This window comes from Sylvia atricapilla, chromosome 12, assembly GCF_009819655.1.
Source record: "Sylvia atricapilla isolate bSylAtr1 chromosome 12, bSylAtr1.pri, whole genome shotgun sequence".
Taxonomy (NCBI): Eukaryota; Metazoa; Chordata; class Aves; order Passeriformes; family Sylviidae; genus Sylvia; species Sylvia atricapilla.
In genome coordinates this window covers 16,105,743-16,177,831 of record NC_089151.1, presented here as the reverse complement: position 1 = coordinate 16,177,831, position 72,089 = coordinate 16,105,743, and positions in this window count along the sequence as shown.

Sequence of the window (72,089 nt, the reverse complement as noted above, 5' to 3'; positions counted from 1 at the left end):
ATTTTGTTGCCTAAAGACAAGATGTTTCATTTCTCAGACAATTTGTCTTTGCTTCACCCTAAACATTTTTTAAGACCTTGCCACAAGATTTGATGGCCAATATCATGTCAAAGAGGGGATTTTTTTTCATTTGCTTCTGTTCTCCCCTAAGGTCTCCTTCATTAACTTCAGCTGCCACAGCAGAGGGTGGGAGAAATGCTTTTGTGTTTGGGCTAGAAAATGATAATTTTTCAAGACTGTTTTAAAACATCAGATGGGAACAGAAGTTCACAAAAGTATTTCTGCTTTTTTTTTTTTTTTTTTTTTTTTTTTTTTTTTTTTTTTAGCAAACTGTTTCATAGCATATGCACCACTTAATATGGCATATGTTAACTTCAGTGTTTTAATTGATTAGCAAAGTAAATAGATGTATATAATGGGGATAATCTGTCAGCAGCATCATGAGGCTCCAGCAAGGTGAATTCTTTCTTAACTCAAGAACGTGAGTTTGGGAGGTTTTGTTGCCTGTGATTTAAAAGAATTTTGGTACATTGTCTACTGTACATTACATTTTGCTTTCACCCCTGCAAGCTGTACTGTCTGACAGCATGCAAATGAGAGATGGCTGTACATACAGAGGGAAGGAAAGAGAGGGATTAGGTGGACTGCTAAATACACAGCGTGGAATATTGTCAATGTTCCCTGGTGACCTTGGGAACAGACCTTGGCCAGAAAGAAAATGGACTGTAATTAATAACTCAAAGTTCCAGGCAGCCAGCCCTTTGTTTCTCCAGGTAGGAGAAGGAAACCATTTAATTGCTGCTAACAAAAATCTGAAGAGAACTCTGTTAAGTGGCATGTTGGAAAAGCTGGCTTCCACGAGCTTTTCTGCAGGCTTTTCATGGCTGCTTTGTCTTAGCAGAGGTTTTGCTCCTGGATAGACTCACGGGAGGTGAAGGTACCAAAGCACTGAGATTATAGCAAGGGCTGAGAACTGTTACTTGCCCACTTCCATAAGCTGAATTTCAGTTTGTTAAATGTCGTTGTCATGTGAAGGATTGGGTAATAAAATCCAGGCTGTAGCATGAGTGTCTTTCCCAGTGCTTAAGTTGGTCCCATGAACGTTCCTACAAACTTTAACTTCATACTGGATTTTCTGACTTGTTTTACTGTAACTCTGATATTCATTGGAGAAATTCAGTTCAGACAACACTGTCAAATGCTCTAAGCAATCCCATTCCTGTAGGCAAGCTCGTGGACTTTGAGCTGCTCTGCAGGTGGGCCTCTCAAACCTGGGCATAACTCTTAAAACACAACTGTTATTCTTAGTTACTGCTCTGTGGACAGCTTTCCTGAGAGACACAGTCCAAACAACATCTCTAAAATCAATCATTCTATCTCGAGTATTGCAAAAACATCTATGACAGCCCTAGATGACTTTAGATGCAGTAGATAGGCGCAGTTGTTTTTTAACTTGTACATGGGATGTAATTTTTCCCACAGTTTTGATAACCTCCGTGCACATAGCAGCTAACAGCTGAAAAACATTTCTTTGGTTAAAGCATATCAGCAAAACACAAAAGCATACATTGAGTAGGACAAAGGCTTTGGGGACCAGGACTTCTTGTTGCTGTTCTCTGCATGCAGCTGACCCTGTCTGTACTCTATAATGGAAGTTACTTCATCATCCAGCCTTGGGGCTCTCCTGAGCAAACGCTGCCAATCACAGGGAATTGTGCCAGCCTCACCAGCCACGCCGAGCTGAGCTCACTGTGGGCTCAGCTGAGACCACCAGCCCTTAACCCCGACAGAACAGAGAATTGCTTTTGTTTCTGAGAAGCAAAAAGCACACGAGTCTGCAGTGCAGTTTTTGTTTTCACATCAGCTGCTGGTAGTTTTCTAGGGATTACATACAGTACTAAGGATAAAGGAAAAAAGAAAGGAGTTTTATTGGTTCTCTGTGTACTGTGTAAAACCCAGTCACATTCAATACTTGATATTTAAATTGATGTGGAATATAGGCTTCAAAGAATTTGCCTGTTAATTTTGCTTGGGTTTTTTTGCTTTCTGCCATTTCATTTTGCACATTTTTTTAAAAATATGTGGTGTGTTTGTTACAACAGTATGATAACCCCAAGACCTTATAACATCCAAAGCTCTTCAAAGTTCAAGTTGCAGTGTAGGTAATGGCCCCAGTTAAACATGGGAAGTTTTCGAAGTTTCTACTGCATAATAATGTAGTGTTTTGTTAATTTTTGCGGCAATTGTTCAGACACAAATTGCCATTTAACATTTTCCCTTAACTACCTTCATCAGCCACTGATCACAGGACACTGAGAATCCTGGCTAAGAAAGCTGGGAAAAATATTTAGCCAACAATGACTATAAGCAAATTTTGAAGACCCAGGCCAATTACAAATCATATTCTCCAGTTATTCCAAATCAAGGCAGTATTTTACCTCTTCCAGAGCCTTTCTAAGCCCTTATTAGCATTCCAGATTTGCTGCAGCAAAATGCTCATGTGTCCCCACAGGAAAAATACAGCTTGATTTCTCAAGCTATGGTGCATTATCCTCCTTGTGCCCACAAAGCCATATTTGTCCCCCAGTCAGTGAAGTTTGCTGAGCATCAGTCCTGGGGGTCATCTGCCCATGAATCCTTTGGTTGTGGCATGGGATAAACTCCACCTCTGCTCATCACCAGGAGCCACCATTAGCCTGTGCATCACCTGCCCTGGTCTGCTGAGGATTTCCTGTCCTTCACCTTGACCTCTTGGCACCACTGCCCAATGAAAGGCCAAGCCAGGACCTTCAGCTTTAAAAGTTTCTACAAAAAATCAGGGAGTAGGTCTAAGCACAGATTTTAGGACCAAATTATACTCCTGAATTTCCACAGAAAGCTGTCCTTTATCTTGAGGTAGAATTTTGCAGGATGATTTTTCTGGTCAAATCTGGGTTCACCTTACTGCAGTGAAATGTGGAATGTCAAGAACTGTTTCTAAAAGTCATGACAGATATGGTGAAAAAGCTTCTTACATCATAGTCCTCAGGATTGGTTAAGAGTGTTTCTCATCAGAATCTCTGGCTCCTTTCAAAAGCTAAGTTGCACAAACCCCTCCTTTTTTAATTTGCCCATTGTGAGAATGGAAGATCAGTGACGTGGCAAAAAAGGCCAAATGCAATCTTAGAATGGTGTCAGCATCTCCACACTGGTGAAGCTGTCAATTTATTGCAGAACTAATAGATCCTCTGCATTTTGATACTTTCTCAGCTCATGAATGTTTTTCAGTTTTCATGTCACACTTGAGTCACTTCTCTAAAGGACTTTTCCTGTGCACAACTACGAGATTTTTCTATTGACATATTTCATTGTAATTGAACTAATTGCAGAAAAAGACATAATTTTTCTTTTAATAAGGAAATTTACATACTGGGTAACTTTAGACTGGCTTGCGGAAGGACTGTTTGAAAGTTTATTTGTAAATTCTTTCTCTTTAGTGTTTTGAGGGTCTCTCATCTTGGTTCTATTATCATGCTGATGAATTAGTTCAAAATATAAGACAGTTTCTGTATTTTTTCATATTTAGCAGGTTATAATGAAGGCCTTGATTTGAACTTCAGTAGCTTAAAGGTATTTTATTTTTTATATAAACGTCCTAAGAAAGCATCATGTGATCCCCACAATCCCCAAGCCCCAACAATAGAAATTGAGACTTTGCAACAAGATTAATCAAGCAATGAAATTTAATATATGATAGGATTAAACAATATTCCAGGCAACACTAAATTTTAACAATGACTAAAAATCTGTTTTGGACTCATACTTCAAGTTTGACTTTAAAACACAGACTTCAACTTGATTTCTTGTAAATATTTTTGTTAAATGCCAACAGGTTCATTTCGTGTCACCAATAAATCCTGAGTCCTAGCTGTAGGTAAAGATATGCAGTAATCCTATAATGGGATATCCTTTTATCATTTTATGCCGGTTCTGCAGATCTTCTGATCATTTTTGTGCTTATTTTGCACAATTTAGTTCTTCCTTGGTTTGCAAATGAGCCACAAAAAGAGATTGATTTTTACAGATGTTTGCTATTCAATATTGGTTGATAAATGTTTTAGATGTGGTGGAGAGCTCATAATTAAGGGTTTACATTCCATAGACCAAAACTTCTTAATATAAAACATTTATTAGCTAATATGTACCACAGATGCTGGTAGGTGCAGTGCTACTGGAAACTTCCTATGTATGTGTTGATCACTGGGATCAGGTTACTGTTTCTGCTTCCCTGGTTCCCTGAGTAAAAGGCTTACATGCAGGAGGAAGGTCTGTGTAAGCTATTTGCTTGTTACAGGAGATTGAACTTTACTACAAATACATTTTCTCATGCATATGGATGGCCTGCAGGAGAACTGACATGGGTATGGCTTTTGATTTTCATTTTGAGCCTTCCTGCCACTTCCATCCCTTTGAATAGGAGAAGCAGAAGACTCATGCTTCAGCTCATGGAATTAAAACAGATTTAAGTGGGCTAAAGGCTTCTTCATAGCCCTTGGCTAAGTGACCACCTAGAAATGCTTCCTAAGTGCAAGATGAAGTCACATGAATCCATTCATGTGAAATCATCTTTCAGTGAGGATGTACTAGGTTGAAAGCCAGCGACTAATAAATTTTAACAGAATATGGAGGTTATATCTGAGGAACTGAATGGATACTATCAAGGAGTCACTTGCCATTTTTAAAGTTCTGGCAATGAAATGAGAGGACAAAAATGATAGTGATAGAATTTTATTTTCCTGCCTGTTTTACTTGCCTGACCCCTAGTTAGCTATGTCTTCATTAAATGAACAAAACTCAGAATTTCACACCCATTTAACACCAAGTTAAGTATCACTTAACCCCTTGGTACTGACCAAATGTATCCCCATTAAGCAGAGTTTTTGTTAGTACCATCCCAATTAAACAGCAGTCACAGCTATTCACTAGCATTATACCAAATTAGTTTCCTGGGAGGTATCTTAATAAAGCAACCATCCCAATTAAGCCTGTCCTCATTAAATGGAGGATACAGTATTACTATTTTATTGTAATTGAAGAAAGGCTCATGGTCCCATTTCATATAGTTTAGCTACAGAATTATTAATAAACAAGAGTCCCAACAAATATATTAGTGCTGACTCAGAATATAATAGCATTGACCTATTAAATATGGCATTTGCATGTAATCAGTGGCTTCTAGCTGTAGTTTTCTGAGCCACTGGAAATCAGACGGATTTTGTCTTCTTGTGATGTCCTTGCTCTTCTTTGTTGACATCATCACATTTAGTCTGTACAAAAGAAGTGTTGAAAAACATAGAAATTGCTGACTTAGGCTCCTTGGAGCTTTTGGAGGTGATGACTGTGATAAGCTGGAAATCTTTTGAGCTTATGGTGTTTGCAGTTTCCCAAATGTAATTCAGGTACTTTGCTAGCTCTAATTTTTAGCTTTAGCTCCAGTTGTTTTCTAATACAATCCTGAAAGGGTGAATTTGGACAATCTCATCTTGGCCATTTTGAGCACATATGCTAGAACTAAGTCTTTTTGGCTCAGCTGTAGCTTGAATCTAATGAAAATGACAGATAATGCAGAGCGCTGTGTGCCTGCCAAAAAAGAGGATATTTCCCATGAGATAGCACCTGGTGATGCAGAAATAGACACTATAGATTTGTGATTGGCTGGTACTTACCAGTATTCATATCTAGTCAGTATTATCAACCACACAAGATCACATCTTGGATAATAACAGCAACAATGGCATGCATAAAAAATTACTGCAGCAAAAAAGGGAAAAAAATAGATCAATTATGTCAATTATATGGTAGCACTTTTTTTCTCCTCACAGTTTCAACACTGAGAAAAGGTGGCATCTATCTCTGATCTAATTATTCACATGCTTATTCATTTTTTTCTTTCACTTTTCTCTTTTTCACACACATAAAGCATTTTCCCTTTAAAAAACAGTGTAGAATCAAGCATGCATACATTCTGTATGTGACTTACATTTTAGCAGCTGAGTAGTTGGCTACTTGAAAATAAAAAAAGCATAAAAAGATTCTTGTGTTGGCTTTCTCTAAACGGATATATATTGGGATGACCTTACCTGAGAGCAAAAATGCCATCAGCCAGAAAACTGCCATAAATTAAAGTGCTGTTTAAGCCCTGATTCAAGTAAAAGGGTCCAAATTTCCAAGGTGCCCCTAATGGGTCTCTGTTTGATGATAATAGAGCTTTTCTGAGGGAGTATATTCACCAAAAAAAAAAAAAAAAAAAAGGGGGGGGGGGCGGGAAATATCACAAACACAATGTCAAAGGAAAAAAAAATCAGCCTTCCTTTATTTGGAATTATTGTATGCAAACTCCAGCCTGCTAGGGAGACTACAGCTCTGCTGAATTCAGCTTACCTGAGGTGAGATAATGAACAAGGTGATTCTGAAAAAGAAATACAAAATCATTAAGCAGATCTGTAAATTTTATAATGAATCATTTCAATTAGATTCAGGCAGCAGCAGATGTTAACTCATTTTGGCACGCCCAAGCTTTGAGGTTCTTAGGCTGAATTACTTTTTTTTTTCTTTTTAGGTGGAAACTTGATGAATCTCACATTTAGAACTGTGCATGAAAAAAATGTGTTATATAAAAACAGAGCAAATGGGCCCTTCATTTGCTGATTAATGGGTCAGGCCTCTCTTCTTATACCACAAGGGGGATTTAATGTGAGAAAGTGATAATAGGTTCACAGAGACAACAAGCTGGGGCTTAATGCTGCTGGTGAACCCAACATTATTTCTGTGGTTTTTCTTGAGATTTCCTTGCAGTAGTCCAGCTGTGCCATGGAGGGACAGGCATTCCCATCCAGGACACAGGATGTGTTTGCAAGCAAAGTAAAACATTTCCTCTGTTCAATGGATTTGTTGGGCAGTCTCTGGGCAGCTGCCTTCATGTGGTATTCTGAGAGAGGTTTTTTTTTTTTTTTTTTTAACATAAAACAAGGATCCCATGAAATGCCCACCTGTGTTTGCATGGAGATTTTTATGTTCACGTTTTAACAGTCCTTGTGTTAACCTAAACAGAGACTGTGTCACTACATAGGATTTAACTGTCTTCTTTCTTTCCACTTTGCTTTCTGCCTAGACTACCTGAATGGTCTAAGCCATCTGATTTTTGTCTTGCTCGCTCTTAACCTTGTCTGCTGTGATGAGAAGGGTGGTGTTTGGTTTACACAGAGGAGCTGAGCAGATGTCTCCGTGATGGCACTGTCTGCCTTTGTACTGGGAGGGAATTTCTGCTGGCTCATAGCGCTTTCCTGAAAGAGCTGTCTCTTTAAGGACTTATCTCATATTTTCAGAAATTGACTGTGAAAATTCTAAGTAATGGTGTGACATGATCACACTCACTTTCCGTAGTTAATCCTTCACTAGGGGTCAGGCGCTTTCCCTGCTCAATGAGTCATTTGATTGTCATCTACCTTGCACAAAAAAACTACGAAGCCCCAAGCACTGTCTGGTAAGGATGACAGGCAGTCACAGTGCTGAGCTCTGTGCAGGAATAACTGAGTTAGAAAAAAGCTGCTGGCACTGTAATAAAGCGTTTAATGGACAGACAGCCTCTTTTACCTTCCTTGGGGTAACACTAAATCCCTTTTTATTGTAGTTTGCACAGATGTTAGTGAGTTATCCATTTCTCTAATCATACTAGAAGTTGGCACATCCATCTTGAGTAAGAAGACCAGCCCACTCTGTTTTTGAGAGTCCTTTTTCTAATAAACTTGTGTCACTTTCAGGTCAGTTTCACCAATACAAATAAAATTCAAACAAATAAAAAGTATATTGTCTCATGATGAGATGTATGTAATTATGTCCCTTAGGTCAGTTTAAATTTACAGTGGGAGTTACACTGTGTATAACCCTTCCTGCAATCTAGATTTTCCTGCTGCTTTAAAAAATAAAACAAACCCACCGCAATATTTAGCCGATATATTGTAGCTGTGTGGTAGTCTCAGTTTTGGAGCCGAGCATTCTATATGATTCATGTTACTTTGCAATTATTTGTATATAAATGCATCATTGTGTCCTGCGAACAATATCTCCCCTCCTCCCTCCGATAAATCTTTGTGAATGGAATCCACTTGTTTTGTTTATCTCCTCTACAAAGTGATGCCAACCGGCTCCCTAAATGCAGAATATTTGTATTTGTTTCTATTCTTCTTGCAGGGTTGCTGCAGAGCCGCATCCTCTTGTTGAAGAGTTTATTTCCCTTCGCAGGGTTGCGACGCATTTATTGAGGGAACGGAACAAAAGCTGGGGTTTGGGGCTGAGTGGGGAGAGAGAAAACCCCACAGCGTCCATCGTCCCCGCCAAGGTGCTGCATGCTTCAACTGCTAGCGTGCTCACAAAGGTCAGCTAAAGTTCAGGAAGGGATAAATGATTGCTACTTTGAGGGGGTCCGTGGTAAGCCTTGTTCTTTTTTGCGCTGAGTTGATGGGTTCACAGCGGTAGCTGAATTTTGATAGATTGGCAGACACTGAAAGGAAATGCTAAATCTGCCACAGGGACTCTAACTAACTTCATTTTCTAGGGGCAAAGGGTAAAAAGACAAGGGGTACTGTTCAAGGGCAGGACATCATATGACCTGGTCAACAAAGCTACCAGTGTTGTTTGTTTGGATCCTTGCCTTGTTGTACCTGGCTTCTTAACAAAAGGCCTTACCAGCAGGGTGGGCTATCAAAATAAACATTAAAGGTTCAGGGGTTGATGCTAGTCCTTTGTGTATGTAAATTTACTGCTCTCTGGGGTCTCACTGTAAATGAGAAGGCCTGTCTCTGTTGTGTTTCCTGGTAAAATACTTTTAATAAATAAATCAAAGACTATGGAACATTAACTATTTCTCACCAAAATGGAAAAAGACTGTAGGTTTGGTTTCGGTTTGGTTTTTGGGGTTTCTTTTTAACAGTTTCCATACTTTGCTATAAAAAAAGAAAACCTCTCTCAGCTTCCAAACACCTACAGCAAGTTACACTGACAATCTTGCAAAACAAAAACCCAACCTCCCAGGTTGGCTGTTGAGTTTTACACCGAGCTGATGTGCTGAATATATCTGACTTTTTATACACGCCTTGAAATAGATAAAACAATTGATTAGGCTGAAGGCCACGTTGTGCTAAGGTCAGTTTTACCATAGGTTATGTACAGTCCAGGCACATCTGACATCCGGTTAGTACACGCACTTGTAAAGACTTTATTCACAAACTGGGTAATTGTGCACATAAATGCTTAATTAAGTGCATTTGTCCGGGTCATTAAGCTGGTTGTATACACAGTTGTGAAAACTGTACGTTTCTACCTTTTTCTTCTTTTTAATCTGAAGTTTCCTTTGTGATCTCCTAACACATTCTAGAAGGAATGAAAGAATTTATGCTCTGAGAGAACGGGGAGTTTGAAATGTTTGCAAGGGAATCTGAAACCATGTGAAACCAGCTAATGCTTCAGATTTCATCAGAAACTCAAAACGCATCAGTGATTCTCCAGGTTTACAAACCATATGGTGAACCTGAGTCTAACTTTCAATGACCAGAGTCTGATTTATAGTTTTCCATGGCAATTGGTCAAAAACTGTGATTTTTCCCAGGCTTCAAAGAAAAACAAGACAAGCTTAAGTGATTTGACTGAGAGCTGGGTTTAGTCTGAAATCACCACTCACATGCTGACTGGAGGTTGGTATTTCCACGGCTTCTAAACTGCCCAACCACATTATCAGTATGCAAAAATTACAATTGGCTGCTTTGCTGGTCAAATATTTTTAGAACCATTGGCTTCATCTCTTTGTTTATCTTCTAAGACCACCTGGGGAAGAATAGGAAAGTCTAATTTTTTTTTAATTTTTTTTTTTTTTTTTGGTCAGTGTTTAACAAGAACAGAGCTCAAACAGCCTCCAGGAGCCAACCTCTTGACCAGCACAGGTTAATTTAGTTTTGTTCCCACTTCTGGGAACTGGACAATGCATATTGCAGGGATTTTTTTTTTTCTTTTGCCTAAAAAGGAGCAGGTCTCAAAGCACTTTACCTCACCCAAAACAGCTCTGTGAGAGCTTTCTTCATATGTGACACACATTTTGAGCTCAGCAACCCAAGTCAGGACACAAGAGTCTGTATCTCTTTATTGGGATAAATGACAGGAGGGGAGGATTAGAAGGTGAGTCTGAATTCTACAAGAAGAACATAAATGACTGCACAAGGCTTGAAAGCAGGTTGATTTTTTGGTGGTTTTTTTTGGGGGGAAGGTGTTTTTGTCCTGTTCTTTTTTTAAAAACAGGAGGGCAAGAGGGTTTTTTCTTTTTCTTTTTTTCTTTCTTTCATCTTTTAGTGAGATGTTCTGTGTAGTGCTGGAGCTAAACACCATACCTAAATGAAACAGGAAAAATGACTTTACTCGCTTGTACATCCCTCTGTGCTGAAGGTTGAAGTTCTGCAAAAGCTAGTAATTTTAATGAATTTTAGATGGAAATCCTAAATAAATTATATAGGTGGGTTTTCAGAGGTTATTCTAATTTGGCATATTTTGGTTTAGTTTAATTTAAAATTCAGAAGCTGGGATGGAGTTGAATTGAATGAATATTTTGTACAGGCAGTTCAGCTGCTGTATTTACTGAAGTCATTGATGTTGTAGTTTGATTTCTGTACTATTTGGATGAACTATGATCTCCTATATCAGCTTGGGTTGAGTTTTTGTTTTGGTGGGTTTTGGTTTTTTGGGGGGTTTTTTTGTTGTTGTTTGGTTGGTTGGTCTTGTTTGGTTTATTTATTTATTTTTTTTTTTAATCAAGAAGGCACATCAAGATTGCCATATTTAATTCAAACATTTTGTGGATAGGATATAAGCCCTATCATGTGCAATGTAATCAGATGTTATAAACTTCCATCATTACAAAATGAGGCTTCCTTAGTGAAGAGTGCAATAAATAAGTGATCTGTAGCATTCAGGATTCACAAAGGCGGAGAGTAATTTTGTCCAGCTAAATTCTCCACGATGTTCCAGCTCAAGGTGTGGTCTTGAGAGATCAGTGGTTTACAGTATCCTGGAATGTGCTTTCACATCTGTTTCTCAAGAAAATAAAAGCATCTTTCTCTTGATAAATACATCAGTGGTTAATGGGATGTCTTTGGGGAGGTGAGCCTCGCCTGTCTGCAGGCAGATGTGAGGAGCTCTGCCTGAACCCAGAGCTACAGCCATGGGCCTGTGAGGAGCACTGGGCTCCACATCAGGGATCCTGTTCAGGGCTGCTGCTGTGCCTGCCTCCTCCTCAGAGCCCCTGGGCAGGGAAGGGAGGGCATGGGAGCTGGCCAGGGCTTGCAAAACACCCTGCAGAGCTGTCTCCAAAGAGTGATCCAGCCCCTAAATCACCCACAGCTCAGTTACTGTGCAAGGGAAAACATCACCATTGGAGCAATGTGGGGATGGTCGTGACCTTCAAAGGCTGCTGGAGAAAATATGTCTCTGAGAGATCAAGAACAGATATTTCTTTGTCTTAAGATGAGCCAGTCATACAAGAGGAACATGCAGGTTGTAAATGCCCCAGGATAGACACAAACCATGGAGCTGCTGGTGTCTTCTCTTCAAGATGAGTCTCCTTTCCTACTGAGTCTCCTCCACTTCTACTCATCCTGAGATTTTCCTTCACATTTCCTTCCTCTCAGGGCTAGAGAGGAAAGGAGCTGCTGCCTGATAGCATGGTGATCTTTGAGTTTATTTAGTTCATCTTTTAAATTATCATTATGATTTCAGCAGCTCCCAACAAGCATCACTTGCAAAACAGGAATTTTGCCTGTCCCCTGAATTTCATAAACAGTCACAGGGCACTGAGCTTGATATTGCTAAAAGCAGCAGTGTTTTAGTATAAAGAAACAGATGTTTGGCTCCAGAACGTGGGCACCATCTTCTAACAAAGGTACTTCCCTAAACACAGATCCAAAGGTCAGGGTGGCTCTCCCTGCTTCCAGTGCACTGATGGACAAGCATATCCTGAGGTGGTCACATTTTCTGGCTCTATTATACACAGAATGTTTGTTCATTCCAAGAAGATTCAATACTGAATTGTGTGACTCTGATAAGCTTGACAAAAAAGAAGGCTCTTGTGCTTGCTGGAAGAACAAATGCACTGGCTTTCGTGGTAATATGAATCCAGCAGGAGAAAAAGGAGTAATTAATTGCACTTGAGCCAGTTCAGAGCAGCAATGTAATGTCTCCCACATTTCCATCGTTACTCTGCAACCACTCCAAACTTGAGGGGCCCTCCCAAGAGCACCCTCAGGGAGGTGTGAGCACAAAACGTGGGTGTCGATTGTGCGTGCTCAAGTCAAATGAGGAGTTTGGCCTGACCTCACTTTCAGCTGGCCCTGCTTAGAAACAAAACTCCTACAAAACAAAAAAGTTCTTGCAAAGGGTAGTATTCTTCATAATCTTAACCTTCCCACCAACTCAGCTGCTATTTTATGAGTGTAAGAGGGTGCAATTACAATGGCTTTTTTCCCCTCAGTGTTTCTGTCTTGAGGGAAGGAACATTTCTTTGAAAATAGAGACCGTCATAGCTCTTTATGGTGTAGGACACCATGAAATCTTTAATTGGTCTTAAATCTGTCTTTTAAAACCTGTCTTTTAAAATGTGATCTTAGCAGAGAGAAAGACTGGCTGGATTGGGCCACTGGATCAGGCTACCAGCACATTATCCCTGCAGGTTTTCAGGCACAATGTTGGGTAAAACAGTAAATCAAAGAGTTGGCTGAAAATAGATACTGCATGCTATTACTGAGTTCTAATTCTCTTTGTGACAGACATTTTTGAGAGGTTTTATTGAGTGATAACTGAGGAACATCTCCACATCAGGAAATCTGGTCTGAAACTGCTGGCTATTTGGGTGCCTAGGCTTGTCCATTGCCAGGAGAACAAAATGTACAAAATACAGCATTGTAACTGAAGAATTGGTTGAACAGAATGAATCATTAGTGCTTACTCAATAGGTGGTTCTTTGGAATAATTTTATATTTAAATGCACTACAATTATAATTTTCTTGGGTACTCACAGTCTTTGAGTCAAACTGATATCCCCTTTGTTTTTTTGTTACAAGACTAAAAACAGAGCTCTCCTTACAAAGCGCTCTTGACTACATTTAATCTAGATTTAGTTTAGGATATTGATGATCTCAAGACACTTAAATCTATTCAGAAGTTGGTGTTCAAGTAGGATTTGAGCACCATTTTCCAGCTTATCACAGGCTGTAATTTTGTTCTCTGCCCACAGAATTTCCTGTAATTCAACAAAGGCCTCGGTGGAAGGTTTGGAAATAGCTTAGGCAATATTGAGGCCCATTGTTTGAGGACTCTGACTCAGTTTTTGACCAAGTGGCCCCATTGCTTTCTATCACTAGTAAAGTCAGCTCTCCTCCCAAACAACGACAAAAAAAAAAAAAAAAAAAAAAAAAAAAAAAAAAAAAAAAAAATAGGGCTAAGAATTCCTTTCCTGCTTTGCTCCTGAAAAAGATAGTTCTGTAGCAAATTGACTTGTACCCACAAAAACAGTGTGGCAAGATACCATATGTGGTAATTGTATGCACTGCTCAAAATATTTTAAATGAACTTGTTCTTACAAAGAAATAAGTTATGAAGTTAACTTTTATATGTGTGTGAATAATTAAACTATTGTCACTACTCTAAATTATCATCTATTGTTAACTTACATCATTAAATCTTGCTTCTTTGCTAAAGAATAATGAAAAATACACTTAATTAACAGTTATTGCAAGCTTGAGGCCATTGATAACACAGTTCTCAGACTGAATTTCACAAGTGTGTTTTGTACTTGACTTGAAATTGCTGCTTTATTCTAAAGCCCTGCACAGTGATGTGGGCATAACAAATTTCGTATCACAAGAACGAACTCCCTTAGTAAATTATGTCACTGTTGGTTAAGATTAGGTTGCTACAAGCAAACAACTCGAATGCTATTTTTTTTTTTCCAGTGCAGAGGGAGGAGTTATGGCTTGAGCCTGCTGCTTTAGTTGCTTTTAGCAAATCTATGAAAGGCTTTTGCTGTGCGCCAAACCTGAAAAAATCCCACCTCCTTTGCCTGGCAGCTTCAGTGTGCCAATCCATCAGGAGATTTTGGGGGGTTCTGTAACAGTTCCCTGAGGAAAGGGTCTCTGGTTAATTTCCTTGTTGTTTCGATTACAGAGGTGATAGGGCTTTTTTTCCTTGGATATTGTTAAAGAGGCTTGCCAGCACTGTAAAGAATGTGCTGCATTCTTCAGATGAAATAAGGCCAATCAGTGGAATAATGAGGAAAGTAATATCTCCCTAGAGAGTCTGATTGGGTTTTCATCAAATCAGCCAACCTTTTCCAGTCATTTACACCAACGTTCACTCCATGCAGGGTGTTATGCTGTCTCAGATTCTTTCCTCCTTTTAAATCCCTTGTGATTATTACTGATAACTAAATAATTGGGATGAGGCAAATTTATGTATATTGTATATATTCTTCTTTTTAAAATTAATTATTTTGCTCTTATTTTTTCAGATATATTTTAAACAATTCTGCTACCCTGGAAGCTATTCCAAAGAAAAGAGGGATATGCAAGAGCTGGAAGATTTATTCCTTTGTGACACTGAATGCCCTTTTATTTTTAATATGTGGGGAGTCTCCTATGAATGGAAGGTTACCTACTGCTAAGAGTACAATCCCATGACAAGATGCCCAATTCTTGTTGCTAATTACAGCTTGACACATTTATTTTTATTTATTCATTAATTTCCCTTTCCAAGATAAACCTCTAAAATGAGCCTTTTAATTTATTGGGGAGTGAGGAGACAATAGTTACCATGATCTTCCCTTATTTCCTGTTCTTTTCTCTGTCAAGAGCACATTCAGCTACTGAGACAGAAACACTTCTTCTCATTCACTCACTCAGAATTCAAACTAAGAAAAGGTTTACATGCAGCTTCTGCAGGTGGTTTCTTGCTGTACCTACAGTCATCAATAATCTGTTCTGAAAAATATAAATATTACAGTGTTGGGCCAGATCCTGCCGTGGTGTAAATCAGCTTGGTTCTACTGACACCAGTAGCTGTCACCCAGCAAGGGTCCCTTCAGACACACATGGCAAGGTCTTGGCTCACCAGGGCCACTGCTCATACATCATTAAGTGGCCCTTCCCTATGAAACCAATTCCTTTTTGCCATGGAATGAGAAATAGGCAGGAGCACAAAAGATGCAGGGAACTGCAGAGCTGTGCTACTCCAATGTGTTTGCAGACTAAATGTTGCAGTCAGCCTGTGCTGGCAGCTGCATACATGACTATACAGTACCTAAAATAAGGGGGGGGGGGGGGGGTCTCATTCCCTTCTGTGCTGTGCTCTGCTCTGTTCTGGAGCACAGACAAAAAGAAATCTGGTCTCCTGTGCAAGTTCTCTTCCTTCAGTGGCTGGGAGATTCAGAAACAGTGCAGCTTCGTTATACACGAACACATTTATGGCATCTTTGACAAGCTCCTGGACCACATCAGCCATGATCTGATTACATCACTAAAATTAATGTGGTCTTTGGATGTTTTACACAACAATCTGGGAGGCATTTATTTCCTGCACTTGGGGGGGGGACATGTTTAGCATGTGAAAGTTTTCAAAATTAACTGAGTTCCATTCACACCAGTCCTCCCACACCGCTCAGCAAATGATTCAAAGCCTTCAGCGTGATTTCATCTGTGCAGACTCTAATCCACTTACTTAATGAAATACATAATTAACATATTATAATTGCAGTAAAGATGGTTTTGACAGAAATCATTTCCCGTATCTAATACCGTGGTAATTTAATCTGTTCCCCACTCCCTAACACGACCCTCCGTGATTAAGTTTCATAAGAATTTTTTTGATTGATTGATTCATCTGACGTGCCTGGGCCCTGCTAAAGGAGTGTCTGTCAGTTTACAGAGCTACGTGATGTTGTGGCAGATGGTTGTGGAGAGGCTCTTTGCGCTGTCTCTCTGTGTGGTCTTTTTTTTTTTTTTTCCCCTAAATGCCCTGATAATCCAAATACAGCAACCCTGATCCACTAAATCGCTACATGTTTTTATATGCTGTCTTTTAGTTGTGTGTATAGTTATTAAACTAGGGAAGGCAGGATGTGTTAAACTAGGAGGTCTAAATCCTAATGCTGTCATTCACTTCCACAATAAAACAACCCACACAGATACTTTTTATTTGATTTCTCTTTCTGTTTGTTTTCAACACAATCTCTCTAGTCTGTCATTCACTCTCAGGCAGTTACTTGAGTTAAAAGGGCCAGCAAGCCAAGTTATGCAGACCTTCTCAGTTAAATATCACTTGTTACCTGCAGGAATATATGGGGAACATTACCAACCACTGGCTTCTCAAGTCAGGCTCAAACGGCTGCTCTCTTGATATGGGTCATGACTCATGAGATAATATCCAGTAAAAGGTCTGTGGCAAATGATTACTTCCTTTTCATAGACTGAAACCCTGTAATTTTTTTAATGCTGTCAGTCTCCAGGAAACTGTGTCCTAGTGACATTGTGAAAAAAAAAAAAAAAAAAACAAAAAACAACACAAAACAAACCAAATTCCAAAGGAAGGGATTCTAGATGCTTTCCTCTGAGACAAACCAAACCCTTTGACAATAAAAAGTATCCTCCCCTCACCTTAAGGTGGTCCCTTACACCATCTTATTCTCCAATTGAGCTTTTCCATCTGGGGGTTGCTTCTCTTGTGGTAGGAATTAACCAATACTGCTCAGTTCTGTATTGGACTTTCCTTTGTCCATGGCTTTCATGCAGCTGGCCAGGTCTCCAGCATCTGAAAGAGAAAATAAATAACTGTCTGTGTTTGGGGCAGATGATAGACAAAGACACGGCCCTGCCAAGTCATCCAGTCATTGTCAGAGCTCACCCAGCCTGGTGGAACAGACCATCCTATTGCAGGTTCTGGCACTGGCCTTTGCAAACTTTGGGAGGTTCCCTGACACCCTGAGCAGCACCACTGGCAACATTTCCCCTTTATGGCTGGCCTTTGTTCATAAGATGGGCTTCACAATTAAGTCATAGCTGTGTGAGAGGCTCAGGGCTGTGGTGTCTGGTGTCTGGGCCTCCTCCTGGGGCCAGGCAGGAGAGGGACAAGCAGCTTGTCATGTGTGGGATGGTTTGCCCCAGGGACAAGGTGGGCATGGATTTTCCAGGGTTTCTGTTCTGGAAAAGAGTAGGGGATATGTGTTTTAACTCTTTTAATTCTCTTGGTTGTCCAGATTTGCAAAAGTCTGTCTCATGAGGTGAGACAGCGCCACAGAGAGATAATGGGGGCAGAAGCTCAATATGTCTTTGCAGCCAAGATGCAGCAGGAGGGTCATCACAGGAGAAGGACAATCCCTTAGGGGCAGCTTTGCTCTGCAGCTGTGTCGATTTGTGACACTGGTTGGTGCCAGGCAGTGTGGCACTGGGAGGAGTATGGCACTAGGAGCAGTGTGACACTAGGAGCAGTGTGACATAAGGAGCAGTGTGACAGTAGGATCAGTGTGACATTAGGATCAGTGTGACAGTAGGATCAGCGTGGCACAAAGAGTGTGGCAGTAGGAGCAGTGTGACATAAGGAGCAGTGTGGCACAAGGAGTGTGGCAGTAGAAGCAGTGTGACACTAGGATCAGTGTGACAGTAGGAGCAGTGTGACAGTAGGAGCAGTGTGACAGTAGGATCAGCATGGCACAAGGAGCAGTGTGACAGTAGGATCAGTATGACACAAGGAGTGTGGCAGTAGGAGCAGTGTGATATTAGGAGTGTGGCAGTAGGAGCAGTGTGGCACAAGGAGGGTGGCAGTAGGATCAGCGTGGCACAAGGAGTGTGGCAGTAGAAGCAGTGACACTAGGATCAGTGTGACAGTAGGAGCAGTGTGACAGTAGGATCAGTATGACACAAGCAGTGTGGCAGTAGGAGCAGTGTGGCACTAGGAGCAGTGTGGCACAAAGAGCAGTGTGGCAGTAGGAGCAGTGTGACACTAGGAGTGTGGCAGTAGGAGCAGTATGACAGGCCACTTCCCAGCCTGGCAGTGTAAGGGATGCTGGCATTGGTGGTTTATGGCTGGTGAGAGCTGAGGTGTGCTGCAGGCTCAGAGACCACAGTCAGCTTCTGTGTGCTGTCATGCCCCAGCTGCTGGAAATGTTTTGAGTAGCAGTCCCCTGGCTCCGTTGGTCAAAAGGTGGATGAAGGTGGTGAAGTTGTGAACAGTGAGCAAATCTTTGCTTCCTGTCAGCCTGAGCCTTAATTTTTTGCTTTCCCATAACTGCAAATAGTCTCAAAGGGTCTGGTGGACAATGTTGCTTATATGTCACAGGGCAGAGACCTTGGTCTTCAAAAAAATTGCTGGACAGAGTTGCAAATTGCAACATTCATTCTGTTTTACACCTGGAATGTCCAAGTGGGTGCATTCACTGACAAGGAGGGTAAAGACAGTAGAAAATAACAGAAAATAATTTACAGCCTCTCTTTGCTCTGCTTTGTTGTTTCACTTGATAGTAAGTCAAAGGTGACTCAGGCTCCGTGATGGTGGTAATGCACAGAAGGGACTGGAGGCAGAGCTGCCTCACCTGTCCTGCTGCCTCACATCCTTCTGAACATTAGATCTTGGGCAAGTGCTTCTGACAGGAGCCTCTGTTCATGAAAGGCTCAGTCTTCATCCTAGTAGGAGGATGCATGAATCATTTCTGATGATGTGAAGCTGCATTTAATTGTGTCATCTTTCATAAACTGAGTGTGTACCAGTGCTTGAAAACATACTGGGTTTGTGGGGCTTTGTTAGTGATGTGAAATACAGCACATTCATCCATTTCAGCAGTGTTTTAATGACTAGTAAAGGTTTAGGTGCCTAACTTCTGTTGATGAGCTGATGCATTATTTAGGGTTTATTTGCCTACTAGTTCTCACTGACCTGCGTACTACAGGTGTGTTTGCATTAGAAGTTATGCCAAGATTATCCTAGAGTAACTAAAGACTTTCCATGGTGCCTCTAAATCTGCCACCCTTCCCAGTGACAGATTGTAAATGCTCTGATCAACAAAAGCTCTGCTTTTCCCATTTAGTTGTGAAACCTTTACCTGGGAACAGAATGCACTCCTTGAGCACAGAATGTGAGATGAATTAAGAGTCATTTATGCAAAGGGAGGGCAGAGATTTTGAAAGAAAAGAATTCAGATGGTCAGCTCTTTAAAACACTGGCACAAAATCAGAAGCATGGACAACATAGGCTCCCACCCCAGCCCCACAGCCAAACCCACAGTGAGTTCAAGGAGGCCACGCAGAATGATGCTCACCAGCTCCCACATCCGAGTCACTGAACTCATTGAACTTGACTGAAATTCCTGTCGGAGCATTTTCTTTTTCCTGTGAGCGTGGAGGGAGGGGGAGGCTCCTTTGTGAGTGGCAAGTGTACATGAACACCACCACATCAACTGCCAATATGTTATGAGGCCTTGGTAACAATCTGGAGTCTCTGGGGAGCTCTGCTGCAGTTCAAGTGAGTATCAGACAGAGAGAAAACAATTTCTGGTGCCAATAATGCAGCACAGATGAAAAATGTTTTAATATTTGAAGCTGCTTTATGGCAGAAGCAATGACAGTGATGGAGTCAATGTCAGCTTTTTTCCTTTAAATGTCATCTTTCGTCTATGAGTTTTTTCTGCTCTGGAGGCATGCAAGCCTGATGCTGACTGTTTGCAACCATTGATCATTGATTTTATTCTAAATGGAAAGCTTGCCAGAAGACTAGAAATTCTGGAATTTATTAGGATTTCTTTAAGAGGCACTTTAGCTCAACAGTTCTCATTACTGTCTTTACAATGTTACTTATTTTTCTTTTTATGTCATATGATTTGTAAAGGGTTAGTACTCAGAGAACAATATACGATTAAACCACTGTGCATGCTGGAGTTGCAAGCTTAGAGGGGAAAAAAGGATTCTTAGGAAGGCTAAGCACATATCTGGGTGTTAAACAACTAATGTCTCTTCAGAACCAAAAGCTCGATTTTGAAATCTGTGAACATGATTTTTATTTTACAGCAGTTTTGATTAAATAAGGTCACTCTTAAATTAATAACTCTTAAATACATAAATAAAAGGGCTAAACCATCCTTATATTCTGACATTTAGTGCATAAACAACGTACTGTATGTACCAAATGTCAGAATATAATGAAAGTTTGTCCTGTTAAACTAATACTACTGATGGGCAAAAACGTCTTGGACTCTAAAACCTCTTCAATGCATTTATTTACAGTGACATTATTCTGAACCTGCCAACTAGGAGTGGTTTAAGGCTTTATTATATATTAACATTTAACATATTTGTGTGCTTATACATAAGTGATTATTCTTCATTTGGTTAAAAAGAATCCATTTACAATTATACAGTGGGCTAAATGTTTTCAGTTTGTGATATGTTTCCATTGGCACAGGACTAGTTCAAACAGGTATGTTAGCTCTTGGCTGACACGCCTGACATTCAAGCTTTATTATGGAACAGCCTACCCAGGGAATGTGAATTATAGAGAGTATCAGCCCTGGCCTGCTGAAAGCATCATTCAGCCTGGTTGATTATGGAATTTACTCTGGAGTTTGGGTCTAGAGATCCATCTACTGAGCTGATGCAGTTTATTTGTTTAGTCACAGATATGTTGCAGACCAGACAAAGGGAAGAGGGCAGTGGCAAGCAGGAGGGTTGGATAGCACTGAGCAGTGAAAAACAAAATCTTTCAGGGTAAGGGGCCAGTGGTAAAATTTATTGCCACTGTTTAGATAAAGCTAATTCTGGGAAATCCTTTAATAAACCCACAAGTGCAGCACTTGAAGTGTAAAAGAAAACTTTTCAGCAAATATAATGTCCATCTGCAGTGTCACCTTGGGTGCTGTGAACAGAGTTCCTGGTGTTGTGGCTCTGTTGTACCCCTTTGATCAAATTGCTTTCAGTATTTACAGAAATGGACTGTTCTGATTTGCAGTGCCATGTGATACAATGGTGGTATTGTAACTGGGGTGGAGGAACAGCAAAATATTTTCTGCTTGCCTCAACCCCATCTATTCTGCACTGGCCATGTTCCCACATATTCATTCTCATATTTGCTAACAGACAGGTTTCTCTGTCTGCAGCAGTGAAAGTCACCTGGTAAAAATGGCATATTTTCTCTTTATTGCTGGATAACCTCTGCTTCCTTTTGCATAGATTGCCACCAAAAGAGCTTGTTCAGATTTGTTCTGTACCAAATGATCTGTTATTTCTGTGAAGGTTTTAATGATTTTCTGACGAGACCAGACTTTTTGGCTAAATGCAATGTTGGGCAATACTGAGTACTGTTCACCTGCCATTTCTTGAGACTACCATTTAAAAGTCACTGGTGCCAGGAATATCTGCATCCATGGAGTGCAGCACCATTTGAAAAAACCATCTGTGCACTTTTGGAAGGTGAATATTCAGAGATGCTCCCTTACATCTTGAAGTCCTAATGAGCATTTGCAAAACCACCATGAATTTGCCCTAGTAAGAATAGCTGGAAGCTTATCTGAAAGTTTTGGTATATGTTTGTGAACAAGGGAATCCTAAAACAATATTTTAATATGAAGTGGTGGCAGTGTATTATGCCCCCATGGTGTAGAGATTCTCTTTATCATTATTAATTTGTGTTGTAGCAGAATCTAGAGGCTGCAGGAGATTTAAGGGTCCCTTTGGGTTAGTACTGCACAGATACATCACACATACTTCCTGCACTTAGGAACTTGGTTTCAAAAGAGTGTGATAGCACAGGCAGGAACAGGAAGTCATAGGCTGGCCTGGGTTGGAAAGGATCTTAGAGAACATCCAGTTCCAATGCCTTTACCATGGGACAGGGATACTGTCCACCTGACCAGGTTGCTCAGACATCCATCCAGCCTGGTGCTGGAAACTTTCAGGGATGGGGCAGCCACAGCTTCTCTGGTCACCCTGTGCCAGGGCCTCCCCACCTGCACAGTAGAGAATTTTTTCCAACATCCAATCTAAACCTCCTCCCTGCCAGTGTGAAGCCATTCCCCCGTGTCCTGTCACTCCATCCTTGTACACAGTCACTCTGCCTGTTTCTTTGTGGGCTCCCTTCAGGCCCTGCAAGGCCACCCTGAGCTCAGCCCAAAGCTTCTCCTGTCCCGGTGAACATTCCCAGCTGTGGCAGCCTTTCCTCCCAGCAGAGCTGCTCCATCCCTCTGCCCACCCTGGAGCCTCCTCTGGCCTGGCTCCAGCAGCTCCAGCTCCCTCCTGTGCTGGGCTCCAGCTCTGCAGGTGGAGTCTCAACTGAGCAGGGCAGAGGGGCAGAATCACTGCCCTTAATCTGCTGCCCGAGCTGCTTTTGAATATGAGATGTGTTATTGATACTCAAGATCACATGTTTTGGGGGTGGAATTGAGATTTAGTAGGTTTTAGTTCACTCTTGCTTAGTACATTGCTTCAGAACCTCCAAGAGCACCATGTTTTTCTGCATTGCATTTACTGCACAGGCTTCTGCTTGGACAAATTATGGGTTGTATCTATGGGTTGTCTCTCATCCCATCAGGAAAGTGACTGCCAAAGGAAAGCACCCCAATATGTGATCTTAAAAAATTAAGTCGGGGTAATGCCCAAAGAAAAATTTACATTTTTGTTCTTTGGTTGGAAAAATGTTTTTATGGAAAAGCAAACCTAACTTTTACATTCCTGAGTAGATTTCTGCTAAGTGGCAGCAGAGGATTGCAGAGGTAGTGGCAAGTGTATTGAGAACAGAGATATAAAAAATAATATGATTTTTGGAAGGAATCCTGAAATTTTCCCGAGAAAGTAATTTCAGCTGGAAATCCTTGAGTAGCTCTAGTAAGGATGTTGCTCCTTTACACTGGGAATCAGTGACTTCAGCATTCCTGTGCTTAGCAATTCACAGCTTTGTGCATTTATCCATCTTTCTTTGCAAATAACCAGTTAACATCAGTGAAAGGAGTCAGTTCCTTCACTGTGAGGAGCTTAGCCTTGCAAGAAACCTCCTGCTAATCCATATTCAGAGAAGCCCTGAGGGAGCTATCAAGACTATTCTGAGAGTAAATTATCCACCCAGGAAAGGATTACAAGATCCTGGCTCTGCTCGAGATCCCCAGCTAGACCATGTCAGTATTTGACAAAGATTTGTGTCACTTGTGTGTTCAGTGTGCTGATGCCCCCTGGACCACCTCTTAGAGAGCTCTGAGTTGAGAGAATGAAAAGCAAAGGCTTTATTTTGGGGTTGAGGAAAACAGCAGTCACTGGTGACTTCCAGCAGGGAAGCATCCAGCTCCCAGCACCCTTTTGAGTGAAAACACGTGAGCAGGAGCAGAGGGCAGGAGGTAAGGGTGTCCCGTGGTGTTTGCACTGGAATGATTTCTGCAGGTCCTTTTCTGGCACGGGAGGGGTGGGCACCCCAAGGCAGCCTCCTCCCTGCTCTGGGGAAAAGATGTGAGCTGCAAGAGCTCACATCAGCTCAGCTGGGCTGCCTCAGGCTGTGGGCACACATTTACTCTGTGGGGTCAGTCAGGATGCTGGTGCTCTGCCCCACATCATCCTTCTCATCTTCCAGATCATGGAAACATGAAGGAGTCACCTGCCTTGCCACTCCTGCTGACACCAGGTTGGAACACCAGCTGGGATTATCCTGTCACAGGCTGCACCTCTGTGACTAGGGAGAAAAGTTCAGCTGCCAAGATATTCAATCTGGAACTCCTCATTAAAAAAAAAAATTCCATTAGAAGTTATATCTTTTATAAATGGTCTATATATTATGACATAATTTAATTTAGTGCTCTGAATGTATTATGGCCGCCATAACAGTTTTACATTTATAGATTTCATAGTTTTGCTTCTATAAAAAAAACTACAATCTGTACCCCTTCCAGCTAATTACAATAAAATGCTTCGATTCACATTTACAATGTAAACTAAGGGCAGAGGCGTGTGAATTCTGACTCAGGTTTTGCTTCACAGGCTGCTGAGGATGCCTAGGCTTAGCCTGCCCTGACTGAGGTGAATTTTGGGGTCAGGTCTTGGTGGAGATCAGCCAGGAGGAAGCTGTGCTCATTGCTAGGAGATCCCGGGGTCACTGCTGAGGGACCATGTTTGTGGAGCTGGGTGAATATCGAAAAAATGAAAGAAGTTGGGAGTGGATGCTCATGTAGGCTGAGCTGGAGAAAAGAGAGTAACAGGTCTGAGTATGATAGGATTCACTGGGGAAAAAGAAGGGAAATTAACTGTCAGGGATGCAGGTTGGGAAAAAGAGAGGAAACAAGCTTCAGGGATGCATGTTGAGTCAGCAAGATGCAGGGGAATTAAGATCTGGAATCTAAATGACAGGTTCAAAAATGGTGCATGCATTTGGGAAAGTCCTGAGATCATGGAATCACAGAATGTTGGAAAGGACCTTAAAGATCTCTCATTCCACCCATTGCCATGGGCAGGGACACCTTCCACTAGTCCAAGGGTCAGGGAAGCCCCCATTCAGCTCCATCCCTAATGGATGGGGCATCCACCGCTTCTCTGGGCAAAGTGTTCCAACTCCCCACCACCCTCACAGTAAATAATGTCTTCCTAATATCTAATGTAGGTTTCCTTCTGTTTGAACCTATTACTCCTTGTCCTGTCACTACAGATCCTGATGAAGAATCTTTCTGTGCCTTCCCTGTAGCTCCTCCAGATACTGTAAGTTCCCCACGCAACCTTCTCTTCTCCAGGCTGAACTGCCCCAACTTTCTCAGCCTGTTCTCACAGGGCAGGTGTTCCAATCCTCTTTGCAACTTCACAGCCTCCTCTGCACTTGCCCAGTAGTTCTATGTCCTTATCTTGGGGGCACCAGAACTGCAGACAGTGAGGATGAAAATGAAAAACAAGACATGTTATAATGAGCTTAATTTTCCTATTGTGATGTAATGTATTTACTCAAGTGCTGCTTGTGTGCAGAAGACCTGCTAAAAGCAATGCTTATTTTATTTTATTTTTTTAATTAAAACACAATCAAAGGTCCCCAGTGACTATGGAAAAAGAAAGCAAAATCCTTTCTAATTTCAAAATCCTGAAGCTTAAAACAGGCTTGTGTCAAGAAAAGCAATAAATTATGAGTTAACAATAATAGAACACAATACTTAATGGACTTTCTCTGCTTATTAATTAACAGATAGATTTCCCATATCTACACAAATCAGCAAAAAACAAGATTCCCCCTGCCTCTGATACCCTATTTGTTTAGCCTTTCACCAACCTGTGTGTACTCAGCATGTAGGAGTCTCTAAGAGTAGCCAGCAGTGAGGAATTCTGTTCCTGTGAAAATCCTTACTCTGGAACCCACATTCTTACTAAGCTCACTGGAGATGAGTCATTCCTGGGATTCAGTCATGGCCAAGTTTTTTTGAGTTTATAGTCAGTCCTTCTTAGTAATCAAAATGCTCTAAAGAGCTCAAATTGTTTCTAGATGCAGCTTGGTCAAACAGTTTCATGATCCCTTCCCAAATTTTCTGATTTTGTGAGGATCTGTTTTCTGAGGACACGAAATACTTTGACATGGTTCAGAGGTGGCCACTGTTTGTGTCAGTGACAACCTCTGCCACTGCAGTTCCAGTGAGACAAATGCACACACGAGTTTCCATTGGTACATGTGATAAAAATATGTCTGATTCCACATCCACGTGGCAGCCTAAGTACTCTGGTAACAAAATTTTTGTTGCTTTACCATGTGGCCCAGCTCTAATAACCTTCTTTTGCAGATGCTGTTTTTGTATGTTTTTAATCACGAATCATTCCTTATCTATTAACCAATCACATTTGCTAACTGGATTGCTTGTGAAGACCTCTTATTGTAATTAGCATGCTTCAGCTGAAGAGTAAACAAATATTCTAACAAACTACTATGACATAAGTTGATTTTCTGTTCTCAATCACTACCATTGTGGATACAGCGAGTTTTGAATTAAACACCTCTCCAAGATGTAATGATCTCAGTCAAGAACATTTTAATTAAATTAAAGGATTGAAACTTTTGTTTTTCACAGGGCATGAATAAATCAGCAAGAGGTGAAACTGGTTCAGTGAAAAGCTTGATCCAGAGAAATAGTCTTGGAAATAATTAAAATCATGTTGATCAACAGTGTTCAAAGAGTAAATATTTTGTCAAGGGATGCTAAAACAGACCTTGGTTCTGTCACCCAGTGTTTGAGCTGACAGATATGAATGTTGGGTATTCCATGAACTATATTTGCAACATTTTGTGAGGGCTAGATACAGTGGGGGCTGTCTGATAGGACTGGTACAGGGTTTGGCTGCAGCTTGCACTCTCTTACTGGTTACACCATCCCTGGAGCTGCAATATACTACATTTACTATCACCTTTTGTTTTACTGGCAGAATAAACAGAACTGGACACCAATCCACAGCAACAGATTTATGTGTTAAAAACTGTATGATTAACATACTCAAATCAACCCAAAAGCATCTGTCTGGCTCCCTGATTTTAAGTTTGTACCTTATTTTGAAACACACGTGCGCAAACACACACACGCCTGTGTCTGGATAGTTAATCAGTCAAATTACCTAGGAAGTAGATTTTGAGTATTGAATATATTATGAGCTTCCAAGAAATGTGTTTACCCAAAATACCTATCTGGCATCAGTATAAAGTTCTCAAGGTTAAAGTGACTTAAGGATCCAGACTGCAAAAGCTCACTCATACACTAGACAATATCCCTTTTCATGTCCTTTAAACCACTGCACACCACTCTCCTAATCTTAATAGCCCTCTGGAGAGTGTGGGATGGCCAAAACATGAAACAGAATAAAGCAAATATACAGAAAACTGTTACATTTGCATTGCAAAACCTTGTCTTGGGTCTGAAAATAATGGGATGACAGTCTGTCCTCTAAACAGTGTCCAACCTTCTTAACCTTTAAGTGTCATCTGCCTAGGCAGCCCTTTATGCTTGTTTTTACAGATGAAAATAGGGCCCATAGGACTTAAGACAGATCAAATAACCGGGCAATAACCACTGGGCTTGCTCTTAAAATAGAAGATCAAAAAAAGGCAAACCAAAATAAAAGAGGTTTGATTAAGAAATGGGTTTATTTGGCTACACTTGAAACCTGCAGGACATAGGAAGGGATGGAAAAAAGAGCGTGACCTGGTGGAAGGAGAAAAAGGCTAATAAAGAAGGGCACTGCCCTAAACCATGCTGTGGAAATCTTTCCTTGGTCATTTCCTGGAGGCACTAAAGCAAATGCAAAATGGGACAATGCTCTTCCAAACTCCACTTGTGTTCAGCTCTGTGGAGATTTTTCAGATCTCCTGCAGAATATATAAAAGACATACAAGAGAACTTGTATATCACCTTGTTTTCTCCTGGCTTGCCTCTTCTTCCTTCAGGAAAAAAAGCAGCTATGTACTATTTCCTTATGCATGTCCACCTTTCCATTTGAATTTAGTGTGAGAAGAGCAGAATTCTTAATTTTTCCTCAATTAAGTATGAAAAATTATTTTTCTGGTTGCCCTTGCTTAAACTCCACTTGCAGACCATATCTAATTTCTCATGCTTATTGTCTCAACCTCTTTCAATTCCAAGATATTCTTTCCAATTCTTTCAGCTAAATCTCTTTGCCAAGCCATCATAGTTTCATGTCACAAGTACTACAAGCTTCTCCACAGCCTTTTTAACCCCCATTGCCCTCTGAGAAATCAAATGACACCAAAAGAAACGTCTAAACAGGGGTTTCAATATGTTGTGTCAGAAAAAGTGGCAATTTTAGTCTGTAATATGACACTATAGAGAAAGGAGGGGGATTTTTCAGGATATTTGTCCAGTTTTGTTGAAATAGTCAGCATTGCCCATGGAAATATTTTTGCGTCTTCATGGTGGGAAGATGTCTTTGTTCTCTCAATAGGATTTGTGAACACTAATGAAAATTTTTGTCTTTCTCTTCCAGAACTGGTTTCACTGGCTTTGCCCTCCCTCCTCATAGGAGGAAGGGCAAAACACAGCAGGAAACTGAGACAATATTATTAAGTGTGCAAAGGAAAAAATGCTATAAATATTTTGGTTGAAACAGCAGAGACATTAAAGATAAAAGTTAAATGGAAATAAAGGCAGTCAGATGGTTATTATATGTTGCTATAAAATCCAAGAGCTGTTAGAAAAGGTAGATCGGGATTTGCTTTTAAAAAAATGACAGGCCTGTAAGAAAGCAATATTTTTGATTGATAGAGATTTTAATTGCTCTGATATTTATTGGAATGACAGCTATTAGGAATTGAAGCAGTGATAAGGGATTCTCTGAAGCTTGAGGGTATTTGGATAAACACCTCAAATTTGAATGCCTATCAGAAGGTTATTATACTTATTAAAACCTTGAATTTTTCATTTGGGCTAAAAGTCTTTGAAAAGAGGTTTGCTTGGTGAATTTCTTATGAAATTATGATATAGATCCTGTTAGTGATGACTTTTTCTTTCTCTCCTCTTGGAAAGCATGTGCAAGCTAGGTTAGGCAGGAATTGCTGACATGCATATCTGCAGAGATTATAGTGTTAAGGACAAAAATTCATGTGGGTAAAACATGTTCCAGAAAAATATGTAGCCTTAGAATTAACAAATGGTGTTACTTCCCCTAGCAATTCAGGTTTTATTTTTAAGAGACCTAATCTGCACATGTGCTGTTTTCCATCTATGGCAACTTGTGTTTTTAGAAAGTTAATTACTTGCTTTGGATACGTAATTGGAAAATTCAGTCCTGGATTATTAACAGTTAGCTTCTGAATGCCTGATTTTTTTCTGTGGTCCAAAATGATTTTCAGAACTGTTGAGCAGCCGGAGACTGAACCAAAGAGAGGAGGAGGCTCTCAGTGTGTCAGAGACCCAAGTGTGAGAGCTCCAAGCGTGGTCATCACATCACAGCTTTGCTGATCTGTGTGTCCTTTATTACCCTACAGAGATGAAAAACGAATGGCAAAGTTAATAAAATGGCCATTCATTATCTTTCATGCATATTTTCTCTTTTTTAATGTTTTATTTAGTCTTTTCCACATTAAAAAGCAAGAGGGTAGGGCTGTAGTACTATTTAACCTCGTGACACTGGTCATATGAGGGTAGGATTTTTCTTTCTATCTTTCGCCCCTCAAATGCCATCCCAGTAACATGATGGTCATGAGCATTCATTATCATTAGCTAAACCAGTTCCCTGGGAGATGTGATAATAAAATGTTGAAATTATAAATTGATTAAGTGCATATGGTATATACTGATGGTTGGATATAAAGCACAGGTTCCTTTGCAAGGAACACTTATATGGGTAGTTTGAATGAGTGGGACAGCCTGTAACTAACAACTTGAATTGTTGTCTCCAGGAATATTGGAAAAGGATGTGAGGAAACTGTCACTATTTTTGGTACAGTCTAGGGTGATCATATCAGATCACAGATGAAATATAAACATGCAACTGTGGCACCATGCTGGAACAGTTCACGTGGCTAAGGTTTTTCGAGTAGATGTGGTGAAATGTGAGGGAATGGATCCTTCCAATGTGTGTACATATTGTGAATCAACAGAGCCATAAACTGCTACAGAAAAGAAAAAAAAAAAAAAAGTGTAAAAATCAAGGCAGAAGGACAGGCAGCTGTTGCATGAGTTCAGGAAGAAAATGAAGTTCAAGGGGAGGTTGAGAGAGAGAAAGTAATGCCCTGCATTGTAGGGGTAGATGGAACTGTTGCAGAATTAGCTGAGAGATACTGAGAAGAGCTAGGCCGAAAAAGTCAACATTGACAAAAAGGAAGACTCAGCCCACAGTTTCAAATACACATCTCCTTTGGTGATGTTATTTGCAACACACTCCAGTTCTTTCACATGTGGTTTTCTCTTTGTCAGTTTTTATCCAGCCAGCTTTCTTTTCTGCTGTACCCCTTTATAATTTCCTGTATCTTGTCCTCCTTCCCAATCTTTTCCTCTTCCTGTCCTCTCCCATTTGGTCCCTCACTGTGGGACTCAATTCATTAATGCTTGCAGTGAAATTCTGAAATGCTGCACTAGAAGGGCAGAGTTTGTCTGCTAAATACATACAAAAGCTTTCCAGTGGTTTTGGTACAAAGCAGACTCCATACAATGTATTCATATATATTATACTGCTTTAGACTCCTGAATATTTGGGAAATTTTCCTATTTGAATTTTAAACTCAGAACTGTAGCTTTGATCTTGATTTTATTCTTGCATGGTGAGGATATACCAGCCAATAATTAAGAATGTGAAAAACAAGCTACAGTGGAGAGTCAATAATCCAAACCCTTCTATATATCAAACCTCCAGATTGTTAGTGAATTTCTTTTTGATAACAGCCTGTTTTCTTTCTCACTGACAAAATGACATGACATAACCCTTGGCATTTGAGAAGAATATGATTGGTTTTTTTCAGATGGATTAGTTCAGGTAAGCAGTTCTGATTCAAATATTTAACAAATTGTCCATAAATCTGACATTCATGGGAAGCTGCTAATTCTGAAGTGATCATAAACACTTCACAAATGCAGAGACTTCAGTGAGCACATAACTCACTGAAGACTAGAAACTGAGATGGTTGCTTCTGACAAATCTTTCATTGATGTGTGTGTCTAACCATCAAGAATGAACAAAGAGTCAGCATGTTTCATAAAATACTCATTGTAATTCTTCTGTAAAAGTATTTGACATCTTTTTGGATTCTTTTTTCTTGGATTTACTTTTTGTTGCAATCAATCTTGATTCAACAAAATGCTCTTACCAAAACATTTTTAATAATGAAACAATGTCAGCAGTAAATTTGCATAACCAATGAGTTCTTTCATTGTTTCTTTTGCTATAGTCTTATTCTTTTCTTTGTTTCAGAGTAGTGTCTGCTAGTCAGTGTGGACCAAAGAAAATCCTTGGGTTGAAATGGATTGAAATTCTTCATTAAGGCTTAAATTTAAAACAGTTTATTGGGTAATTCCTCATAATTGCAAAGACTCTGTAGTTCTGGGTTAAAGCTAGGGGCAGCAGCAGTAGTAGGGTGCAGTAGTTAGACTCTTCAGCAAAAATTCCACACTTTGGAGAAGTAAAAGGCACATTATCTTCCCAAAAATAGTCATTCCTGCCACTTAAAAATGTGGTGCACTCCTTAATTTGTCCTGCCCATGTATCCATGTCATTGAGCATTTGGGGCCAGATGTCTCTGTGAGCACCCCCACAGTGATTCTCGTCATGTCCACTGGGATTTTCCCATTCACTAGTGGAGTGAATCAAGGATCACCCCAAAGATGAGCTGTATTCTGTTCTGGGGTTTATCTGCAGAGAGCAGGGCATGGGTGGTCTCCCCAGGGACCATCCATGTGGCTGTCACACTCTGCTGCTCTGGGACCTGTGTCCAAATCCCTTTGCAGCTCAGCCCACGCCAGCAGGGCAGGTTTGGAGGTTTTCAGAGCACTGCACTGGGCCACATCCACGTGGCTGCTGTGGTGGGTGGGTGTGCCTGTGAGCTCCCTCCAGATGGCTGAACTCCATCACTGTGGTACTGCTTGTCTGCTCTGTTTGGGGTCTTAGTACCTTCCAAAGTCATTCCATCCCCTTCCAAAGTGATTGGCACTCACTCACGATGCCAACCACACCGTGTGTTTAGACCTGTCTTGTAGCAAACTCTGTGTGGTGTCCAGCAGCTTTCTCGACTCCTGTCAAAATACTCAAAGTAGAGTTTTCCAAATTTGCCCCCCTGTATGTGGACAAGGGGACCTGAAGCCTGGTAATGGCTTCCCCACATTTTGCAGAAGGCACGAGGACAAATTCCTGCTTCTTTTTTCAAAGAGTTGTGACTCTGATTCTCCTACTGATATGACTAGGAGCTTCCTTCGTGTTTTCTAAAATAGTGGCATTTTGAAATAATCCAGATCTGTGGGTGCAACTAATGAGGAGAGTAAAATACAAGATGCAAACTTCGGAAAAAGATTAAAAATATACTATGGAAATAGCCTGTCTAGGTTTTGACAGATGAAATTTGAAGACAAATGATTTGTCTTTCAGGCAAAGGCGTTTTTAAAAGAAAATTTAAATCTAATGCATGAGGAAGAGTTGTGCTGATCTGAAAGGAGGATTAACTGACATGATCTTGATCATAGGGGTCGTTATCCTGCTACCTTGGAAAAAAATAAAACAAACAAAAAATGTTAACAGGAGGTCAGGGCAGTGGCTTTTAGCAGCTTAGCCCATGGGGGGAAGAATGTGATGTACAGAACTGCAGAATGGCCTGATTGTGGGAGATTTATGGGCTTTGTGGGGAGCAGAGGGCCATGTTGCATTTCTAACACAGTCCTGCCCGTCCACAGACCTGGGGCAGGGAGAGCAGCCAGAAACAGCCTTCCCCAGAAATGTTTCCTGAAATGGGGGCTGAAGTGAAAACTATCCAGCTCTCTGGTTTGACTTAGCAATCAGGTCATGCTGGAGCTGTGACATTCCAGTCACTTCTGCAGCAAAAAATTCTTTGCATGGAATAAAAAATAATAATAATAGAAAAGAAAAAGGTTGGTAGATTGATAAAACGTGCTCATCACATAATCTTGTAGCACTGCTCTGACAGAAAAATGTATAACAATATGTGCAATTTATTGATAAATGTCAGCCTAAATAGTCTGCTAGAGAAGGGGGGGCAGAAAGCTATACATTTCCCACAAGCACCCCCTCAGGCAGCAGCTTGAGCAAATACAATACATGCAATGCAATAAACTAAGATTATGGGACTTCACTGCAGACAAGTGTGGCCTTCACCGTAGGCTAAGTAGGCAGTCACCTCAGCACTATATTTAAAGGGGCCCTGGAATAACAGAGATAACATGGTCATTCTGCAGCACTCCTGCTCAGACCAACTCTTCTACGACTGTTTCAATAACACTTGTCTCTCCGTCTGATGGGATCCTTCTGTCATTTTTATGTAGAACCTCAGCACTGGCACGTCCCGGCCGTGTTCACGTGCAGGATTTCCAGCCCTGCTGGGCAGGAGCTGAGCCTGATTTACAGCAGAGCTGCTGCCTCCAGCTCCCAGCCCCTCCAGCCTGGGGTTGTCTCTCTGGACTCTCCCCATGGGGATTGACCCCGTGGATCTCAGAGCTGGAGCACTCTTGGTACCTAAACCCGGGATGGGGATGTGGGCTCCCCACAGCCAGGGGAACATTTTGGCACGAGGCTCCAGACCAAAGGGGTTCACTGCAGGGAATGGGGCATTAAGGACTGTTCCAGTCTTTCAGCAACACATGGCCAAAGACAGGCTGAGGGAGTTTTCAGACAAAGAAATCAGCTGCAATCTGGGGGCACAAATGCCACTTTCACTGGGGGGATGATGGGGCTTCTGCTATTATCTTGGTCCAGTTCAATTCCTTCATGTTGCAAGGCTGCATTTCAGTAAGTAACACAAAATGACTGCAATCAGACTCTACCTTCCCGCAGGAAAATGAAATTTTGAGGTGACAAAATGACAACATCTGGCCTAAATAACAATTTGAAGAGGATATCCTAAGCTTACATTGTCAGACCCCTCTGGAAACATGGACTTCCCCAATGGTTGCATATGTAATCAGCAAAGTACTATAATAATATCTTTTAAATAATATCTTTTATATCTATTATATAATAATACAAATATAAAATAATATAATAATAAAAAACCTATAAAATAGATTTTTTTTTCTTTTTACATGAGGACTCTTGTAAGTGAAAGACCCTTCTGAAAATTGCATGAAACTGAAGAACCTTAAGCAGTTAAATAACATCCAGTTATTGCTGCTTATAAGGCAGCTCAGATTTGGAAAGGATCACACCCATGCAAGTGAGATTTGGGGTGCTTTACAATGACACACGGAATAAATCCCTAAAATAAACAATTTCAGTATAAATAGGTTGTTCTCCCATTTTTCTGGAGCCTAAGGACACTTTGTCCATGTAGGCCTGCTAAAATACATATGAGCTGAGGTACTTGTTTTTGATACTAAGCTGAGTACAGAGAGAAGCATAAATCAGTTTTTTCCTCTTTCCTGCTGTTTTCCTCAGTCAGCTTTCCCACAATGCCTCTGCAGGAGCTGACAGTTGGATGCAGCACAAGACCCTGCTGGACAACTGTCAGGTTTGTTGAAGGATATTAAAGAGAACTTGATCATGTGTCAGCTCTCTTCAAAATACACTCACATTGGAAAAGTGATATATCTGTCAAAGCAAGGACTTCAGCATTTGGCAGAACAGGCCATTTTCACAAACAAAACTGTCCAATTACATTAGGGGGCATGAACTTCAGGTGTGTATGCCAGGGACAGAAAGATCTGCAGCCACACATCACAGACACTGTCTCCTTAAGCCATATGGTTGGATGTGGGCTGCATCTCAAGCATAGTTTCTTTATGCTTCATAGATTAGGAATTAATTTAAAATTATCAGAAACATAAATTGCTGCTTTGAACTTCTACATGAACTTTTTTTTTTCTTTTTATTTCACTGAAGGCTGCCAAGAATTCATTTTAGGGGAGAGAGAGAGAGAGAGAGTGGAAAATTTATCAAGTTTGATTAGATGATTAAGAACTAAGCTATGGAACAGAAATGCTTCTTTCTTGTTTTGTTTTTTTAAATGCTTTTAGGAAGACTAGTGTGAGTTTTGATTAAATAGCATCATTGGTTAGGAAACAAATTGTGCCTGAGAGAATAACAGCAAAGACTTTTTCTTGGAAATATGCTATGGTTGAGTTTAGGTCTTTCTTGGCTCACACAGAAATGCAGACATTTGGTGGGAGTGCGCTTTCAAGCTGAAGCCGCCTGTATCACACACAATATCCTGTGTGTGGGGAACTGTTACATCTAAGTTCAAGGAAACCATCAAGATTCAGTGATGAGGATGGAAACTGTCTTGATCACATTGTTTATGCCAAAATGCTCTTTTTTTTTTTTGCGTATAAGAAATTTCAGGCTTCATCTGTGTGTGGAGGTAAAGCACTGCAGTGTGGTACAGAGTCATGCAGCCTTTGACAGGCAGAATTTACAAAGGATGAGCTCAGTTTTGGGAGTAGTCTTAGGAGAGCCTAAGGTGAATTTACCTTTTTTAGCTTGCTTACAACTCTACTAAAGAACTGTCAACGCTTGTGCAACCTTTTAAAGATAAATTATGATAAGATTTCACAATGGAAATGTGAAAAACATGACACTAAGTTTCTTATTTCAACTAAACATCTGGGCTAAATTTTATGACTCTTACCTTGTGCAATCCCACCAAAGGCTGTTCATTAAAATGACAGCTCTCAATATAATTTTTTCCCTTTTCTTTCTAAATTTGCAGAAGCAAAATTCCATTTTCATTAGGAAACTTATTTATTTTAAATGAAAATAGCAGTTCTTTTTCTCCTCTGGGACAGGGAATTCCACATGAACTCAGTTCCAGGAGAACAAACATATCTTCTTTGTGCCCTGGTTACTATTTGCTTCCTTAGCCAAGTTCAGGAATAGGAAAACTAAACCAATAGTTATAGGGGTTTTTGCTTAAATAAAGAAATAAATCTGTACATATACAGGCACACACACACGTATGTGCATTTATCCATACTATCCATTAGCAGATCATCCTTTTACTTTGTCTTCACATGCAAAAATGGTGTCTTTTCACAACAAAAATAACGCACAGCTGCAGAACTACCTGGTTTTAAACCTTTGTGGGGACAAATCTCAGAGTGGTTTGCTGTGAGGCTTTTGTGCAAGACTGACAGTGTGCCTGTGGTAGCTGAGGGTTTGAGTTCACCAGCTGCTTTGCAATAACTACTAGAGTTTGTGAATTAGCCATGTGAGCTTGCAGGGTAAGCAGAAAGGCCATAAAAGTTTTTGGTTTCTTGGTCCATGAAAGCCAATGTAGATGAATACCTCTATACCTTCTTTTAGAGGCCCTCTTCAAATTTAGAAAAGATATTTCTGCAGTTGCAGTACTAACTGTGTGTTTTCAAGATTGTTTTCATTCACAGCTAGAGTTGTCTTTTTTCCTTGTGCGATCTCTGGAAAACAATAGAAAGAACCCTCCATTGTCTCCACCTAGTCTTTTGTGTCATTGCCCTGATGGATGTAACCCACATTTTGAGAAATAGGCACTATTCTGTGTTATTACATTTGTTTCAAAATCCTCCTCTAAAAGTAGCTTAATTTCTGTAGAGCTGACATTATGATTGATAGGAATTTCTACATCACAGTCAGTAATCCTTAAGAAACTAAATACCTAAGTGGAAACAGTTGTAGTAAGAGCTTTTAACTGTATGTCCATGATAGCTGCACAGTAATGTGGTGACATGTCACCATGACAATGATGTGACATGTCACCTCACACAATGACATGTGACAGCCACAGAGTAACTCTGGCACTATGGGATAAATCACAGTTGGTGTGTAGCTTCTCTCTGGCTGCTGATCCAGCTCTGGGACAGGCACAGCACTCCTGATTTCTGATTACCTCCAAACCTCACTGTTCCAAACCCACTGGCTGACTCATAGTGGGGTGGATGATGATAAGAGAGATTTGAGGGACGTGAACTTTTTGTATAGAAACCTTCAGCATAGGCCTGGTATGGGGCTCTTCTGTGTGTCTGCAGCCAGGCCTGGGGGAGCCCCTGGTGGGGACCCACATCTGGTAACTCCTGTCCCTGTGCAGGCTGGCCAAGGGGCTCAGGAGTGGATCTTTTCTGCCCCCTCCTTCCCCAGTTCTCCAGCAGGACAGGTGAGTTAGAGTGGGTGCAGGATGAAGGGCCATGGGCAGCTCTGTTGCTGGCTGAGGAGCAGATGTGGGAGCAGGATTTGGTCCTTGCCCTGCAGGAAGCTCAGGTGCTCTGAGCTCTGGTGGGACTGGGGAGTTGGGCTGCTCCTCACCTCTCTGCTCCTCAGCAGCCACTCTGATCTGCTGGCACTATCCAAATGAAGAACCTTTCCTGCTTGTTTGAAAGCATCCAGATGTTGTTATGAGGGCTGGGTGATGGTCACACCTGAAGCAGCAGGTCTGAGCTTTCATGAATTACTGCACCTCTTAATTCTTCTTTTAAAAGAAAAAATCCCATCTCTCATGTCTTCTGATCCACACCGTGTCCTTCCAATCCCTGTGGTGCCTATAGTCTTGGAACATGAGTTCTGTGTGAGACTATTAAAATTTTTAGTCTAATGAATGTGATTTTTGAGTTTGTGGTTTAAGATTTTGGGGTTTTATCCTTTATAATAGTCCAGTCCCATTCATGGACCATGTACCTGGAGTCACATTTGAAGATCAGTGTTTCTATGAAGAGTAAGCTCTGTTGTGGTGGCTAAGGGCTGAAGGAGATGCTGAGATGCTGTGATGCTGACCTCTGCAAATCTGGCACCCAAGGGATCCCTCACTGTGGACCCAGCACCTCGTGCACTCAGCCCCCCAGCTCAGAGCTGTGAGGAGCTGGAATAACGTGCATGGACTGACACGAACAGTGGTATTCCACTGCAAGCCAGAATCACAGCAGAATTTATTGCAGTGCATTCAGTGTCCGAGCTGACACACTGTGAGTCTCAGCTGCAAGTGGGGGCACAGCAATGGGATAATTCAGCTTTAGAAATTTTAGAGAGGCACTGAATTTTGCCTGTCTGTCTTGCAGGGTGGGTGGAGTCTTCTGTGAAAATTAGCACTCATGTCTGCAGTAACCTAGGGTTTAAAAAATGTATTAAAAGGCTGCCATCAGGCTCTTATAGCTAATTCACAATACAAAATGGATTTCACTCAACCCTAGAAAACCAGCCTGAATATGGTACTGTAGCCCATATATGAGACAGGAAAAGTGGAACACTTTGTTCTGGTGTAAAATCCCCAATTGTATATTTTCCTGTGCAGCAAAACTTCTTCAGTGTAATTCTTCAGTGTTGGCTAAGGTTGTCTACAGGGGAAAATATGGATTGCATTTGTAGCCATGGGTGTGTCTGTGTCTTGTAAAATCAAAGCACGTGATTATAAAATTATAAAATCACAGATTTGGAAGGGACCTTACACATCACCTCATTCCAACCCCTGCCGCGGGCAGGGATGCCCCTCACTGGATTATGTTGCTCAGGGCCGGGTCTCAAACACTTCCAGGGTTGAGACATCCACAGCTCCCGTGGGCAACCTGTGCCAGGACCCCACCACCTCTGAGTGCCTGTGGGACCCCCATGGTCCTCACAGCGGTGTTTTGGTAATTCTGAGAGAAACTTTGCAAAAGCAGGGGAGCACTGCCTCCGGCCTGCCCAGGCTGGCACACGGGGGAGATGCTGGGTTCTGCACTGCTGCCAGGACACATGCAGTTCTGCCTGTGTACACACACACACACACACACACACACACACACACACACACACACACAGGTTTTTGGCATCCAAACCACTTGGAAGCCCAAAAGTAACACCCAGCTGAACTTGAATTCAGCAGCGTGATTAAATTACATCTGAACCACTTTTTTCCTCCAAATTTTCAACTACAACATATTAAAACACTTTCTTTAGTTGTCAATACAAAACATACTGCCTACATGGACAGCCCCTGAAGTTCTTGTAGGTTTATTTTATTGGCATTTATGAAACGTATGTGGTAGTATTTGCTACTCATAAGTAGCAGAGCATATCCAAACTTTGCTGGGAAACTTTTATAGCTCTTTTTCTGTTTCCCTCCTCATCTTTCTATCTGTATAGGTAGGAATCATGACAATAGAGAGCTCCACTGCCAGTACAATTTCAGCTTCACAGTAACCTCAGCTGACGTGACGATTTGAGATATTCACGGTTATGGCTACGTCAGGCCCTTCACAAGCTTCAGTTAGTGGAATAGCTCCTCCAGTTGACAGATGACTTGCCAGAAAATACAAGGGGATCTTAAATTTTAGTTCTCCCTCTGCTTTGTTCCATAATTTAATCTCTTAATTGGCATGCAGAGTATGTCCCTTTATTTAATGAGCTGTGTGGTGACCTACACTGGGTTTCAGTAAAGATCTTGATGCATGTGATGCTCAGCTTCCTGCCAGAGCTAAAGGCTCACCATGTGAGAGCTCAAGTGCTGGGAGAAGGTGAGTGAAGGAAAAAAAAAATCAAGGTTAAGAGTAGTAAGATTTTCACTAAACTTGAGTGATAAGACCTGCTCTTTTAGTCATGTGAAAAGATTTAAAAGCTTGTAGATTTACTTGGCTATCCCTGAGATGAGGTGGTGTGAGGAGAAAAGCTGGTCTGTCACCTGCAAGAGCTGAAAGCTCAAATCTTTAAATCCTTCTTTCCCCACATTCTGGGTTTGCTGCCCAGTATAGTGTGTACCTGCTGAATCTTTGCTTCAGACCAGTATCTCCAGCAGAAGGAGACTTTCACCTTTAAAGCAATAAGAACCAATGTCAGAACACGGGGGCCCTTTTTTGTCTCCTGGTTGGGCTGGTGGGTTCCAAGCTGAAGGGAGGAGAACTTTGCAAACAGACAGGTTGTGGTGGCCCCACCTTGTGCTGAGGAGCCCTGGACAGGCAGAAAATCCCCAATGGACTTTTCCCAGCCCCCATGGAGCACCCTGCAGGTCCCTGAGCTGCTGCAGGGCACAGAGGCTCTGGGCACCATGTCCTGGCCCAGGCAGCACTGGCACCCTGGCAGCTGGAGAGTCGAGGGGGTGGTTCTCCCTGCCTGGGCACAAATCTCATCAAGTCTGGCAGGGATTTTAAGAGCTTTTTCATCGCTCCAGTTCTATCCAGACACAAAGGGTCCCAACAACTCCACATTGTATGTACAAACTCTGTCCTTGAAAACAAAGGGATAACCCAAAGTTTTAGGTGTGAGCTTATAAAGCTGGGAAATATTTACCTCCTGAAATGTAGGTAATGATCATTGCTGTGGAAGCTGAGAAAAATCTGCTTGGTAAGCAAGCACTCTAAAAAAGTCAAAGCATTAGGATGGTTTAATTGGCTTAATTTACTTCCTGTTACTTTAAAATATGCCTGTTTGAGCCTTGACATTACAGCACTTCAAGATGCTCCCTCTCTGATGCTGCATCAAAGCAGTGGTGAAGCAAGACGGGCTGTAGTTTAAAGTGGCAGCTCTAAAAATTACGGTTCTCCTCTTGCCCTCCTTAACTCCCAACAGCAAAATCCCAGCCTGATTAGCAGACTGATTTATTTTACATAAAAATAGTAATCTCCCTTTTTGCTCGTCTCCTCCCAGTTGGTGAATTCCATTCCTGACATCTGCAATTTCATCTGGATACTGTTTTATTTTTCCTCCACACCCCACCTTCAATGCATATCGAATTGCTGGGTGCTGTTGAGTATCTGCTATATTTCACTGCAGAAGTGGGTGCATTTGGATGATGAATTGAATATTTCCTATATATGAATAATCTTCAATATCCTGCTTATATCCTTTGGGGTGAAACACATTATGGGTCACATTTTAAAACTGTTTAGGTGCTTTGTTCAAACCAGGCATTTAAATAGCTCTGAAAATCTTTCCTTCTGATACTGACTTTTATTTATTATCACCTCGTCACAGTTTCTAATTCAATTAATTAATTTTATGCCACAGTAAAGGAGAAAAATTAAGACACATTTAGTATGAAGTCTTCTACCCCTCAGTAGCCCCAAGATGAAGGCCACCCCAGGGGTGTGTTGGCATGGCTATGGCAGTGTAGAGCCAGGCACCAGAAGGACAGTACACTGTGGGATGGCAGGGCAGTATTTTCTTCTTTGAATTCCTATGGTTCTTGTGAGTGAAGGGAATTGCTTTGCCACACTTCCCATTAAACAAAGCTCGCTCACTCAGGTTTCAAAGCTGGTGAAAAATCTTAGGAGTTTCAAAATGATTTTGTAAAGCTCTCCAATTTTTGATGTTCAGATGGAGTGAGGGGATTTGCTTGCTCCTGTCTTCCTGAGCTCTGGATCACCAGTACATCCTGATGTCTGTAACCACACCCTCTGTGCCTCCAGTCTTGGATGCCAGAGGTGACTTTGTGGGGCAGAGTTTGCCACACCTTGGGGTTGGGCAGGGGGGATAGGGAAAAGAGTGGCCTTGGTGTTATGTTAATTGTTTGCTGATGCCTGAGGGTGTCCTTTTGGAGAGACCATACTTTGGCAGGATGATGTTTTCTCCCTCTTCGCCCATAAAGTTCAGGTGATTTTCCAATGTTGTTTCTATTAAAGCATACTTGGACCTTAGACTAAAGCAGGGATGAGCATTTTTCTCATCCTGGTTTCTAATAAGCTCAGGTGAACTTGTGGAAAGCTCCTTGAAGACTCTATTGACTGGAAGAGAATCACATTTCATGTTTGCTGAAATACTCTGTCACCCCCTCACGATCAAAATGACATTGGAGATATGAATGAGGTTATCCAGCTTGCCAAACATTTTTGAAAAGAGAGTGAAAAATGTTTTCCTTTTCAGAGGATACTTAGAGGTGAAAAGGTGGAGAGCAGCAGCAGCTCTCTCTCCTGGAATCCCTTTATTGTGGAGGTGGTGTTTCAGGAAGATAGGGTGAGGGATCTAGACCTGGGGTAGGACTGGTTGAAATGCTTTGTGCATCCCCAGAGGAAGAGGGAGAGAGGGAGTGAGAGAAAAAGGGAAAGAGGCATTATATCAAAACCAGGTGATCTTTGTTGAGCATTGAGCTGAAAGTTTTGCTCAGCATTAATCATACTAGAAACCGATTTTCATCCTACTGTATTACAGATATCAGGAAAAAGGGTATTTGGAAAGAAGAAAAATGCAACGAAACTCAACTGAGGTATTTAATGCTGGGAGAATGTAGTGAAATCCAATCAGTTCTTCCTTTCCATGTTAAGTCCTAATATAGCAACAACCTGTCAGTCACTAAAATTAATGGGAGGTACATTTAGAACAAATGAGAGGATATCTTTCTTCACCCAGCATGTCCCCAGCCTCTGAAATTCCCTACCACAGGAGATCATAAGGATCACTAGTGTAGCTGGAAAAGCTACAGAGGTTTATGTCCAAATACCATCACTTATACTTGCTAAAATAGGCGTGATCTTACACCATCTTATGTTCAGACTCTGCAGTGATCTTTCAACTAACTGTGGGTGCTCCAAGATAGCAGGCAGATCTACTGTTCTCAGATATTTCCACGGTTTTGTAATTTTTGTGGCTTCTACACTGGAGTTTCGTTTTTTAATGCACGCTTTCCCTTTATAAGCCATTGGGGTTTTTTACAAGATGGCTGACACTTGCTGTTAAACTTTCATTTCCCAGGAAGTTTTTTGCTTCATGCTGTAAACACCTGCATGAAAATTGAATATAAGATGCTAAAGATTGATAGGCACAACTGATTGCTGTTCCAAATGAGAATACCAAGCACTTAGACACTGAGAGATCAAATTGATGACCTGTAAGAAATAAGTTCTGATTAAGAAATACCAGGTTGAGAGAAATTCCTGAAAGCAAGGAGACAAGAGAAGATGAAACACTTTTGAGAGTGAATGATGAAGTTGCTGGTTATGAGTAATTTTGAATTCCCTTTGCAGTCTGTTACAGTACATCAGATCCATGGCTGATCAGAAAAAAATCCTATATTGTGGCCAGGGATGTGTCAGCTCTTGGGTGATCAGTAAAAATCTGTGTTTGTGGTATGGTTTCTGCATAGGCAGGTAGTGAATATGTACATCTTCCCTTTTCCTGACTGCCCCCTCAGCAAAGGAGCATCTTTGGACATTCCATATGTTCCTAGAGAAAACATTACATTATTGTGTCCCTCAATAATAGCTCAGGTTATGCAGGACACCTGATTGGGACACTGTAATTTAGAGTATTGCTTCAAAAAGACTCTCTGAGGGGAGCCTGGGGATGTATTTTGGGGCCTGGATTAGAGAACCTGACCCTGCAGACACTTACTGGCCCAAATTGTGAATATCTGACTGCAGCTAAAAGGCCAGTAGGACTTTTCACATGACTATGCTCAAGTGAGAAGTTCTTTTCAGGGCTGAGCCCTCACTCTTTGGTAGACGGGACTCATCTCTCTCTGTGAGGGTTGTGAGCCCTCCAAAAGCCAGAGCAGGTTTCACATTTCCAAAAAAAATGCTCTGTCACAGCATACTCATGACTTTGTGTCTTCGTGTGTTATAATTGCCAGAGCAAAAACCCCAACTCTAGGGGCGAGTGAGCAAACCTGATTTTCTTTGATGCCTCTTTGTAACTTTGCTTGCCCTTGCTTCTGGTGCACTGCCTGTCCCTCCCGCTGTACCACAGCAGCAGCAAAACAAGTGGTAAATCAGGCCTTGATGACTTCTGGAGAAAGTGTCTGCATCTGAATTTTGGTCTCAAAAATGGCTTAAGAGGATTAGAAATTGAAGTTCCTTTACTCTGATATGATTTTTACTGTATGTTTTCAAAAAGAACTGTCAGTGTGTTTGTTCAACTGAGTATATATGATGTTATAATTGTTTTGTTTAGTACTGTAAATATTATGTGTGATTAATCTTGTTCATGCTGGAAAGGTATTTGAGTTTCTTACCAGCCAGTATATGTTTAAGGTTTGCTTTATTTATGTGGAGAAAATGACAAATACCGTAGCTGGGGAAACAGAAAAAATGAGAGTGGTGCACTAAAAAAATGGAGGTTGAAAACTGGGGGAACAGTGCTGCTCTTCTGTGCTCTGGACTGGGGTGACACTGGGCTGTGGAGGGTCAGAGCTAAAGATTGCTGGCAATTGTCACATCCAACCTACGATAACAGAGAAACTAACGGGAGCCCGAGGAGCAGGATGTGACCCTAAAGGCTAAGGAGAATAAGCCAGAGAGCCTGCAGGAGACGTCTTCCCCAGAGTTTAAATCTTTTGTAAATAGCTTGTTCCATCACAAGTACTGATATCATGACCCTGAGCTATTGAAGTTGCTGCTTTCAATAGATCCTGGAGGCTCCATTAATACTGCTAGATCATTCACACAAGATGACATGATATTCCTTTCCTTCCCTTTCTTTTTTCTCCTTTTTTTTTTTTTTTTTTTTTTCCTTTTTATTTATTTTGGTGCTTCCTGAGCAGTCTGCACTTAGGAAAAAAAACCCCTCAACCTTAAAAAAACCCCAACCCAACCAGCCTTCTCCAAGAGAGCATCTACTTAAAATGTAATAATAAATTGTACCCCATTAGGGTTAAAATAAACACAGCTACAGCCCTGCCATACTTTTGGGAAACACCGCTGTTCTATTTTATTTTAATACTGCAGGACTGTTTTGCTCTCACTCCACACCAGCCTCACAAATCACTAGTGCAGTGCTCTCACTAACTTGTCTGTATTATGTTCATTTTCTGGGTGGCAATAAATATTAGAATAAAATAAACTAAAGACTGCTGGCTGGGGCTCTGTTAGCTATCTTTATGGTTTCCACGGCAGCTGAATGACAGCTCAGGCTGGAAGCAAGCGGCCCCTTTTCACCAAGTAAATTTAGCCTTGGGAAGGATGAACATCTTCTAACTCTTGAGCTGTGATGGTTGATGCCAGTCAGTAAATCAGTCAGATTTTAATTATCGGACACATGACAGGGAGCAGTGACAGGCGGCAGTCCGCTGGAGAGCATTCCTTCAAAGCAGCTTTAAAAACACAACAGCACTTGAGGAGGAAAACCAAGTGAACAGAACACAGTCACAGCTGAATTGCAGGACATTAATAGCATGATGGAATTCCCTTCCTAATAATTTTAACTGCTTCTTGGCCGCAGCCTTCCAGACCTAATATTGGGATTTTTTTTTTTTTTCTAACCTGCCTTTATACAGACCTGTGGTTTTTAATAGAGTTTCACACAGTTACTTGCATAAGCAGCTGTTTGGTGCATAGAAAGCAGTGACAGATTTATAATGCAGCAAAACCTGCTAATTGGATAGATGAAATTGCATTTCTGACAGTGGCCCCTCCATGAAAATTGGTAACATACCTCACAATGATTTGCATATGTAAGAACATGATTATTTATTATATTTTGCCTTTTATGTTGATCCTATGATTAATTCTTGGGTAATTACCTACAAACACCTCCCTGGAAGCCTCTTTAGATAATACGGGCTTGGTGGTTAGTGAAAGGTTATGGGAATTTTACAAAATCTATTTAGACAATTCTCAGGATATTTAGAAACACTTTATAGTTTCAATGTGTATTTGGGGGAAACTGGGGAATTACTATATATTAGCTAGATTTTTTTTTTTTCTGAAGAGCCATTAAGGGAATCAAAGTCATCTTTGGAAAATATCACTGAGCTAATAAAAAGCTTAAGAGAAAACATAATAATAATAATAATACCAACAACAACAACAAAGCTTTTAGCTATTCAAAATATATCAATGAGCTACCTTTGCAATTGGGCAGCTTGCCATTATTTGTTTATTGCGATACGTGAAAAGGAATCTTGAGTGTGGCCTTAAATTGTTCTGCTGTTTCTCCTGCCCTGGTTTAAGTTCATTTGGGCTCTCGAGAGGAAGCCTCTGCTCAGGCTGGGTCCCATGGGGTGCTGGAGAACCTTTCCCACTCCCCAGCTACTGTGGCACACCTGGGGTAGCCAAGGCACCAACACCACAGCCCAACCCAGAGCACGGCTTCAACCCTGCTGAGAGCACGTGGGGATGTGGAAACAAAACCAGTGTTTGACTGATTCTCAGGGAAGATCAATAATTTTTCAGCGAGTAACCCCCAGCCAGATACTAATAGTCCATGCTTTAGGATTGGACCTCTCGTCTTCTATGAAAATAAATGTCTGTTCTACTGTCACAAAAATCACTCAGCATCTGTAAAGGAATCCCTCTTCCCAGTGGGAATCATATTGTGCACTTGAACTCTGAGTAGTTTTTGATCATCTAGGTTAGGCTTCAAAAATAATTTTAATTTCATTGCTTCTATGGGAAGAGCCTCACAATAGGAAAGCAGGTTTCCAACAAGCACATAACTGCTCAGCATTGTGGAGTTTCTTGGTAATCATCTTCACAAAGCTAAAAAGCTTAATTTTTATTATTTACTTTATAAAAAGAAATCTGTAGATTGTCAAATGTTCAGTTTTCCTTGTTTTGTTTTGTTTCTAAAAGAAACAGAGGAAGGAAAAGTACCTTTTTTTTTTTTTTTTTTTTTTTTTACATGGCTTTATTTTCCGATCAGGTAATTCAAACATCCTCCCCAGCTGACAGGAACAGAGGCTCAACCAATACCAACCCAAAACAGGTTTCTGAAGTACTTGTCAGCTTCCAGCTGTCCATGGTTCTTAAAGTGTGGAACATGCAATTAGCCCTGTTTAAATAAATCACCAGCCAAGGACAAGGATCAGGGCCTGCTGTGCAGGACACTGCCCTGCATATTCTGATAACCCAGCATCCATGGCTCTGCTGCCTTCCCACCCTTCACTCCTGCTCTGTACCTGTCCTCCAGCTGCTCAGCTGTGCTGGAAGACAGACAGAAATACATGGAATACTTCCCAAATGCTCCTTTCCCAGGAAAGCTCTTGCTGCAATTGCTGTAGTGACACTTTCTACCTGAACATGGGAGGAGATGAGGGGGTGTGTTGGGAAAGGCATCATCCTTCTGATGGGGAATAGGGAGAGACAAGACCTGGGAAGTGTGGCCCACTGTTCAGGGCATTTGTAAGCATCCAGGTTTAATCATTTTGGGAGAATGGACCATACCTCATTTGATTGCATTTGTAATTAAGTATGTATTTGAAACTGGCCTTAGTGAAGCATAGGGACGAATCTGGACCTCGTGTCAAGTTCACTAGAGGATATCCATCTCATCTGGACAAGTTCCTTTATTCTGCTGTTCAGATGTATGAAGCAGGTTATTCAGGTGACTTACATAGTAAGCTGTAATTTCTACAGAAAACAGAGATTTGTAAGTAGACAGCAATATATGCCAGTGTTTTACTGTGATTATTAAATTCTGCAGGAAATGCATCGCATAATCCATACCCTTTGTGGTTCTTTATTTCTGTGTGAACAAGGGGATGGCATGGCTGCAGACAAAGACAGAAATCATCCAGCACTGAGTTTGATGTAAAAAAAGCACCCCCTTTATAAAGCTGCACCTCCTGGCTAGGGGACAAATAACCCAGATGAAGAAATAGCCCTTTCAGGAAGGTGGGAATGTGATGAAACAACAAAAAGCAGATGAACTGAGATATTTTGCTAGCAGAAGTCGGCATAGCATCACTGGAGTGGAATCAAGTAGAAATATTTTTCTGAGAATTTTGCAGATTTCAGAAAAGAAAAGCCAGTGGAACTCAGAGGAGATTCCATATATTATTGGAAGCATATGACATCCAGAAAAGATAGCTTTCTTTAAGCAGAATTTAATATTAAGGAAAGTTTGTGTGGATTTCTAAGGTAAACACACTACAGTGAATGGCAAAGTGATATTATTCACTAATACCAGATAAAAGATAAATTATATCATACCAAATGTGACAACCAAGTCCTCTCATTACAGGCACTATTTTCACAGTCATATTTTCCTATTCCTGGGGTTTTAGTTGACAGTGAAATATATAATCATATACTTGAGTATGCAAAGGACCTGCTTATGATTTGATGTCCCTCATCTGAGAAAAGAGAAGGTTTTCTGGGAGTTTTTCTCCTCTTGTTGCAGTATTTTGCAGTAGATAAGGAGAGAGAAACATGGGAAATCTAAGATTATGTCTCTAATTTAAACAATAGTGTGCCAAAATTAGAATAGAATTTGATATATGTAGGCAAGATCTGGTTTAGAAACAGGAGAAGTATCTGCATACAGATTTAGGTCTCAGGCTCTCTCAGACACCAATCTGCTCAAATGTGTGCTGGAGAGGGAAGAGGAGGGGGTCACAGTTGCATTGGACTGGGCAAAGGGCAGGGTGACAGTCACTGCTCCTGACAGGAGGCTGTTGCCATTTATCCTGACCTTGATCCATTTCATTGGCCAAACTGGGCACAAAAGTTACCTTTCTAATAAGGACTTGCAGCCACTTTCTATCATGACTGCAAATGCTCAGGGCACACAGTAAAGGAGGTCAGAGCCCATGTCTGGCTAACAAAATGCTTCCAGGGGCTGTCACTCAGGTTGTTCACTTTGTCATTTTCCCTCACATCTCTGCCTCTTAAAAGATATTCTCAGGCTAAATGTATATTTATAAATCTTAACTAAGTCTAATAAGAGCCTTTGAGAGGTAGAAGGTCTCTTCACCCACCACTCCCATGCAGCTGCTCTTTTAATAGTGAACAAGAAAGCTACTGAGCAGTGCTGCGCAGGAAATAAACACTGTCTTAGGCAGTTGGGAGAGTAGGTAGACAGAGGAGAGCTGGAGAGTATCCAGAAGGCTGCTGCACAGAGAAAACCACCAGGAACTCTGGTTTACATCTCATCTGAAGGCTTATTCCATTAGCAATAAAGTTCCTCCCTTCATACCATGCTTGGTCATACTGGCCCATAAAAGAAACATGAGACCTCTTGAATCACTCTGCCCACTTCCTGCAGCACCCAAGTGTGTTTTGGAGAGTCTCTGCAGATAGAGGCTGGGCTCCGTACCACTTCAACCTGAATTGTTAAAAAGTCCTAAGAATTTAAAAAATCACCTTGGCAAATCCAAAACCAATCAGGGACTGAAAGTAGAAATTTCAAATTTTATTGCCAACCTCCAGTACAACAGTTCAAAATATGTCTCCTAACTCTAGGTTTATCAAATCAATGACTTACTCTTTCCAGGATAATCTGCTTGACAGCACTGGGAAGGATGAAGTATCTGTGAGACTGCCTTTAGCTGGGGAAATTTAGCATTTAGCTCAGTCAATATGAGCTCAGCATTAGCACTTTTGAGAAATGGAGCTGAGCTTTTCTGGTTTTTACCAGGACAAAGACCACCCCTGTTAATCCAGCCAGCAGAGAACTTTTGGGAGGCTTAAATTTAGTGTGAACATTTAATTGTGCAGTGGTAACTCCACTTTTCTTCCATTAGTCCCATGACAACATTAGCTGGTGGAATGCCAGGGAAAATAACTGGAATTGCAGGAGTCTTCTGCCCCTTGTAACCTGCACACAGTCACACTGCAGTGCACAGGGACGAGGTGGTGGCACAGCTGCAGTAGGAAAATATCCACTCTACTCTGCCCAAAAGAGAAGGATTTAAACTTGTCTATTGCTATTACTAAAGCAAAAACTTTGCTGAAGCAAGAGCAATTGTAAGCTGCAGAACTTTCTGTATACCTGAGCATTTAGAATGCTTCCAAGACAGAAATAGGTGCCAGGAGCTGTCTGATATATTTTTGGGTGGCATTAAATTAGTTTCACTAGCAAAAAATGATTTGGTAGAATAAACTATATCCATCAATGGAAAAGAAGTGGTCAGATGGGAGAGTATAATATGACTGGCTTAGGCAAAAGGCCCTTTTTCCCAATTACAATTAATTTCAGTGGACTTGGGCCTACAAGCCCCTGGCCTTGGGCACTTTTCACATCATAACAGTTGTGGGGAGGGAAAATGCAGAGATGAAATGCAGCCATTCAAAACTAGCCCAAAGCTGTTCTAGCAAATAGACAGACTTTTCTCATTTTCATGAAACCATTGAATATATGAATTTCACTGGATTCACTTTCTTGTGCCAAAGAAGTCAACATAGTTCATCCTGGCATGTTCAAAATTGGAAGGGTCTGATTGACAGAAGAGGGAGATGGCAGATTCAGAATATTCAAATCTTGCTGTTGCACAGTTCACTGCAATACAAAAGATACACACACACAAAGAAATACTGCTGACAGTCCATCCATTGCACCGTGCCATATATACTTTACATTCCCTTTAAAATATTTTTGTGGCTTTCTGTTTTACTGCCTCATAATTATCTTTTAAATTTCAAAATATATTTTCATATTTTAAGCTAGATTTCTCATGGGTCATTCTTTAAAATTAGAGTCATGCAGTGCTTTTCTTCTTTTAGGGAAGATATCTAACTATATTTTCTCTTCCAGAAAAGGTCTCTCTCAATAAGTTTTAATTTTTTGGACTGTGTGCAAGAATAAAACTTACCTCAAATCAAGGGTTTTTCTTGAGAAAATGTGATATTTGAAATTGGAACCAACAGGAAGAAAACATGTGAAACCCCAATTAAGAGCCTTTCATCAATCTCAGACTTAAATATTGCACTGAAGTATGGTATATAGATATCCAAATTCTCTTTAAACAAACTGGGTCATTTTAAGGGAGGAGTCCTTTCCTGCCCATGGTGATGTGATTTTTCATACATGTGCTTTACCCTATTTCTCTACAAAATAAATGCCCTAAGATTTGCCAAAATCTTAGGGTATTTGGTTGAGCCCTGAAAAACCAGTCAAGTTTTCTCTGAGGCTAAACAAAGCAGGGCTATTTGAGGTGAGAGAGGTGCTCAGTGTGCCCTGGGACACTGTGGGGCTGGAAAACCCCACAGCCCCTCACACAGCTCATGTCTTTAGGGACTCCTCTCCCATGGAGCTCAGCTCCATTCTGCAGTTTGTGGAGGAACAGGGTAAACCTCTGGCTCCTGTTTGTTCTCTTCTCCTCCTCCCCAATGCATCTGCTGAGGGAGTGTTTTGCTCTGAAAGTTTTTAATAATAAATAGGTACAATGCTATGTCTTTCTGTCAGAGAGGGCCAAGCCAAAGGCAATGCCTTGCGCTTATTGCAGAGATTGGTGCTGAGCCCCAGCTGCTGTGGGATTTCAGTCAGGGCCCCTTCCTCTGGACAGGTACAGGGTAGGGATAGCCCTTTGCTTCTCTTCTTGATGCAGGAGACATGGGGAACTTCCCTGCCTGCTCCCCTGAGGAGGAAACCCTGACCCACCCGTGGAGGGCAGCCCTAAAGGAGGACAGCTGGGAGATGAACACATCTCCTCCACACTCCTATCAGTGTCTGGGAAAATTTCAGGTAGGATTCTGGCAGAGAGCTGAAAGTGAATTCAGGAACGCTTCATCCAAGAAGTGCAGGGAAGCAAACAGCTGGGAAAGTCCTAGATTTCTGTTAAATCACAAGATCTCTTTGTTGTGGACAAGAAATTTATATATATATATATATATATATATATATATATATATATGTATTTTTTTTTCTTTACTCCAGAGGAATGAGAAACAAATTTTATCCCGATGTAGGCAGTGCAGGCAATCTAAGCGCTAGGAGAACAGGTCCAAATATTCCTTTGCGGCTGCCCTCAGCTGACCATAGACACCCCCCTAAAAGGGGAGGCCGTGGTTGGTAAAGGTTTCAGGTATGTTATGAAATCAGTCTCCATTCTTGCATTTCTTAGCTCTGAGGCACTCCCCAAGTAACTTGAGTCACAGCAGTGTGAGGCCTCAAAGCCCAGTCCAGCAGTCACAGCTCACCAGATGATGAATGAACCCTGCCTGGATGCTGGCTTGGTAAGGAAAGCAGGTGGGTCCTGTGGTCCTGAGTTCAGTCAGAACACTTCAAACAGCACCAGCTAATACATCTTCTCATCTCCTGCTTTATTTGCCATCAGGAAATCCTTCCTCAGGCTTTCTTGTGCTCTGCATAGTCGTTCATTTGAACTGCCATTCTCTTTGGCAAACTGCAGGATTTTCAAACGCAGGTTAGAGCAGGTATTTCCCAAAGCAGATAGTGCACACACTTCTGGGAGCCCTTTGTAGCGTGTACTCTGCTAAGGTCTAGCAGCTCTGGTTTGCCATTTCAAGCTTATGATTAAACATTTTATCTTAAGCCATCAAAAAAGCCCTCCTTACAAGACTAAATAGAACTCTTCACATGAAACCTTTCCTATGAAAAGGAGGTTTCTGGATATGAGATATGCAGTAATTAATGCTGCTTGATAGAATCTATAAATGTACACTGTAGCAATGCTATTTGCTTTAAGTACTACTTTAAGCAGGAAAAGGCGATGAATCCCCCTTCCAGTGTCTGATTTTATGTTTAAGAGCTAATGAACTGAATTCTTCGTAAACATTGGCAAAAGATGCAAATGAACAGACAGATTCTCCAAATGCAAAGGGACACATGAGAAAGAGCTAATTTCACACAATTGACACTCTAACCTTTTTGGATCAGTGGAATTAGAGGCTGATTAATCTGCCATGATTAGCATTTATTGAAGCTTTTGACACTGCTGCATTGTTTTTCTTTTCCTTTTCTTTTGTGTCTCTGAGAGTTAACAGTTTATAATACATTTAACTACCAGTCCATCACCCTGACAGGGTCATAGCTTTCCTTTATGGACTTTTAAAATTAATAACAGACAGTTCTATTTTGACATGCCCTTGCTTCTGCTGCAGAACTCGGCTGTTTAATTGTAGAGCTGGCCTCTTGTGGCCAAATGCTCCCAATGTTTAGCAAGGGTTGAAAATATGGATGTTAGGAGAAAAACTGGCAGATGGCTGACAAGGCATTTTTACTCATAACACACCAGTAAAACTTTAACTCAGAAGATTTAGTGCTAGAGCTTTGCAGTCAGCAAGCTGCAGCCATATGCAGATTTTTTTTTTCGAACTTCTAAACTGATGGTTTTGCAAAGTGTGCATAAGCAGCCTTTATTGATTATGATGTTAAAAATTGAAAGCGTCAGTATCATTTAGCTTGAGACACTTTTAAAGAAAAAATGAACATTCGTTTTCATTATGAATTCCCGATAGACCAGACACTAGTAAGGCCTATGATCTTTATTTTTTAGAACTAAAGTGAGGAGCACTCTTGCTATGATTTTTTCCCCCCTAAAAGAAATGCTGTATATATGAATCAAACAGCACCTAACATATATACAGTAACTGTTGGTTCTTACACATTCATAGACTCCAGATGATGTCCCGACCCATGAAAGTGACTTGTTAGCTGGATATAAAATCACAGACACCATAAGCCTGGGTGATAGCTTCACAGCCCAACTTTCAGACACAAGTTAGTATTTATAACACTCTCAGTACCTATCTATCACCGCAAAAAGCGTGTTAAATAACTTTAAAGGCCTGACAAACCCACAAAACTAGGAAATGAAGATTTATGGGTGCACAGTCCATGAATTCATTCTATTGTGCCCAGGTGTTACGGCACACACTGCAATGGCATACGCTTGCTTTAGTTAAACTGTGAAGTGAGGCAAGTACATTATCACAGGTATCCTGCAGTGGCCAGGCAACACTCCCCACCATTTTTTCCATTAAATGCAGCCAAATGTTGTGCTTGGTCATGAAACATGCTATAAAGTAGCTGGTTACTTACATCCTCTCTCTGTGTTTCTGTGCCACAAGACATTAATTTATATATACCAGCTAATTATAAACATACCGCATACTAGATAGCCATAAATACACTTTTCTTAGAAGCTCAAGAAAAAAAAACATATCTCTTAATATAAGTTCAAAAAGAACCAGATAATTTTTTTAGCAAGACAAATTAAAAAAAAAAAAAAAAAAAAAAAAAAAAACCCCACATGTTTTTCAGGGTCCTGTGAGACAGCTCTCTTTCCTAAACACAGCCTTGGTACAAAAACCCCCAAATGTGCATTTTCTATTGCAGCTGAGTCTTGAATTCATCTGTGTAAAGGGACATTTGTAGGTAGAGGAGGAATAATTCTGCATCTAAATATCTGTGCTCAAATGGATGAGCCTGCATTGGGTGAATGACATGCAGGATGGTGCATTCTTTGCAGACACACCTCTTGCACTGGCCAGGGCAGCATTGCCTCCCCTGACAAAGGTTTACCTGAAATCCCTTTTAGGAAGATGCATTGGAATTAGAATTCCCTTAAACCCTCAAGCACAGTGGTGCAATTATATCATAAATCAAATTAATTAAACAGTGTTTACATCTATCAGGGCCTCCAAAAGCTCTGACAAATCCTGCTCTGTCTGCAAGTCAAAAGGGAAGCTCAGTGGTAGGGACAGAGGCCCCTCACAGACCCTGCTGGTCAGGGCAGTCCATTGCTGGGGGATCTGCTCTGGAAATAATGAGGCTGGAGACCACCTCTGACAATTCCCTCAGGGCAGACCTTCCTTGTTTTCCAGCCTTTCCCTCCTGGTGAGGGGCTGCTTCTCCTCACTCCCTGTGCCTCTACCCTCACACAGCCAGAGAGGGTTGTCCCAGCACCAGGCATGGAGCATCCCCATCCACTCCTTGCTCTACTTGATGCACTCATTGTCTCAACGGCTCTCCCAGTTTCAGTCCCACTGATGCATCTGGCACAGCCATCCCAAACCTCTGCTCCACCCGTGGGATGGACAGTAATGGTCTCTGCTGATGTCCTGCAAGCAAGAGTGAGGTGAGGAGCTGGATGCAGCCCCACCCGTGCTTCTGCAAGAGAGCAATGGGGGCCTGACCTTCTCCAGAGCCTGCCTTACAGGAGAGTTTTGAGAAGGTTGTGGTGCTCTCCTGGCAGGTTTCTGTGAGTCAGTGGATCTGTTGGAGCCCTCCTGGTCTCCACACACCTCCAATGGCCCAAGGAGAGGAAGAGAGCCCTTTGTGCCAAGGGGGGCTGAGGGTCAGCCTTGGCTGGAGGCTGTTGTTGGGAGAAAGTGGGGTTATGTGGGAGGAAGAAATTCATTGTGTAAATAAACCAGGAAAACCAAAGGAAACCTTCTCTGTGAGCTACTGAAACAAAATGGGGACAGGGTTCTGAAAACCCTTTGGGTAGCAGCAGCAGTGCTGATCACATCAGCAGGTCACCTGACTACTCTGTAATTTCATGTTACCAATTACTGCAGTCGAATTGATTACATGATCTAAATCCATGTGTATTACCTGAGCGTGTGGCCCCTGGTGTTTTGAACACTTATGCATAAAGATTGCTATAATTCTTGTTAATAGTCATTGCAGTTCATCTATCGCTCATCTATAATCTCTTGAAGATATAATAGGAATAATTACCATGAGGCACAATGGGGAAAACGGAGTCTAACACCCCGACTGAGGCTGAATCACACCAGAACCTGCATTAGTCAAGCTTTGACTGAGGAATGCCTGAACATTTTCCAGTGAGTCAAACCTGCTGAAAACCTGGCTGAGTTCCCTTCCTTGTGAAAACTTTCCAAAGATTTGCCCTGCTTTTTGCCATGGAGTTATTTCCTCTGAGGAAGATACTGCAAGGGCAGGAGTTCATTTTGCCAAATAAATATTATTCAATACTGGGGAACTATTGGCATCTCTGAACCTAGAGAAAAAACAAAAAGATTAATACAGGAATCAGGATTTCTTGCTCTCTTAGTACCTTGCCAGCTCCAGGCTGTGCCAAAGCCACTATTGCCAAGGGGATAATGAGGTAATGTGCCTGGGAGATAAAATTGTGGCTTTCTGGCTTGTGGCCTGAGATAGAAGATGGCACACACCTAAGTTCATATGAAAAGGCACTGTGGGACCTTCCATGAGGCTTTCCACATTAAAAATACTGTATCAGATTAAGAAAATAAAAGACCCAGTAATTAAAATGTCCTGTAACTGCTTATAAACGGAAAAGAAACTCCAGTTGTGGAACACTGGGCCATGCCTAATCCAAAGTCTGCATTAACTAATGCTTGTTGGATGTTGAATTACAACAGAAAGCCTATGTTAATGCGTGTGAGAGCCACATGAATATCAAACAAATTCATTACGATCAGTGCTATTACAGTGAATACCAAATGAGTTCATAATGATGGAACAATGAAACTGTTACTGATAGATTTTATTTCTCCAACAAATCCTCTGTATAAGGGTCCACTCCTGTAGTATTAGTTCTAATATAAGACTGCATCTAAATATTAGCATCATCACATAAATGATACCTTTCAATATTCTGAACTTTATGGTTCAACCTTTTTTCCCATCAGTACATATTTTTTTTAATCTCAATTTGTCTTTAAAGTTTGATGACTGTTTTAAAGGGGTAACACTTTATTTTAAGTATCCAATCATTAGGAATTCATTTAGTATTCATTGCAATAACACTAATACAATAGAATCGAATGAACAAGGAATTCATTTAGAGTTCATATAGATGTGATACCTACTTTTCTAGAAGAGTTCCACTCTAATTCAGCATTAGTTTAGCATTATTTAATGGACACTTTATTTTAAGTGTACTGGTAAAGATGACTTAATTGCTACACTAAGATATTTTGATTTTTATTTTTTTTAACTTAAGGCTTTAAGTGTATGGTAAATTCATCAGAATATGATGCAAGCATTTCAGACTCATGCATCAGCTTTCTGAAAATGTTTGAAAGAAAATCTGAGCATCCTTTTTTCCTTGATTAGTATTGATATATTTACAGAAGATGGTAGTTACAGAGATTGCAATAATTCTTGGATAATACAGTGCATACCTGCTGTTTGAAGAACTGATTTCTGCATAGAAACCTAAAGCACAATTTTTTTCCCATGATCTTGAAGGACTCCTAATGTATAAATTGCAACTGTAGGAACAAAGACAAGTCAAGCCTTCCTCCAGATTCTGATCTTCAAAGTCAGAAAAGAGCTGCATCAGTGTTCCACTCTCCCATACAGTGTAAGTAAATGGAAGAAATGCCCCTATTCAGCAAGGGCAAACCTTGGAGATAACCTCTCCTTCCTCTTTAAATTCCTGCCTTCCAGCCATTAGTGATGGGGACCAGCAAGCTGCAGCCACATCACTGAATCTGACAAAGTTACTCTCAACCCAGAGGGATTATGGTGATTTGCCTATAATTTCTGGACTTCAGCAAACACACAAATGCATTTATGAAGTACCGACTATCCTTTCAGCTAACTCTTCATTAAAATGTATTTAGATGTCCTTCAAAAGGAAAAAAAAATCATCTTACAGTGAAACTCAAACTGGCTGATTCCCAGGCTTACAGTTACTTTCCTATCAAGAATTAATGCAATATCATGCACACACCATTACTGAAAAATTCTACGCTGTTTTTTGCCAAGTGTTCCTATATAACAGTTTTATCACAAGTCTGACAGCCGCCATAAAAATTCCAGGCATTCTATATCAACAGCCCTCTTTGTACTAAGTTATTAAACATTAAATTTTTATTCGTCATTTGTATTCTGTTATGCAAAATAAGCTCCTTGATAAGATGTGTCTTCTTAATTGGGCCCTTGATGCTTCTTGGATCGGAGTTGTCAGATTAGCTGGAAGAAGAGGCTCTGCATTGAGCCAGCTCGCTACCAGGAGACCAATAGCTTTGTAACAACGATATTAAGTTAGAGGGGCCAAATGGAGGGCAGCACTAGGCTCAGGTGAGACTCTACATCTGTGCATGTCTTATGCTCAGGCACTTTTCTCATAGCATCAGCAGGGCTGATGGAAATAGATTTGTTTGTTGTTTACAGCATGCAGCTGTGGATGCTGCTGCATGGGAGTTGTATAAGATTGAAGCAAATTTGTACTGAGACTAAAATATTGAGCTTTTCTCCAGTCAGCAGTCTCTGGAATCTTATTGTTGAAAACTTTATCTAGTTGTAACCCTCCCCAGGGTGATTTTGGTTTGCAGCTGCCCTGCTCTCTCTCACTGCTTGTCCCACACTGCCTTTGCCTCAGCCAGCACAGGAGTGGGCTCCTGGTACAGGAGGGACTGACTGGGCCAGGCAGAATTAATGACAACTGGGTCAAGCATTTTGTACACTGGGTTTTCCAGAAAGCTTTTTTGATTCCCACAAATCCCTTGGACAGCTGTCATTAGGAGACATCATTATTTTCTTCCCCTTTAGCTACAACCTGAAGAAAAGGCTCAACATTTAGCGTGGCATTCAGTAGCAAAGCATAAGAAATCTATAAACACGTGGTGAAAAAAAAAAAGAGAACCCTCATCAAAATGTAGGATTTATTATTTTCATAAGGTAGACCACTTTCTGACAGAAGTATAATGTGTTTCCAGGCTGGTGCTAGAAATTTAATTGATGAAGTCTTCTGATATTTGTTTGAGTGAATTCTGTAATTCTGATAAAATGACTCCCTTGTTTCGTCAGTTATTGCCTGAGTTAGAGGCAGGCATGGAGACCTGACCAACATCTGAGCTTTGAGCAGAAGGTGCAGAGCTGCTGCCTCATTAGAGCAGCTGGCCCAGGAGGGTGTGAAGGGAGTCACATTTCCAGTTTGCAGATGGGAAACAAGGGGTCAGTGGTATGAACAAAGTCACACTGGGAGGCTGTAGAACAGTGACACAGGGAACTGAAACTTCTCCCATTTCAACCACCAGACTTACCCCTTGTCATCATTAAAGCTTTATTCAGTATTTACCAAAAGACTGCATTTCAGGTTGTTTGCTGACCTGCCAGAGCACATTGCTTTGTTTTCCTAAACATTGTAGATACTTCTGTAATTTTCATCTCAGACACTGTGGGGTTTTTTTTTTTTTTTTTCAGATTTTTGGCACAAAAACCCCTTAGAAATATTGGCATGCAATATTATGGGGATTTAACAACCTATTGCTGTGAGATTCTTTTCGATTATTATCTAGGAAAGGTTTAGTGTTTTTAATATGGACTTTTTTTGCAAGAAGCCTTTTAAATGAGTAAAAACCCTTAGACCATGTACTAGTGTACCTTTTAGTTACAGTACACCTGCTGCAGTTTAGCTTACAGGTAATGCAGAAGAATAGGGAGCAGTTTCAACTCTGAATAACTTCTCTTTAGCCACAGAGATTTTTTTTTAAGCATTTCTCCTTTACAGGGCATTTGACTGAAGTTTTGCTATCCACCTGGAGAAACAATTTCTTTAGAAGAAAGGCGTGACACTGAGTGCTGTATTGACCTTACACAGAGCTGTCTGGTTCTGAAAGGCCTCCTGCAAATCTCTGTGTGTTTGCTCACACGTGTCCCCACGCCGGCTGCATGACTACAAGGCTGTTGTGGATCACTGGGTATTGCAGCAGCAGGGCTGAGAATATTAGTTTGCACCTAACATGTTCTGTGTTTTTAGCTGGGACAAGGGTCAAACAGCAGAAGTGTGGTAGGGGAAGAAGGCAGCTGTAACATCCAAAGACATTACAAAGATGTGCCGAGACATCCTTCCTGTTATGTATGCAAACACCTGCTTGATTGCTTTCAGGCTAAGGACAGCTGTTCCTCCTAAGAAAAGTCAGTGCCTGCTTCCTATCCTAAGGCCATGTATGCCAGACCTGTGCTCAAAGACCTGTGTTCAAGAGTCATTCCAAGGCAGTAAAAACTCTGAGTGACAATGGGAAAGATGTAGTTAGTTAAGGCACATGTTCCAGCATCAGCATCTCACACGAGTCAAGGGTAAGGGAGCAGTTGGTGTTGGCAGTGGCCTCTCCACCTCTACAGACAGCTGCAAAGAGAGGGAGGACAGGAGCACAGAAGGTGTGCATTTCCAGCATGGCTCTGTTATGCATTCAGAGCATTTTCCCTGAGCAGGCTGCAGCAGCTTTGCTCACTCCCTGCCCTATGCTCTGCTCGGCACAACTGGAGCAACTCTGTTGATGCTGGCAGCACTGTATTTCCTACCTGTGACCCCCACACCTTCTAGGAACAGCATGCTGAATTTCCAGATTTCAAGTGTTGTTCTGCACCTTATTATGTTAAGACACTGCAGGCACCTCCTGCAGCTCATGAGCTGGGCCCCTGTGCCTGGTTAGTCTGTCTGCCTGCACTCCCCTTCCAGCTCCTCCTCACGGTGACGGACATGTGGCCTGGGGGCTGGCAGCTCACTAGGTGATGTGCAGGAGAGCATTGCTGTGGCAGTCACAAAGGCCACACTCCATTGGGATGGTGGCAGAGTTTGCTCTGAGCCATTGGTGCAGGACCATCTCAGCTGTCTGGGACTGCATGTTACCTGCCTTCCCTTGGAACGAGTTGTTTTAGCTGCCATTTAGCTTAGGAACATAAGACTCCTTCTGTGACTTAGGAAAACCTTTCTCACAGCACTTGAGACAGCTTTTGAGCCTTGTTTAGAAAAAATTACAAAGATTTCTAGAGGAGGAAGGAGAGAGAGTCTTTACATTCTGGGGGAGCCTACTCTTATCTGCAGAATTCAAACCCTCTATTTAACTGACTTTCTAAATAGATACCTTAAATTTATAATAATTCTTTCAAGATATACCAGCTAAACCATGTGATTTCAGCAGCCATGGCTCCAGCATCTGGCTGTGTTTTGACGTTTCGAAGATGTAGAGGTATTGTGTGGAATTGCAATGTTTTTGCTCAAACGTCAGTGATAATATTCCTGGCATGCTTAAGCAGTGGATATTCCTGTGCCTAGGTACCTCATTATCTGCAGATGCCATAATGAGAATATGAATGCTGTCAATCACTTTGAGACACTTGTGAAAGCAATAATGTAGGAAAGCTGTCCTTGATTTTCTCTTACTGCTCTGTGTTGGTAGGCTGGGAAAATCATTTGGATGTGAGGAACTTGGACTTTGTTTGGCCTGTTCTTTGCAAATTTGGATCTCTCTCAAGCCACACTCCTTGAATACATCCAATTCATCTTTCCTTGAGAGGGAAGGACAGGACCCACAAGGAACTGTCCTGTAGTCTTCCAGACAATTTCTACCTTTGAGACAGGTTTTGGGTGACTTATAATGTGGTTCATTGAATATGCCCAACAATGCTAGATAATTCTTAATTATAAAATGAAAGTTTATGCACTCTCCCTCTCCCTTTGCCTCGAGACTGCAAGGCAGCTCAGCTTCAAAGTAGAAAAATCACAACTTTCCAACAAAAAGTAGTTGAAAGTCTTGAGGAGAACAGGCTATCCCTGAAAACCACCTTTTCATCCAGAAGGGCTTTTCCCAAGCTAGATGTGTGAAGGTTTTTAATAAGTGTTTTGAAATCCCTACAGATGTAGATACAAAACATCTGCAATAGTTGACAGCTTCACAGATTTACTGAAGTTATTTCTGAAAGGCATATTCTGTAAGCAAACATCTTGCAGTTCCTAATTATCAAAAGGGGAAATAGTTTGACTAGTCTCTCCTTATTTTTTGCTCATTTCAGTTTGACATCCATGGAATATTGGGTAGATAATATTAATCTTCCTTGACTCTGATGTCTAAAAGTTAGACAATTAAGTCTGAGCTAGTTACCCTTTAAAGTCAGTGGAGTGAAACAGGGCAGTTTGTGCTAAGACAGAGTCTTAGCATTGGTCAAATGAATTGGATTTATAGTCTCCACTGAAGATAAAAAAAGCTGCAGCTTAACCACTAGTGCAGGCTGCATACCTGCCTTTACATTCTTAATGCTCTTGGATTCCACCTGTCACTGGCCAAAATATTGCACCATGCCCTGGTGTTTCCCACATCTGGCACTGTGCCTCCAGAAGCTGAGGTGGCTCTCTAGGGGCACTGGCCAGGGGACTTGTCTCACCCAGTCATGCTGCAAAACAGCCCAGAAAAATCTCCTTTGGCCTCAGCAGTGCCTGCTTGCCCCTGGTAATGTACTGTGTGCTGGGGGTGCAATGATAACTGGGTTAGGCTAGATAAAAATCTAAATTAGGCCTAGGGAAGATCTCTGTTTCCCTGAGGAAAGATCACTGCATTGACACTGTTGTACACCTCAACAACACAGACTCTGACTTCAGGAGGCTGAAAATGACTCCTTTATTTTTGGGATGTGTCTCCCTTTTATACTATTCTACACAGACCAATTTGATTGGTGAAACAAAGACAAACCTCTTCAATCACATTGGTCAGACCAAAGGGACATCAAGAAGAAGTCCCTCCTAGGGGAAGAATGAAAACATAGGTACAGCTACAAAAACACTTCTCTTGTTTACAGAAAATTCCCTGGGAAAAGAATTCCAGACAACCAAAACATCTCAGGCACAAAACCAGGGCTACACTGAATCCTTGCCCAGAGTCACTGAATGGGGTCCCAGCCTTTGGATCTCTGCTCTCACAGGGAGAGGTGAGGGCTGCAGAGTTTTATGGAGTGTGTGCTTCTGCACAGCTATTTCCAGGGGTTGCTCATGTGTTCCTCTCATATCTTTTAATTACTAAATTAATGAATTCAGTGCTGATTTTGCATTGCCCTTTTGAGTGTTGGAAGGTGTAATAAAGTAATTATGAACTGTTGGTGGAAGGCTTAAGGTGGCTTAGCATTCACAGATGCTGGGGTGGCAGAGCAGAGGTGTCAGGCTCCAGTGCTGAATGAGTACCTGGGCAGCTGCTGGGGTTAGCTGGGCTACCACTGAACCCCCTAGACTGACTCTACTTGAACAGTTCTGTTAAGCTTTTTTCTGAAAATTAATTGGGCTTTCATTCTGGAGCTGCTTGAACTCCTTTGTATTTTGCATCACTCTTGCTGCAAGACTTTTGGGCACAGCTCCTCCCATCCTATCCTTGCATTTAACATAAACATAATTTAACATACAGGTGAACTTGGTTTTGTGATTTCATCGTGGCTCTACACTGAAATTCAAACATGGTGTGTGTTTTTACTGAATTCATTCTACCTGTATAATCTCACATTAGAGTGGTATTGCCTTCCAGAGGGTCACTGCAGACTTGCACTGAGATAATTTTGTCATTGAAGGCTTGAGTGATAATAGGATTAGCATAGGCACGTTTTGAAATTGTTCTGAGACTGCTGTGAGGATGTCAAGTCTCTATGCAAGGGTTTGCTTCACTAAGAGCAGCACAAAGCAAAGTAGAAATCTTGAGGAATGTAAATGTGTTACAAAAAGAAACACACTTGACGCATCTTGCTCAAGAAAGGAAACCATTTGTGTTTCTAGAAGTTTTGCAACAGGCATGAAAGTGAATCAGGAATGCTTGCAAGAAACGAAATATTCACTGCAGGTCAGATTTACATATACTGATCAAAGCACATACACAAAAATGCAAATGGAGTAACTACTAGTGTCTATAGAAACAAATGCAGATATCAATACCTAAGTAAACAGCTGCATGTGGCACTGTGGTTTATCAGAGCAATAATGGGGTCTGTCTGCTGGGGATGACCAACCAGAACCAAAGAATCATTTGGGCTGGAGAAGACCTCCAAGAGTCAGACTTTCAGCCATCTTTATCTTGTCACCCAGCCCAGAGCACTGAGAGCCACGTCCAGTGGTTTTCTGAACACCTCCAGGGATGGGGACTCCACCACCTCCCTGGGCAGCTCCTTCCAATGTTTAATCACCCTCTCCATGAAGAAATTCCTCCTCATGTCCAGCCTGAACCTCCCCTGGGGCAGCTTGAGTCTATGTCCTCTTGTCCTGTCGCTATTTCAAAAATCGTCAGTTTTTCTATTCTTAATAAGAATGTCCCATTACCAGCATTATCACTACAGTAGTGACTGTCCTGGTATATATACACAGTCATCTATGGTTTCTTGTTTGAAATGCTGGTAACTATTATATGCAGAAGTTCTGATCAAATAGAAAGTAAATGAGCCCATAAAATTAATGTCATGGAAATAAAGAATTATTACAGCATACTCAAATTTTAAACAAGTAGTGGGAAGTATTTAATTTCTGCTTATCATTTTTGATGCTGTTCTTAAGGCTTATTTAATTAAAGGAGAGGTTGTGGCTCCTTTTGGAAAACTAAAATAACTCCACCCAGAGAGGTGTATTGTATTGTATTGTATTGTATTGTATTCTATTCTATTCTAGTTCTGTCAGCTCCTTGCTTTTTTTTTTTTTTTTTTTTCTTTTTGATTACAGGGCATATTTGCAATGTGATGTAGTGTAGCAGTATTATTTAAAATATGGCTATTAAGCTTACCTACCATTCTAAAAGCTAGGCAAAGCTCAGATCATCCTGCATGTGTCCCCATCCAAACCTTAGCAGTGACAGATTAGCTTAGCAAAGGGCCTTGCCTGGCCGTCCCAGCTGGCTTCTGTACTCATTTCAAAAATATGTTTTCATCAAAAGCTCTTCAGCTGACAGCTGAGTTGGGGGGCAAATAAAGCAGTAGAACTCCTGGCAATTTAATTTTTCAATGAAAGCTTTGAGGAAAAAAAAAAAAAGTTCATTGTTAAATTGTGCTCATCTTCAGCATTATTTTCTGAGTAACTCTTAAGGGTATCTCTACCTTTTACTACCAATTCCAGCTCAGAAACCACTGATATTTCAGAGAGCTCAAAGGAATTTCAGTTGGCCCTGAGGAGACTCCAGTCTACACACGGTGGGTTAAAGTGTGTCACCACAGCCTGAGAGACATCTGGGCTGTCCCCACACATGGAGGGTGAGTTGATGCCTGGAACTGTGGGACAAGACCTCAGAGCTGCAGATGCTTTAAAACCAATGAAGGCCAGGGCTGCAGTCAGTGAATCATGGAATTATTTCTATTGGCTGGGACCTCTGGATAACACCTGCTCCAATCCCTTGCACAAAGCTGCATCAGACTTGTAAAATTCCTTTATTGCTCTATGAATTATCTGATCTAATTTCAAAATTATCTTGCCTATCATTCAAGGGAACAAATGCACCTTTGAAAATGAAGACTTATACTCATTTTCCAAGGGGGTAAGTTGAGGTAACCCACTGCAGTGCTGCTGAGACAGATCCACAGATTTCCCCCATCTTGCAGCTGTGTGCTTTCAGCTAGGCACACTGCCTGTCTGCAGGACAATTGGCCATTATTTACATGGAGGCACAAGACCCTTATAACAAAATGCCCACCCAAGCATCATACAGGCATCAGTGTGGTCTCCTTTCTTCCCTTGGTATCACTCAGAGTTGCACACGTGTTTCCCATGGGCAGAATTTGACCCTTACTGCAGAAATTAGAAGAGGTTAGTTATTAAAGCAATGCGGTTTGAAATTGTCTTGGTAGTTGCTAAGTACATCTGTGATTATGTCAATTTAGGTTTCCCTAAAAATATAAAGCTTTCAGTGAAATGTTATAAGCAAGGAAAAATAATGCTTTTATGTGTTAATGACATATTCTGGACAACCAAAGGGAAAAAAAAAAAAGAAACCCAACCCAACACAAACCTGCATGAGGTTATGTTCTGAGCTCCCTTTTATTTTGCAGCTCTGCATATACTGGATCGAGGTCTACAGTTGCTGACCACTGCTTTGATTATCTCACTGTAGCACATAATGCTTTGTACCCAGAGAATGTATTCCAGCAAGCTCCTAAATTGTATTTGGACAAAGAATAATTGAACACTGGACAGAATAACAAATGCTATGGTCAAGTTTGCTTCATGGGTTTATCGTGTTGTATTAACATGATAGAAATATGAATACTTAAATCTTATCTCAGGTATAGTTTATAACTGCATTAATCATTTACCGTATTGTATATTTTTCATGTCACTAAGATTGTGAGGAAAAGATTCAATTTTCCCAGTGCAGTCCGTTGAATGTGGTTTAGATAAGTTAAAGGCATTGCATTAAACTGTTTCAACATGGCTTTCTCTTATAGATCCTATAAAAGGATGGAGAACATATATCAAACAGTAATAACTTATATTTCGCTTTTTTTCTTAAAGTCATATAGCAGTGCATTTTCCATTTTCATTAAAATTAGATAAATGAAGTTACTAAGTCTGCCACTTACAGGTAAATGCATTCAAATTGATACAGGAATTTTTACCTACTATGTTTGCTTCAAACTGTTAAGAGGAAATGCTCTCCATTCAATTAAAGTAGCAGTTTGATAGACACTGAAATTATCCAGAGACATCATAAAGAGCAACAACAAATACCCCCGATATACCCAACAGTGTTTCACTTTCCTTATATTTACTGGTGATGGGGAGTATGAACCTGCCAAATAAGATAGTGGCTCACCAGCACACATCTGAGATTTCAGCACACCACAAAGCACTGCCATTTTACTCCACATAAAACAGGAATGTGTACCAGCACATGCATCATGCACTGCCAGCTGCCTTTCTAGATCATTGTGAGAACACTGCAGATTCACTGTCTGTGAATTATATGTAGATTCTAATCTGTAGGAGAGATATTGACTAACTTCCTCAAAATTAAGAGGTGGTCAAAGGAAAAAGAGTGGATGAAGATGTGAGAGATGCTGGAGAGGCCATGGGATGGCCACGACACTGAAATACTGGGACTGGAGATGAATTCATGGCATTTTAGCCAACTTTCACAATTGCTTATGGCTGTGTTTTGGAAAGTCTCATTTAACACCAAAAGAAAGGACAATTACACTGCTCTAGCTGTCATGATTTGCCATCATTCATTATTATTGCTTTTCAAAAATTTTGTGCCCAGGAAACCAGTTGAAATAGAAGGATCCTTATGCTGTGATGCTTCTTTTGCTCCAAAACTCCCTGCAATCATTTGTATCTTTTTGATGCACTTCAGCATCATGCTCTGTTTGCTTTATGACTGTAAAAATAAATAGGATCTTTTAAATATATTGTACAATAATAACAACTTATTTTCTGGCCAGATATTTCCTACTTGAGATCAACTGAAAAAAAACAACTTCAAGAAGTTGTCCAATATGGATGGTTTCCTGCTATGGAGGATTTATATGCCTGGTCTGGAAATGGTGAGTGAAATATTTTCCAGCTCTCAATTAGTATTTTCTATGTCATTACTGGATTTTTACAGGGTTTTCCTTAAACTGCTTTGAATTACAGTGTCACAGAATGCTAAATCAATTACATATGTGTCCTTGTAGCTACCCCGTAAGGATACCTGCCATGATTTTTAATGGTGCTTTTAGACTTCTTGTTTACTTCCATGAAGTGAAGTAAAGGTCATAACACAGTGCAACTTATTTCTTAAAGTTTAGAAAAAAATCAAAACAGCAGGCCATAGAATAGAAAGGTGAGATTCAAAGACACAAATCACTTCACAGTCACAAAAATTGCCAAAAAATAGCAGCTTGCAGCTGTGCACAGCAGGGACAAAAAACATTAAACACATGTTAAATAACAAATAGGAGACTTAAATATAGCTAAAAGTGGACCTTATTCTGAATAAATCATGTAAACTGCATCTTAATGGTTCTAAGGAATGTAATGGATCATGTGAAATATGCTAAATTTATATTGTTAAAAAATCAATAGTAAACCCCCTTCCTTTTTAAAAGGGGGCTATTGAGTCCATGAGTAAATATTTTGTCTTTCATTTTCTTTCTCTATGTACAGCCGGATTTGTGAAATTTCATTTCAGTTAAGGGCAAAGCAGGACTTGCATTCAAAGCAGTTTGGGTTTGGGTATGAAACTATTTAACATTCTCTTTACAGAGGCTGGACTTTTAATGAAATTGTCCTTTTTCCCTTTCTTCTGTTACAAATGCAAAGAACGTGGATTATGCCATTTTTTTTATATAGTCCTGGTAAAGTGTTTGAATTGGTCTCTCCACCATCCTGCATTCATTTGTGGTGTCTGGGAAAGGGCAGCCATTGCTCACTGGGCACGGCGAGCCTCATCCCATCCTTCCTCCCGCCGGGAACGAGCGAGGGGGAGAGCAAGGAAAGGCTCTCTTCTTTTTTATGAGAAGCACGAAAAATAAATCACCACTTTGAGTATTCAAATCAATTCTGCTGGCAACTATCTTTCCCTTGAAATGTTTGTTACCTTCTATTTCTGCCTCTTGAATATTTCCCAGCCTTTCTGCTTGCCTTCCTCACCAGGGGTCACGTTTTAGTTTCCCTGTATCTTCTTTGAGATTAATGCACCTTAATGACATCATTGTGTGCAATGATGGGAAGGTCCCCAAGTTTGCTTTTCTTCCCATCTCAGTTGCACTTCTGAACAAATCAGCTCTCGGGCTCTGATGTTTTTTTCCTTTAGGGCTATCTTTCTTATAGGCAATATAGCTTACCTATACATTTAGTAACTCTGCAGTCTCTCATTAGCCGCATTTTTGTCATCAATAATAAGTTCCCAAGGAGCCTTAATGCAAGGGGTAACGGATACAGTGTGGAATGGAGCCATTGTTTGATAATGCAATATCTCTCATAACAATGTAAATAAGAGGCTGAATACATTTCAGGGTTCCTTTGTGCTCCACATTATTAGATGGTGCTCTATTTCCAATCTGAATATTCATAATATGCTCCTAGAGTGCGGTGTCGAAGTAAGCGGCTTTGAGGAAACATTATTTTTTTTTTAAGTGGAAGAGAAAAAAAAAAGAAATGAGGAGTGTTCTAATGAGGAACAGTTGAGTACTATGATTTAACATACTTCTGAGGTTTCTATCAGCCTGGAGCTGTTCTTTCTTGGCTTGTACACAGTGCATTTACATGGAGCTCTGTTTGGATGAGTGCCTTCCAAAGTACTAAATGCTCTAATGTACTGAAAAGCGATAAATATGGAAAATGCACACATGCATACACACAGACACACAGTGCAGATATACATACACACACATACACCTCCTTGCAGACACACTCACCTGCCCGCATGCAGATATTTACATCCTCTACATGGACAGATGGGAGACATTTAAAAAGCAAAAATACTAAAACCATGCATAGTTTATTTATTTATTACCTGGCATTGTATAACACTAAAGTAGCATTTAATGCTATATGCTGCCACCCCTTCAGAATGAAGAAAGGGGAAGAAAGATTAAGAGAAAAAAAAACCAAACAAACAAAAAACCATGGAATAAGACACATGTGAGTGTTGTCACTTCCTCCTTGACCTGTCTGAACCCACTAAACCAAAAAGCAAAGGAGGGTTTAGGTTTAACCAGCACAGGCTGTGTTGCTGGGTATCAGGCACTGTAAATGCAGACAATGAGCTCTGGAAATGTGTCACTATTTACCAAAGGGCTCTCTGCAGTGACCTCATGAGCTAACGACAGTGTTGGGAACAGAAATGGTAATTGTGATTTTTATAGCACAGCCTTTGCTAATTCCTCTCAGTTCATTCCAAAAAAAACTTAGACCAGAGGAAAAAAAAAAAAAGAGAGATCAAAAAAAAGGAGAAATAAAATTGTGAAAACAAAGCTGAATAGGTTAATGAAATGACAATAGAAAAGTGTCCTTAATGGGGATACAATTGCTGCCTGAAATATTTATTACTTACATTTATTTAGATCCTTCACAAAAAAATGTGTCTGTTTTCCTATACTTTGATTTTTGCTCTGAAGTTTCGAGGAGTTTTTGTGCTTTTTCATCTAATATTCCTCCTCTAACTCTCCCAACGTGATTCATTTCTTTAAGATCTTGTTTTATTTTTAAGTCATCAATTACTCAAACTTTGTTGGCCTATCTATTCTCTGCCATCTGGACCCCATACCTTATTTTAAAGCATGTTCAAATAATGACAACCTTCTTTTCTCAATTAATTTATGGGCTGTGGGGACCATTTTTCATTTGTTATCATGCACTTCCATTTGATCTCTCATATCTTTCTTCTGCATCTGCAACCATAGTGTATAAATCTTCCTCTCAAGCATTGTCATGGTGCCCAAGATATATAGGTGTAACTCCCTATTAGTTCCACAAAACTGACCTTAATTTCTAAAAATGGTATCAGATGCGAATAAAGTTTGGTAAGATGATTTGTTTTGATTTACTTTGTACCACTTATCTTGGAGTTTTCTTCCTACTTTTCTTTTATCTAATTTAGACAGTATAGTCTTGCAAGCACAGTTGCATGTTTATCCATTACCTCCCTGCCAATGCTGCTCCTTAGAGAGATGGTGCTGTAAGATTTTGGACGCTAAGAATAATAAAATGGCATTTTTCAGTAACCTGTAGTAAGTACGCAATTTCTTTTTGCATTTAAAAATGGTAATTTAGTTTCCAATAAAATACCAGGATTTTGTAGGGCTGATTGAGGTGACATTAGTCTGGTAAAATGAACAGAAACAGACAAATCCAAATAGCTTTCATTTTATTCTGCTGTGTTGACAAATGGTAAGACTTAAAAATCCAATTCTCCCACCGAGCTCTTACAAGAAGCTGGTTTGGACTGCTGAAGGGCTGCGGCTCATGAAACAAAAACCTCTTTTTTTTGTTATTGTTATGAGGGTGGGGGGGTGAGAGAGTGGAGAGAGTGTGTGTGTGTGCATACGTGTGTTTTGTTTTACATAAACAGACTTCAGTCCAAACTAGGGATTGCTAATTAAGCAAAAACCATGACCAGATGTTTATTAACACCTCTCAGGTTCATGGGATTTGGATAGTGTGCAGTTTTCATGGACTAATTTGAGAAGGGAACCACCTTTATTGGAATAATAGCCAATTATAATTGCCTACTTTGCCTATTTTTCTTTTATCTGGTGTACAGTGGAAAACAAAATTAAGCCTAACCTATCATCCTCGTGCCATTGATATTAATTCTGCACATTATTTGGTACATATTACTAATAATGGATACATAATAATGTTCAGATGAAAAATTCCTCAGCCATTTTTACTTTACAGCAACTTTTTTTGTGTGTGTGTTGTTATTAGTTCATCACACGCCAACGTTGTTAACCTATTTATATTTAGCCTGCCATGAGGTTTGCTTCTGCCAAAGCAACCATGCGTCACTTTGATGCCAAAAAGCACTGAAACAGGAAGAGTTGCTGTTGGGTCCCAGCATGGTGACTTCATCACAGGCCTCAGCTTCAAACTGTGGAGTAATAAAACTGAATAGCACAATATAAAACTCCATGTTTCATAAGACAAATATTGCTTTACGCATTCATGTCCCTTGTACTATGTTAACTGTAGGAAGAAATGGAATACAGTTTTAGTGACCCCCTGGGACCTATAAAGGCTATTTCTGAGTCTGAATCTTGCTGTTTAATTTAATCATTTATTATATTAATATTCAAATGGGCTGCATCTTATTAGCTACTGCAAAGATGTTAGTATGTCTGAAATAAATACCTAATTATGCTTTTGAAGAGAGAGGTTCTAAAGACTTTTGTACATTTGTGCTAATAGAACAGTTCATTTGCAGATTTTTTCTGCAGAAATCAGCAGTCTGAGCGTTTGTTTTTTCCCCTTCTTACTTTGAATAAAATAAGAACACAGATCAAATACACCATTGTGATGGCTAAATAGCACATACGAGTTTTCCCCTTTGTACTGCAAGACTTCATTCTCCAAGCGAGTGAGTTATACAGTAGCAAACTGACCAGTGCCCTCAGCCTCTAGCTCAATAACACATTAATAAAAATAACTGCTTTAACCAAATGACCATGAAATTAAGTATGTTCTTATTCAAATTAAACAAATGGATATGGTTTTGAAAAACATTTTTGAGCCTGACATGGTCATGTTTAAAATACATTGGTATTTTATTGTTTTAACAGCCTATTATTATTTTTTCCCTTGAGTACAAACCAGAAAAGATGAGGACTTTGTATTTCATGTCTTCAAACAATGGAGAGCAGCTTCTTTCAGAAACATATATTGTGATTCTGTTTCAAAGGAGTGGCAGGATGCAGAGATGTGGAGAGAAAACGTCCCTGGATTTCTTTGCCAGCTCATCTTCAGGATCTCCAAGAGAAACCTTTTAGTAAGTCTGCAAAAGGATAACCTGAACTGCAAATACTATGTAGGTAAATGGTACTAATGTGTTTTAAACTCAATGTGTACAGTGCATTTAGACCACTGCAGAAAATTAGTAATAAATGCAAAAGTTAGAATCTACTAAACAAGAGATGACAGGTGACTATCTGTTGAAGGATCACTACAACCAAACTTGGATCTTTACTTTTTTTCCAAGTTTCTAAGTTTAAGGCTCCAACTGTTACAAAATTATTTCTTTCACAACTTTTTTTTCTGAATAAATAATGTTGTTATTATATAAAAGATTAAAGGACAGAGGCTGCTGGAAGCTGAAGGCCTCATTTTATCCCCCAACAGCCAAGGTAGAGATCTGCAGGATGAGGTCCTCTGGACTGACCTGCAACTGGGCTTTCCTCCCTCAGCTGTGGTGGTGTGAGAGCCTGGCCAGAGCTTCTCCTGCAGCTGGGGACAGTGGTCACAACTGCTTCTGCTGGGCACATTATCAGCCTTCTTGGACCTGATAGAGAGACGTGAGTCAGCCCTTATTTATTCAGTTTTGTCTACTGCTTGTGGAGTGTTGCCTGTGAAAACTGAGGCTGGATCCCACCCTTGCACAGCGTTCCTTGATTGTCCCAGAGCTGCTGGGGCTGCACCTCATCCCCTTCACCTCACAACCCCCTCCGTCTATCCAAGTCACCTTT